The 72,089-nt window shown below is 37.4% G+C and overlaps 3 protein-coding genes and 1 long non-coding RNA gene across 4 annotated transcripts; 1 reads left to right on the plus strand and 3 right to left on the minus strand.

Moving 5' to 3' along the window:
* Window positions 1-7,176: 7,176 nt before the first annotated feature.
* On the minus strand, window positions 7,177-8,139 carry LOC120293552 (FCS-Like Zinc finger 3-like). The gene is made up of 2 exons (XM_039313221.1): window positions 7,803-8,139; window positions 7,177-7,673 (listed from the first exon to the last, which is right to left on the minus strand). Exons 1-2 carry the CDS (start codon window positions 7,937-7,939, stop codon window positions 7,475-7,477), a joined length of 336 nt encoding a protein of 111 aa, XP_039169155.1. The 5' UTR covers window positions 7,940-8,139; the 3' UTR covers window positions 7,177-7,474.
* An 11,916-nt stretch (window positions 8,140-20,055) lies between these two features.
* On the minus strand, window positions 20,056-20,870 carry LOC104432125 (FCS-Like Zinc finger 3-like). Its single transcript, XM_039312398.1, has 2 exons — window positions 20,722-20,870; window positions 20,056-20,592 (listed from the first exon to the last, which is right to left on the minus strand). Exons 1-2 carry the CDS (start codon window positions 20,853-20,855, stop codon window positions 20,394-20,396), a joined length of 333 nt encoding a protein of 110 aa, XP_039168332.1. The 5' UTR covers window positions 20,856-20,870; the 3' UTR covers window positions 20,056-20,393.
* A 14,725-nt stretch (window positions 20,871-35,595) lies between these two features.
* On the plus strand, window positions 35,596-36,685 carry LOC108960053. Its single transcript, XR_001987761.2, has 2 exons — window positions 35,596-35,753; window positions 36,404-36,685. It is a non-coding gene; the product is annotated as an uncharacterized LOC108960053 (long non-coding RNA).
* Window positions 36,686-36,910: 225 nt separating this feature from the next.
* LOC104444496 (ATP synthase subunit delta', mitochondrial) lies at window positions 36,911-40,855 on the minus strand. The gene is made up of 2 exons (XM_010058166.3): window positions 40,475-40,855; window positions 36,911-37,469 (listed from the first exon to the last, which is right to left on the minus strand). Exons 1-2 carry the CDS (start codon window positions 40,751-40,753, stop codon window positions 37,125-37,127), a joined length of 624 nt encoding a protein of 207 aa, XP_010056468.2. The 5' UTR covers window positions 40,754-40,855; the 3' UTR covers window positions 36,911-37,124.
* Between the last annotated feature and the right edge of the window lie 31,234 nt (window positions 40,856-72,089).

A 72,089-nucleotide genomic window follows, 5' to 3' on the forward strand; every position in this document is an offset into this window, starting at 1 on the left:
AAAAGTAGTTTTTGTTCCCATAAACAATTTTTTTCTTTTCTCTTCATTTCTCTTATATTTTCTTCTCTTTTCTCTTCTTCTTTCATTTAATTCTTCTTCCTTTTTGACCAATCGCCTGCCTCAATCATGGTGGGTGACCTCACCGCGGCATCGTCGGGGCCGGCGACACCGAGCCATGGTGAGGCTCATTGGTCCTAGCCTCGTTGGGCCACCGCCAAGCCAACGTTGCCCAGCGGTGGCCCGGGCGAGGCCGACCTCATGTCGCTTGGGCAAGGTCGAGCCTCACAATAGCCTCTGGGCGAGCTCGCCGGCCCTCACCTGGCCGGTCCTTTGGTTGCCACTATGGTCAGCAACTAGGCACAAAGGAGGAAGAATGAGAGAAAATAAAAATATATATATAAAATATAAAATATATTAAAAAATTAAAAGAACTAACAAAATTATATAATTCTACCAAACACGTTTCTATCCCAAGAATAAAAATTTTGTTCAATTACGAAGCTTGTTCTTATATTCAGAAATTATTCTTAGAAACGGAAACAGAAAAACCATTTCTGATCAAAAATTATTCACGGAACAAAATTGTTACCAAACGCGCCCTTTAACTTATATTGGTTCTGCTTTACTACTCATATACTTTCTTCTATCTACCAAAATTGCATGTGCTATGAGAACTCCATATCGGTGCTTGGATTGTTTTTATCCCTTTTGGATGATCCCGCAACTAAGTGTGTAATATTTTAGTCCCATAGAATTTTGAGATTGGAAAAATTAAATCCCACCGAAATTTGTTGTCTTAAAAAAATAATTGAAAAATGAATTTAAAGGGGATGACAATCAGAATCGACCCATAAAAATTGATCCATTTTTTTCTTAATTTGATACTTGTGAAGATAGAAGTATATTCAAGCTTATGAAGTAATCATTTTTTATATTACTTGTATCCTAAAGTCATTTTAGGTACTATAGACATTGAATTATGATAAACACTGAGATGCATTTTCAACAGGAGGATCTAACCATGGCTATCGGGAACCAAGATGATGGAAAGGATTTGCTTATACTTTTTTGGAATACGTGCACTAAAAGTTATAAAAGCTTATCACAAAAGTATAATTAAACCCTAAAACTAACAAAGTGCAATCAGTTCTTAAAATTTATCAAATTGGTGCCCACTGTTGCCGAAAAGGGCTAGCGGGGCTTAGCAAGCATTCGTCCACTCAAATTAACAAAAAATGCTAATATGACTTTTTTAAATATTTTCTAATCCTACATGGCATTGACATTTACAAAAGCATGAAATATAAGACTAAAACGACATCATAATGGCCTAAGTCCTAATTTTTTAAACCGAAATCTTAATTAAATTAGATTAAAAATAAAAAGGTAATTTGAAAAAAGACAAATAAGGCCAAGGTCTACCACCCATTGCTAAGCACCCACCGACCCTTTCCAACGATGGTGGGGGCAACAGTGAGCGCCTGCCTCTCTTGTCCTCATTTTTTGTTTTAAAAAAAAATGGATTTAGGCCAACCAACGCTGTTTTAGTCTTATATTTCATATTTAAGTAAGGTCAAAGTCACATAAGAGAGAGAAAATATTAAACAAAACCACGTCAAAATTTTTCTAATAATCTAATTGGATGTAGTGAAGTGAATGACTTGATTGTACCAATTTAACAAATTTTAAAACTTAATTTCAATTTTTTTTTTTTTTTGTAATTTTAAGACTCAATTGCTCTTTTATGACAAGTTTTAGGATTTCTATGCACTTATCCCTATTTTCTTATACGAGATTGAATTTGAAGGACCAAAATAAAGAGTAAGTATACTAGAAGTACGAAAAGTTATGTATGACGCTCGCTTTAATACCAAAACTTTTCGCCGGTTTACTTAAGTGCCAAATCGAAAAAAAAAACGATCATTTAAGCACCTCCGGCGAAATATTCTGACCAAATTGATTACATGATATTTATAATTAAACTTTTAATATGATTTAACACATTTTAAAAAAAATCCATTCCACGTGTACATCCAAAACGATGTCACACAATGATCACCTTTTACATGAGATTGACACTGAAGTGATTACTTTTTAATAATGACTAGCGCTGAAGTGATCATTTTTTTACTAACAACTGACACTTAAATAATCCCTTTTAACAATAATTGGCATTCAAATTATCAATATTCATAATTTTTGGTACTCAAATGATCACTTGTTAACTTGTCTACATGGCGTTGTTTAAGCGTTATATGTTGATTAGACAAGAGGCGAGCCACGTAAGGTCGAGAAATTAATAAAATATCGCCACATCAGATTTCCGGCAACCTTAATTAGAGTTGGCACTTAAGTGATATTTTCTTTAAAAAGTGGCACTTAAGTAATTCAAATGAAACTTTTGACATCAAAGCGAGTGCCGTACACAACTTTTGATACTTCTAGTATACTTACCCCCAATATAACTATTGTAGAGTCAAAGGTTTGAAATCAAAATGGAAAGCTACATCAATAACCCCTAATGTTGATCCAACCTTCAAATTGATACTGAACATTTAAAAGTTCATATTTAAGCAGCTGAAATATGTTGTGCCTTATGATCACATCATTGCAAAATTTTGATTTGTTTGGTTGAAATTGCACAATTTTGGTTGGTTGTCGAATTAAGAAAATTTGCTATCATCTAAACTCAAATAAATCTTGAATTAAAATAAGTTGCGCGAAAACATCATCATGTTACAATTTTTTGTGAATTACTTCAGTAGAGTTGAAAATGGAGCTGCATGTCGTTGAAGGCATTGTAGCTAGAACCATCACTACCTATGCATTTGAAGATCAACTTTTTGTATAATATCGAGGAAAGCTCTCACTCATAGACCATTCAACATTATCGGCTCTCATACAATTTTATATCAAATACATGACATGTCCAATCTATCGACCATCTAACTTGTTCCCATGCTCTCTTCCTCCATAAATTTTTTAGTAGGGCCAGCAGCTGCTTGCTTTTATACAATAAGGAATTCCATGCAAACAAACCTCAAGATGAGGGCCACTCCCAAGGATATGGCTGGGGACTTTTCGTGATGAGAGGCTTCATGAGCATTTAGCTGCGGAGTGTGGCCCGTTCAGTGACTACACCAAATTGGATTGACCTCTATGGCATTGTCCAACGACACATATGATCCCGTTTGGTTCGGCATTTGGAATGGGCTTTGGAACTCTAAAATTCCTTGACCAAATGCAAACATGTTTGGTTCATGTGTTTGCTCAACTTTGGGAAAATAAAATTGCATCTCCAAAGGACTTTAAAGGCCCTTAGTCCAAAGCTAGGCCCTTAGTCCAAAGCTAGTCTCGAGGTACTTTGGGAACTTGCATTTTCGGAATGCAAGTCGGTTACCGTTCATCTTCTTCAAAACCACCGCACAAAAAAGCCAATCGGAGGCCAACGATCACCGGCTAAGGGGTCACGCGCACTGACGACCGCCACTTGAGGGTCATCCAACCCCGGTGACCGTCGTCGAACCTCAAGCAACGCCTAGGTCGTTCGACCCAGGCAACTGATAGCCTAAATCGCGTGACCCAGGCGACCACCTAAGGTCACGCAACCTTAGGGCAACATTACTGTGGTCAGCTACCCTAGGTGACAACCACCTGAGGTCATGAGACCCCAGGTGATGACCGCCTGAGGTCGCGAGACCCCAGGCGACGACCGAACCGCCCAGGCATCACTCGCCTGGGTTTGGCCATCGCCTGGGGTCCCACAACACCAAGCGGTTGTCGCCTATCGCGTTACCTCAAGCCAGCTTCCTAAGGTCACGCGACCCCAGGTGATCACACAAACCCAAGCGGCCTCACCTGAGGTGGGTGACCTCAGGCGATGGCATATGGGGGCTAGATCTAGTTGTCCAACAGTCAGATCCAGCAGTCCGGCAATCATATCTAGCCTGTTGGCAGTCAAACTTCAAAAAAAAAAATACAAATGTTTTTTTTTTTTTTAAACTTAATAAAAGTCCATAAAGTTGTATCTCAATACACTTTAGAATTATAATTGACCAAACGCTATTTACATTTTGGAAAATTCCCTTTGCCCAAAGGTATTTGCATTTTTGCAAAGACATTCCCTAAAAGCCTAACCAAACGAGGCCTATAATGGCGCCATCTCAATCCCTTGTCCTGTTATTGAAGAAAAGATATATGTGATTTTTTTTTATCGAGATATATGCGATGTTATAATCATCATTGAGAGAGAGAGAGAAAGCTTACCAAGGATGAGGCATTTTTTTGATAGATCACCGATCCGATACTTATGTACATGTAAGGCTGAGTCCGTGGGAGACATGATGGTTGGATGCATGCCAAAAGAGGTTTTCAAAGATGAGGCATTGCAAAGGCTTTTCTCTAAAGCACTTGAAGGAATGATAAGAAAGAATAAATTTAGTCAGCTAAGGCCTGGTGTTGCAAAAGATGAGGGGCTCTATAAATAGGTGAATACTTAGTCAAGCTCATTATTGGTGTAGATAGACTCACAAAATTTGCATTTATCATGTTACCATTCTAAGAAAAATTATCAACGGCAAGATTTGTCATAATTGATTTTCTCTAGGAATGTGACCATATACAGCCCGTCCGTGATTACTTAACTATTTGAGAAATTTAAAACCTAGACTATTAGATTGTCAATTATTTTGATGGATGGAAACGTTAATGGCAATTTCACAATATTGAATATGTATTACATATTTCTAATAAACCATAATGTACGTTGATAAATTGCTATTTACTACTGAAAGTTATGATTCGTTATATTGGGCTCACATATCTAACCTATTATAAATTAAAGTAGTTGTACTTGCCATTGATCGAAAAGGTCTCCACTAATGGTTAAACTCATTTATCTAGCTTACATGTTCTCGGATGTCTCTGAATGAGAGAATTAACATTGTTTGAGCAATTAAACAAACAAATGCAAAGAAATAATTTTGTTTATATAAATAACTATTAGGTAAATATGGGCATTGAACGTGAAATTTTGTTTTCCACATCTAACAACTGTCTTTTGAAGAAAATATGCAACTATTATGTGAATGGATATACTGTTTTACTAAAAAAAAATATATTATGGTTAACAAAAAGACATAGCTATATTAATTAACTTTGAAACGCATTAGTTTATAATCACAAAAGAAGAATATATGGATCGAAATCAAACATCTATTGCGTGGTTATTGCATCTATAAAATAGATAATGGTACATTTTAAAGAAGATTGGAAACACCTTAAAACACTTTTTGATTCAATGTTTCAAATGTAATCTTAATTTTAAGCTTGTATTAATTTTCTTTCATTTGAGCAATGTCGAAATTTTAATCAAAACATTTTTCCATTGAAAGTTATGTATTCTTTTGCGGTACACCTATTGTACACCTATGTCGATCTTCATTAATGATAAAATGATTCTACACAAGAACTATTGTACCCATACAATAAATTTTAAATTCTATTTATATTATAGAGTATTTATGACTCATTTTATTTATCATGCTGAATGACATATCATTAAAGCACATAGTAATGCAATTATATATTTTAACATTAAATTTATGGTATTAGTAAATTATCGAATGCAACTGTCTTTATTCCTATCTTACATACATATATTTGATCTTAGTGTACCAAACGAATCGATCTTTTGGGCAATAAGAAGAGATCTTTTTGCTAAAATGTTATTCTGAGATTTTTGTCAATAAATACATAAATAGGGAATATGAAGCTCCTTTTTTAATAAAATAAAACATATGGAATCGGGCTGTTATTTTTTAACTAGGACAAAAGACTTCATGTCAAAATTGGCACATGACCTTAAAATTGATGCTTTTTAAGGGAATCCGGCTGTCATCTTCCAATTATACTTCTATATCTAATGTTTTGTAGATATCTAGCACTAAATTTAGAGGCAATCATTAAGTAGGATGGCCCCAAAGTTAAGCCCAATGTTTTATCGAAGGCCCATACATCATTTACAATATATGATGAAACCTTAGGGGTGGCCCAGCAAGAGTTGGCCCAAAGTTAGGTGGATCAAGCATTTTAATTTAAAGTCATTGCTCAAACTTGCCCATTTGTAACAAGCCGGCCGCTTACCCGTTGAGCTTGTCCATATGTATTCTACTACGCTAAGTAACATCATTATATATATATATATATTCATTTTAAGTCTCTTTTTATTTTGAAATGAATAGTTCTTTGTAGGACTTAAAATAGCATAGAGGTATGACCAGTATAGCTACCTTCTTGGGCGTTACTCTCATACAAAATGTTGGCTTTTGAATTATAACTACTCAATTCACCTATATGTATTTGAATCCGTCACTAGTTAAAAATCAAGAAATCTCAGTATGTAAGGAAAATGATATTTAAAGCACAAGCTGATCAAAGATTTGCTCACAAAAAAAGCTTGAATTAGATCACGATCTCTTTACAATCAAGCCATCGCACCCAATGATTGTGAAAATTAGTTTTTTGAGTGTTGTCTGTATTTTATTTATTATAAGTGTAGTGTTCAAATAGCGAGCTATCAGCAGGATAGTTCACAAGCTTGTAAGTGGGCTTAAGGAGAGGCAGAACAGTGAGATGCTATGATTTTCAATGATCAAATATCAACATGAAACATGAAAACGGTGTCTTTATTACATTTACGAGAAAATGAATGTCAAAACATTAACAAAATTAAAGAAGTAATCTTGGAAAACAGGGCCAAAAAAGGCCTCGTCCGTATATTACCACGTGATCCAAGATACACCCTCACCATAGGAACTCCACAGATGGCGACAAACGCCTTTCCTAAGAAACAAATCTACACCTTTCTAAGAAACAAATCTAACATTAATCGATTTAATTTTGATTAGTCGATTCGACCCCAACAAATTTGTTGAAGATGGTATCAGTTGATTAAGCATATTTATATATAATTAGTCAACGAAATCAAAAAAAAAAAAAAAAAAAAAACCTCCTGATATTACTATTTTCACTTTTCTTCTCCAATAATTAGGTATGCCTATTTCCATGTTCTGCAGCAAGTTCCTTTACTAAAATAAAAGCACCAACACGACCCAATACTTGATTGAACACGCCAGTTTCTATGTTTTTCCATGATAACATAACGAAAATAAAGCAAAATAAAAATATTGCCAATTCTCATTAACGGGATCCACCATCTCTTCTTGTTTTTCCCTCATGAACATTCCAGCATAGGAAAAAAAAAATAGGAGACAACAAAAGAAAAAAGAAACAAAATTTTCCTGGCGGGGTCTCTCTTTTCTCACGCTCTTTCTTGGCCCCTTTTTTTCTCAATCAGATAGATTCTGGACCCCTGCCGATCTCTCTTTACACATCGAAGGAGGGGGCTAAAGATACAGATTTCCCAGGAATTTTCCCCGGGGGATCTTCTTCTTTACAGGGTCGAGAACGAATTTCAAGCGACTGCCACCGTGCCGGTCCGTACGGCCTTGCCGCCCTTGGACGACTCCGATTTTCTCGACGCCCTCGAGGAGGAGGCGTTAGAGGAGGAGGAAGACGACGACGCCTTCGACCTCTTCCAGCTCTTCTCCTTCGCCTCGTCGAGCTCTATCTGTTCTTGCCTGCACTCTTTGCTGCAGAACGCCGTGTCGCCCCTGAAAAAGGGAGAAACCAAAGACCATATCCCGATCAGTTCCCGACCCGATTAATAAAGAAGGAAAAAGAAAGGTTCTTGGAAGTCAGATCCAGCGCCCGACGAGAATTCGCGGGGCTGACCAACTGACCTGTACATGAAGATGTCGGAGTTGAAGCCGAGAGGCTTGTTGCAGAGGAAGCACGACTGGAGGAAGTGGTGGGGCTCGCGGCGGCCGTCCTCGCACCCGGCGTAGCACAGCATCGCTGCCCTCGGCGAAGCGGCCATCGCTATCCCGAAACAACGGCCGTGGGCGGCGGGCAGGCGGAGGATTAAGCAAAGGAGCTGCTTGGAGGAGCTAAGCTACGGCGGCGGGCTGGCCCAGGACTATAAAGAGGAGCCAAAGGAACTCAAGAACTGCAAAGAAGAAGAACAAGAAGCAGCAGCGAGAAGCAGGCAGAGGCCGACGGGATATCGAGAGCGAGAAGGGGGGAAGCTTAACGATGGAGGTCGGGCCGATATATAACGACAGATTGGTGAGGGTGAGCAGGAAGACGAAGAGCTGCGTGCTGCGATCCCCTGTTTTGCGGACCACCTAAGGTCTAGAAAAAGAAGTGCGTAGAAAAATCGCAATGATTTTTTTGTTTTCTCATTTTTAAATGGCTCGATAATTGCTCGGTAAAGTATGCCCAAATGAAAGGATTTAATTATGGGTCTTTTTAACGGAAAATATGAAATAACCGATCTCAAATCATTTGTTGCGTCGATGTTCCTTATTAGACACGTTTTAACGAAATCCCTTTATTAATTGAAACTCCCACGGCATTTCGTCATATGTTATACTAATAATTACTTGATTACATGAGATCATGTGTTGAAAAACTTGGAGATTGCATTTAATTAATTACTTAATAAATGCCTCTGCGTAATTAAAAAAATTCAAAAAAAAAAAAAGGTAGGGTGGTTTTTTTTATTGGTTGCCCCTGATTCCAAGGGACGGAATCTTGTTGGCCCAAGGTTTTGAGGAAGTGCACTGCATTTGGATTTTCCCCGAGAGGTTCCTCCGAGAATTCATTATTTATTGCCCGGTCCTTCTAGTGGTTTGGAATTTTGCTTTGAGAAGCTAATGCTGCGTTTGGTTGCAAGTTGTTTCTGTTCCATGAACAAAAATTTCTGTTTTTTGTTCCTTTTAAAAAAAATGAAACGCTAAACGCGTTTGGGTGCGTTTTTGTCCAAAAATCGCTTTTTTGTTTGAAAACACATCCTAATGTAAACAATAAACAAAAAAAAAGTTATTTTTTGTTTCGAAACAAAATGAGAAACGCTTTTTATTTTCTTCTTCTTCTTTTTTTCTTTTTTTTTCTTTCGCGGCCGGTCGGGCCTCGGCCATGGCCGGCAACCAGCCAACAAGGGCCGGCGGCCTTGCCCAGCCCACGGCGAGGCTCGCCGGCCCCGCGAGGCCAAGCCTCGCCGTAGCCGGGCGAGGCCGCCGGCCCTCGTCGATCTCACCCAGATCCGGGTGAGGCCGAGCCCGCCGCCGGGTGAGCTCGGCCTCACCGGGGTTGGCGAGCCTCGCCGTGGCCGGGCGAGGGTCGGCCAAAAGAAGAAAAAAGAAAAATGAAAAAGAAAAAAGAAAATAAAATAAAAATATTAAAAATAAAAGAAATAAAAATAATTATATAAATTTACCAAACGTGTTTTCGTTTATTTTTTATTAGAACAGTTTTTACCAAACGTTTTTTTTGTTCAAAAATTGTTCCTTAATAGAAATACTTTTTTATATTTCTTTCCGAAACAATTTTTAAACGAAACGTTACCAAACACATCCTAAGTTGCGGAGGGTGGTCTAGACCATAAGAGGAACGAAAAAGTGCTCAAGAACCATGAAGAAGAAGAAGAAGAAGAAGGCCGTCGGTGGATTGATGAATTGTGGAAAGCGAGCGGGGGAAGCGTAACGACGGAGGTTGGGCTGACATATAAAGAGAGAAGGAGGGAGAGGAGAAGAAAAGCTGGGTGCTGTGATCCTCTGTGCCGCAGACCACGCAAAGTCTAGAAAGAGAAGTGCATAAGAAAAATCACATTCTCTTATTGTTTTAATAGCTCGATAATTGTTCGCCAAATTATGTCCAAATAAAAGGACTTAATAATGGGTCTTGTTAATGGGTAATTCAGAGCATACCCAATCACAAAAAGATCCAGGATACCATAATAATCATTTGAGATAGATATATATTATTTATACCATATAAAAAAAAAAACATTCTTTTGGGTAAATCATTGATCCGACGCTTATTTACATACAAGCCCGGAGTATGTGAGACGTGAACATTAGATGCATATTGAAAGAGGTTTTCAAAGATGCAAGCAAGATTTTATGCTTGATTCTTTATTTTGTGGGCATAACAAGGATCTTGCTTTGAAGTGCTTGAAGGACTAGTAAGAAAGAAGAAGAAACTTTATAGGGTTGGGCTGGGAGCACCATGAAGGGCTCTATAAATTGGTAAATACTTTGTCATTCTCATTTATTGTTGTGGACAGACTCGCACAACTTGCATTTAAAACATTCCCGGACGAAGAAATATTATCAACGGTAGGTTTTGAAAGAATTGGTTTCTCTTTAAGCACAACCAAGTATACCTTCTCATGATTACTTTACTATTTGAGAAAATTAAGATTTAGATTGTTGAGATGTCGATGGTTGGGATGGATGGAAATATCGATGGTAATTTCACGATACCGAAAAAGCCTGTTACAAGTGTCTAATAAAACCTCAAAGAATGCAGATAATCCTCTATTTATTCCTGAGAATTTTAGTGTGTTATATCAGGGCTCACATCTCCTTTTTATTACAAATTAAAGTAGTTGCATATCATTGATGAGAAAGATCTCCAACAACAATTAAACTCATTCATCTAGCATACATATTGTCTAATATGTCTCTAAATGAGAGTATTAACATTATCTAAGCAAGCAAAGAAACATATGCAAAGAAATATATTTGTCTATATAATTAACTATTATTAACCATGACATTGCACGTGGAAATTACATTTTCCATACTCTTATATGAATTAGCTTTGTAACGCATTATTTTTATTATATCAAAAGATGCAGAGAAATCTGTCTTTCTAGTTATCTAGTAGGTAAAACACGAGCGTTGTTGTACACTCTTCATTTGAGCGATGTCAAAATTAAAGATTTAAAAAAAAAAAATCGAAAACTATGTTGTACGTGCACGGTACATTTTCATTATATTTACATTAGGGAGCAATGAAACATTTATGAGATATTTTTACTTGTCACGCAGAATATTATATTATTGAAGCATATGATGGTGTAATTTGATTTCTCAAATTAGATTTGTCATGTTAGTTAAATATTAAGTGTAACGCTTTCTTTTTCTATCTTGCACAGATAACTTCTATCTATTGTGAAAAAAACAAACTTATCCTTTCTACATTAAGAAGAAAGCCTCCAACTAAGATATTTCTATGAAATTCTTGTCAATACATAAATAGAAAAAATTAGACTTCTTTTTAAAAAAAAAATTAAACGAGACTACTAACTCAATAATATATTTCTTGATAGTGCACTCTCTTGTTTTCTTCATAGAAATGTGCATAGAATATAGATTCATAAGAATATATTAATTTTAGAAATTAATAATATAATATGAAATGCAAGCATATTGATATTACCTTAATAATAATTATGGCTAATATCTGACGTATCCAAGAAAAAAAAAACTCTTATAAAACTCTTAAAGTGATAAACTTTTTTTTTTTTAAACATACATTATTTTTCTCTTATGACGACAACTTTTATCTTAATAGCATCAAAACTTTTAAGTTATGTCATATTTTATGTAAAAGCATGTCTTTTTCAAAATTTCTTTTTGTTGTAGACCAATACTAGTATTTTTCCATAAAAGAATTTGTTTGTAGAGTATATTGTGCTTGCTCTTGCAAAGCTTCTTCTACTTTGCTTGCTTCATGGAATATATTGTATTTGCAACTATATTGCAAATTTCATTTGTATGTCAGACTAATCGAAATAATCGATGAGCTGTACTTTATTACCCACAATATTTATGCCTTGTAATATATTGTTCGCTGGAGTCACCAAATAACACTATGTCTAATATTGCGGTCATATCACTTAAAGTTAAAGAGGCTTTGGAAATAACCGAATTAGTCTTCCAACGACAATTAAAAAGTTTGAGTGCAACAAATGTTTTTTTATCTTGCAAATATAAGCTCCGCCTAATTATAAACGACGATTCACTTATACGAGCACCAATTTTAGTCGGGTCCAAAATTCTAGTGCAGTTTTTTTATCTCATAAAACAAGCATTGATTTTCAGCTTGTATCCAAATCTCATCTCTCCAAATTTTCGTCTACGGGTGCCATTAATGATCCAACGGATGATCGCACATTCACGTATCTCCCTCTCTCTCCCTTCACGCATCATTCTTTGTGGTATTTTGTTTTTTGCTCTGTTTTTCTGTTTTTTTTCTTTTCCTTTTTTTCCTTTTATCTCCATCTCACGAGCCCGACACTGTCTTTTCATTCTTTCAAGCTCTTTCCCTCTTTGGTGCAAGCCGTGAGGCGTTACTTCTAGAATCACTCAAGCTATATAGCCTTTCTTAATTTATAACAGTCTAACCGTGTAGAAATTCATGTTAAACCAAATAAACACAACCTAATCCTGAGACAATTGGCAAATCGCATGAACTTTACGAGAAAATTAGAGCCTCTTTGGCAAAAACTATTTCTGTTCCCCAAAACAATTATTTCTGTTATTTTGTTTCAGAGAACGAAAAAAGAATACGTGTTTGGTAGAAATTTTGTTCCCAAGAACAAAAAATCTATTTTTTCGTTCCAATAATAGATTTGAAACAAAAACAATAAATAGAAAAAAATAGATTTTTGTTTCCAAGAACAATTTTTTATTTTTCTTCATTTCTCTTCTCTTTTCTTCTCTTTTCTCTTCTTCTCTTTCCTTTAATTCTTCTTCCTTTTGGCCGGTCGCCGGCCTCAGCCATGGTCGGGGACCTCACCGCGGCGTCGCCAACCCCCGGCGACGTTGAGCCTCGCTGGGCCACCGCCAAGTCGACATTTCCCAATGGTGGCCGGCGAGGCCGACCTTGCATCGCTAAGCGAGGTCAAGCCTCACGATGGCCAAGCGAGCTCGCCGACTCTCACCCAACCGGTCATTGGTCACCACTATGGTCAGCAACCAACCACAAAGGAGGAAGAATGAGAGAAAAGAAAAAAGAAAAATATTAAAAATATTAAAAAATTAAAAGAAACAACAAAATTATACAATTCTACCAAACACATTTATATCCTAAGAATAAAAATTATGTACAATTACCAAGCTCGTTCTTATACTCAGAAATTGTTCTTGAAACAAAAACAGAAAAACCAGTTCTAATAAAAATTATTTACGAGAACAGAATCGTACAAATGCGCCATTAACTTATATATTGGCTCTACTTTACTGCTCATATACTTTCTTCTATCTACCAAAATTGCATGTGCTATGAGGAACTCCATATCGGTGCTTGGATTGTTTTTATCCCTTTTGGATGATCCCGCAACTAAGTGTGTAATACGTTAGTCCCATAGAATTTTGGGATTGGAAAAATTAAATCCCACTGAAATTTGTTGTCTTAAAAAAATAATTGAAAAATGAATTTAAAGGGAATGACAATCAGAATCGACCCATAAAAATTGATCCATTTTTTTCTTAATTTGATACTTGTAAAGTTAAAAGTATATTTAAGCTTATGAAGCAATCATTTTTTATATTACATCGTATCCTAAAGTCACTTTAGGTACTATAATCATTGAATTATGATAAACATTGAGATGCATTTTCAACAGGAGGATCTAACCATGGCTATCGAGAACCAAAATGATGGAAATGATTTGCTTATACTTTATTGGAATAAGTGCACTAAAAGTCATAAAAACTTATCACAAAAGTTATAATTAAACCCTAAAACTGACAAAGCGGAATTAGCTTTTAAAATTTATCAAATTGGTGCCTCACTGTTGCCAAAAGGGGCTAGCGGGGCTTAGCAAGCATCTGTCCACTCAAACTAACAAAAAATGCTAATATGACTTTTTAAAATATTTTCCCCTCCTACATGGCATCGACATTTACAAAAGCATGAAATATAAGACTAAAACGACATCATAATGGCCTAAATCCTAATTTTTTAAATTGAAATCTTAATTAAATTAGATTAAAAATAAAAGGTAATTTGAAAAAAGACAAATAAGGCCAAGGTCTACCACCCATTGCCGAGCACCCACCGACCATTTCCAACGATGGTGGGGCAAAAAGAGCGCCCGCCTCCCTTGTCCTCATTTTTTGTTTTTAAAAAATTGGATTTAGGCCAACCGACGTCATTTTAGTCTTATATTTCATGTTTTAGTAAGGTCAAAGTCACATAAGAGAGAGAAAATATTAAACAAAACCATGTCAAAATTTTTCTAATAATCTAATTGGATGTAGTTAAGCGAATGACTTGATTGTACCAATTTAACAAATTTTAAAACTCGATTCCATTTTTTTGTAATTTTTAAGACTCAATTGCTCTTTTATGACAAGTTTTAGGATTTCTATGCACTTATCCCTATTTTCTTATACGAGATTGAATTTGAAGGACCAAAATAAAGAGTAAGTACACTAGAAGTACCAAAAGTTATGTATGATGCTCGCTTTAGTACCAAAAATTTTCGCCGGTTTACTTAAGTGCTAAATCGAAAAAAAAAAACGATCATTTAAGTACCTCCAGCGAAATATTCCGACCAAATTGATTACATGGTATTTATAATTAAACTTTTAATATGATTTGACACATTTTAAAAAAATCCATTCCACGTGGACGTCCAAAACGATGTCACACAATGATCACCTTTTAAATGAGATTGACACTGAAGTGATTACTTTTTAATACCAACTAGCACTGAAGTGATCATTTTTTACTAACAACCGACACTTAAATAATCACTTTTAACAATAATTGGCACTCAAATTATCAATATTCATAATTTTTGGTATTCAACTGATCACTTGTTAACTTGTCTACACGGCGTCGTTTAAGCCTTATATGCTTATTGGACAGGAGGTGAGCCACATAAGATCGAGAAATTAATAAAATATTGCCACATCGGATTTCTGGCAACCTTAATTAGAGTTGGCACTTAAGTAATCTTTTTTTTTTTTAAAAGTGGCACTTAAGTAACCCAAAGGAAATTTTTGACATCAAAGCGAGTGCTGTACACAACTTTTGGTACTTCTAGTGTACTTACCCCCAAGATAACTATTGTAGAGTCAAAGGTTTGAAATCAAAACCTAATGTTGATCCAACCTTCAAATTGATACTGAACATTTAAAAGTTCATATTTAAGCAGCTGAAATATATTGTGCCTTATGATCGCATCATTGCAAAATTTTGATTTGTTTGGTTGAAATTGCAAAATTTTGGTTGGTCGTCGAATTAAGAAAATTTGCCATCATCTAAACTCAAATAAATCTTGAATTAAAATAAGTTGCGCAAAAGCATCGTCATGTTACAAATTTTTGTGAATTACTTCAGTAGAGTTGAAAATAGAGCTGCATGTCGTTGAAGGCATTGGAGCTAGAACCATCGCTACTTATACATTTGAAGATCAACTTTTTGTATAATATCGAGGAAAGCTCTCGCTCATAGACCATTCAAAATTATCGGCTCTCATACAATTTTATATCAAATACATGACATGTCCAATCTATTGACCATCTAACTTGTTCCCATGCTCTCTTCCTTCATGATTTTTTGAGTAGGGCCAACAGCAGCTTGCTTTCATACGATAAGGAATAAATATGTGATGTTATAATTTTTTTTTCCCCTTTTCTTCTTCCTCTGGCTGGTCGGCGCCAGCCAGAGGCTAGGGCCGACGAGGTCTGCCTCACCGGCCACTGGCAAAGGCGAGCCTTGCCCAGCGACGGCGAGGCCGCCGTCGCCACATCCAACGAGGCCGCCATCGTCACATCCAGCGAGGCTTGACCTCGCCCAACCATGGCAAGGTTGAGCCTCGCTGTCCTTGGGCCAGGAGCCTCGCTAGTGGCTGGCGAGGTTGCCGTCGCCAGATCTAGCGAGGTGGTGACCCATGAGCACTGCTTGTCGCAAAGGTTTCAGGCGGTCGCCACAGCCGAGGCGATGTTGAGGCTTGCGAGCATGGCCAAAATTTTGAAGAAAGGAACGAAGCCGAGCGAGGCCCCGGCGAGTCAAGAGAATCACCGGCTCGAACGATCGGATTCGAAGAGAGAGGAAGCCGTAGGCGGTGGAGATCAAGCGGCCAAGGCATTCGCGCGGTGCAACTCGGGAGGAGCTCGCTCAGTCGGTTCTATCATCTATTGCCACCAGATCCTACGCCCCTAGGGTTCCGAAACTGCCTTTGAAGCGCTCTGCCTCGTCACTGCCGTCATTCCATGACTCAACCCCAGAGCAGGCTCCACTAGTGCCAAGGCAAGCTCGGCCCTCGCCAAGGCCGGGAGGCCGAGCCTCGCTAGATCCAGAAGGTCTCGCTAGCCAAGGCAAGGGTCGACCTCACCAAGTGGCCGGAGAGGCTCGACCTTGCTAGATCTGACAACAGTAGCCTCGCTGGCCACTGGTGACGCTCCTCACCGGATGTGGCAACGGCGACATCGCCGTCACTGGGCAAGGCTCGCCTTCGCTAGTGGTCGGCGGGGGCGAGCCTCACCAATGGCCTCGCCAACCGTAGCCTTTGGCTAGTGCCAGCCAACCAGAGGAAGAAGAAAAGGGGAAAAATAAATAAATAATCAAAAGAATTTAAAAAATAAATAAATAATCAAAAAATCAAAAAAAAATATTAAAAATTGCCACGTCAACATTTGCTAGATGGTCGGTGTCCATGTTAGTGTCCGACCGGCCAATTTTGGCCGAATGAATTGAATTGACACAATTATAAAAGGTTTAGAACTAAATTGGCACAAGTTTTAAACTTTTTTGGTGATTCTCCCCCAAAAATGGATTGACCTCTACGGCACCGTCCATCGATATAGTGGCACCATCTCAATCCCTCATCCTGTTATTCAAGAAAAGATATATGTGACCTTTTTTTTTTTTGAAGATACATGTGATGTTATAATCATCATTGAGAGAGAGAGAGAGAGAGCTTACCAAGGATGGGGCATTTTTTTGATAGATCACTGATCCGATGCTTATGTACATGTAAGGCTGAATATGTGAGACATGATCGTTGGATACATGTCAAAAGAGGTTTTCAAAGATGAGGCATTGCAAAGGTTTTTCTCTAAAGCACTTGAAGGATTGATAAGAAAGAAGAAATTCAATCGGCTAAGGCCTGGTGTTGCAAAAGATGAGGGGCTCTATAAATAGGTGAATACTTAGTCAAGCTCATTATTGGTGTAGATAGACTCACAAAATTTGCATTTATCATATTACCATACTAAGAAAAATTATCAACGGCAAGATTTGTCAGAATTGATTTTCTCTAGGAATGTAACCATATACACCCCGTCCGTGATTACTTAACTATTTGAAAAATTTAAAATCTAGACCATTAGATTGTCGATTATTTTGATGGATGGAAATGTTAATGGTAATTTCACAATATTGAATATGTATTACATATTTCTAATAAACCATAATGTACGTTGATAAATTGCTATTTACTACTGAAAGTTATGATTAGTTATATTGGGCTCACATATCTAACCTATTATAAATTAAAGTAGTTGTACTTGCCATTGATCGAAAAGGTCTCCAGTAATTGTTAAACTCATTCATCTAGCTTACATGTTCTCGGATATGTCTCTGAATGAGAGAATTAACATTGTTTGAGCAATTAAACAAACAAATGCAAAGAAATAATTTTGTTTATATAAATAACTATTAGGTAAATATGGGCATTGCACGTGGAAATTTTGTTTTCCACATCTAATAACTGTCTTTTCAAGAAAATATGCAACTATTATGTGAATGGATATACCGTTTTACTAAAAAAAAAATATTATGGTTAAGAAAAAGACATAGCTATATTAATTAACTTTGAAACGCAGTAGTTTATAATCACAAAAGAAGAATATATGGATCGAAAAGTGGTAAATTCATTTCAAACATTTATTGCGTGGTTATTGCATCTATTAAATAGATAATGGTACATTTTAAAGAAGATTGGAAACACCTTAAAACACTTTTTTATTCAATGTTTCAAATCTAATCTTAATTTTAAGCTTGTATTAATTTTCTTTCATTTGAGCAATGTTGAAATTTTAATGAAAACATTTTTCCGTTGAAGTTATGTATTCTTTTGTGGTACTCCTATTGTACACCTATGTCGATCTTCATTAGTGATAAAATGATTCCACACAAGAACTATTGTACCCATACAATAAATTTGAAATTCTATTTATATTATAGAGTATTTATGACTCATTTTATTTGTCATGCTGAATGACATATTATTAAAGCACATAGTAATGCAATTATATATTTTAACATTAAATTTATGGTATTAGTAAATTATCGAATGCAACTGTCTTTATTTCTTACACACATATATATTTGATCTTAGTGTACCAAACGAATCGATCTTTTGGGCAATAAGAAGAGATCTTTTTGCTAAAATATTATTCTGAGATTTTTGTCAATAAATACATAAATGGGGAATATGAAGCTCCTTTTTGAATAAAATAAAACATATGGAATCGGGCTGTTATTTTTTAACTAGGACAAAAAACTCCATGTCAAAATTGGCACATGACCTTAAAATTGATGCTTTTTAAGGGAATCCGGCTATCATCTTCCAATTATACTTCTATATCTAACGCTGCCACCCTCGGCCAGTTTCTTGGCCAAGCCCTTTCATTTCCTTGTACCTGCCCCAGGGCTGGTTACCTGAGGATTGGCATCGCGAGGATCCAGGGTGGCTGCCCAAACCCCCAAAGGAGGATTGTGGCGGGTCAGCCAAGTGGGCCGGAATCTTTTTCGAGGCCCGGATCCCGGCTCTACCCAGCCTATTCCCAGTCAGCCTTTTAAAGTCCTCACAGACCATAAAATTGATGCTTTTAAGGGAACTGCTGTCATCTTCCAATTAGACTTCTATATCTAATGTTTTTGTAGATATCTAGCACTAAATTTAGAGGCAATCATTAAGTAGGATGGCCCCAAAGCTAAGCTCCAATGTTTTATCCAAGACCCATACATCATTTACAATATATGATGAAACCTTAGGTGGCCCAGCAAGAGTTGGCCCAAAGTTAGGTGGATCGAGCATTTTAATGCAAAGTCACTTCTCAAACTTGCCCATTTGTAACAAATTTGGGTGAAGCCGGCCGCTTACTCGTTGTTCTTGTCTATATGCATTCTACTACGCTAAGTAAACATATATATATATATATATATATATATATATATATATATTATTCATTTTAAGTCTCTTTTTATTTTGAAATTAATAGTTCTTTATAGGACTTAAAATAGCAGGGAGGTGTGACCAGGATAGCTACCTTCTTGGGTGTTACTCTCGTACAAAATGTTAGCTTTTGAATTATAATTACTCAATTCACCTATATGCATTTGAGTCCGTCACTAGTTAAAAATCAAGAAATCTCTTTACGTAAGGCAAATAATATTTAAAGCACAAGTTGATCAAAGATTCACTCACAAAAAAGCTTGAAGTTGTAAACCTAATGGATGGTCACGATCTCTTTACAATCAAGCCATCGCACCCGATGATTGTGAAAATTAGTTTTTCGAATGTTGTCTGTATTTTATTTATTGTAAGTGTGGTGTTCAAATAGCGAGCCATTAGCAAGATAGTTTACAAGCTTGCAAGTGGGCTTAAGGAGAGAGGCAGAACGGCGAGATGCTACGATTTTCAATGAACAAATATCAACATGAAACATGAAAATGATGTCTTTATTACATTTACGAGAAAATGAATGTCAAAACATCAACAAAATTAAAGAAGTAATCTTGGAAAACAGGGCAAAAAAAGGCGGCGTCCGTATATTACCACGTGATCCAAGATACACCCTCACCTTAGGAACTCCACAGACGGTGACAGACGCCTTTCCTAAGAAACAAATCTAACATTAATCAATTTAATTTTGATAGTCGATTCGACCCCCAACAAATTTGTTGAAGATGGTATCAGTCGATTAAGCATATTCATATATAATTAGTCAACGAGATTAAAAAAAAAAAAAAACCTCCTGAAATTACTATTTTTACTTTTCTTCTCCAATAATTAGGTATAACTATTTCCATGTTCTGCCTATTTCCATGTTCTGCAGCAAGTTCCTTTACTAACATAAAAGCACCAACACGACCCAATACTTGATTGAGCACGCCAGTTTCTATGTTTTTCCATGATAACATAACGAAAATAAAGCAAAATAAAAATATTGCCAATTCTCATTAAAGGGATCCACCATCTCTTCTTGTTTTTCCCTCATGAACATTCCAGCATAGGAAAAAAAAAAAATAGGAGACAACAAAAAGAAAAAAAAAAACAAAATTTTCCTGGCGGGGTCTCTCTTTTCTCACGCTCTTTCTTGACCCCTTTTTTTCTCAATCAGATAGATTCTGGACCCCTGCCGATCTCTCTTTACACATCGAAGGAGGGGGCTAAAGATACAGATTTCCCAGGAATTTTTCCCAGGGGATCTTCTTCTTTACAGGGTCAAGAACGAATTTCAAGCGACTGCCACCGTGCCGGTCCGTACGGCCTTGCCGCCCTTGGACGACTCCGATTTTCTCGACGCCCTCGAGGAGGAGGCGTTAGAGGAGGAGGAGGAAGACGAGGCCTGCGACCTCTTCCAGCTCTTCTCCTTCGCCTCGTCGAGCTCTATCTGTTCTTGCCTGCACTCTTTGCTGCAGAACGCCGTGTCGCCCCTGAAAAAGGGAGAAACCAAAGACCATATCACAATCAGTTTCCGACCCGATTAATAAAGAAGGAAAAAGAAAGGTTCTTGGGAATCAGATCCAGCGCCCGACAAGAATTCTCGGGACTGACCAACTGACCTGTACATGAAGATATTGGAGTTGAAGCCGAGAGGCTTGTTGCAGAGGAAGCAGGACTGGAGGAAGTGGGGCTCACAGCGGTGGTCCTTGCACCCGGCATAGCACAGCATCGCTGCCCTCGGCGAAGCGGCCATCGCTATCCCGAAACAACGGCCGTGGGCGGCGGGCGGGCGGGCGGGCGGAGGATTAAGCAGAGGAGCTGCTTCGAGGAGCTAAGCTACGGCGGCGGGCTGGCCCAGGACTATAAAGAGGACCGAAAGGAGCTCAAGAAGAAGAAGAAGCTAGAAGCAGGAGGAGGCCGACGGGAGATCGAGAGCGAGCAGGAGGAAGCGTAACGATGGAGGTCAGGCCGATATCCGACATATAAAGACAGATGGTGAGGGTGAGCAGGAAGACGAAGAGCTGCGTGCTGCGATCCCCTGTTTCGCGGACCACGTAAGGTCTGGAAAAAGAAGTGCGTAGAAAAATCGCAATGATTTTTTTATCTTCTCGTTTTTAAATAGCTCGATAATTGCTCGGTAAAGTATGCCCGAATGAAAGGATTTTATTATGGGTCTTTTTAACGGAAGATATGAAATATCCGATCTCGAATCATTTGCTGCGTCGCTGTTCCCTTGTTTGACACGTTTTAACAAAATCCCTTTATTAATTGAAACTCTCATGGCATTTCGTCAGTATGTCATACTAATAATTACTCGATTCTCAGAACACTGATTACATGAGATCCTGTATTGAAAAACTTGGAGATTGCATTTAATTAATTACTTAATGAGTGTCTCTACGTAATTAAAAAAATTCATAATAAAAAAGGAAGGGTGGTTTTTATTTTTTTATTTTTGGTTGCCCCTGATTCCAAGGGACGGAATCTCGTTGGCCCAAGGTTTTGAGGAAGTGCAATGCACTTGGATTTTCCCCGAGAGGTTCCTCCGAGAATTCATTATTTAATGCCCGGTCCTTCTAGTGGTTCGGGCTCTTTTTGCAAAGTTCGATGCGCTTTTTTTCTTTTTTCCCAACCACTCGCTTTGACATAGATCCACGTAACTAGACGCCTGCAAGAGGAGCAATTTATTTTATTATTGTCACATGAGCGGTAATGCGAGTGACGTAATCCTAGAATCTAGGATTTCACACGCGGCTCGGCCGGACATCGAAACGCCAGCGCACTAAGGGGTCGTCCGTCCATCTCGCACCACTCGGAGAGCTTCCATCCTGTCCGCCCATGGCGATTCGGGAGTTCGCCTCGGTATGATCCGCATTGATATCATGAGTTGAAGCCCTACTCTTAGAGTGAGCATAAATGACCACATGAACTAAGAACTGCCTAAATGAATCCAAACTGGCCAGTTCAATCCAATTTTAAAAGTGTTTGTCCAATTTTATAAAATTGGTTATTTTTTATTTTGCTCCCAATTCCAAAAAATAAAGAATTCAATTGGATTGATTGTATATATATGTACATAATTCTTTTTAATATGTTTAAAACTTTGCTTTTCCTTTAGTTTTTTGGTCTGTAGGCAACGCATTTGTGGGACATCATTTGGAACTTGCATTCATCTCCATTCTATGTATGTCCTATTGAGTAAAATTTGATTTAGCAATGCCATGAGAGATATACTACATGGCAATTATGGGTTTTCCTCTCAGAAGTCGTAGAATTAGACAATTTTATTGGACCACCTTGAAATAGAATTGGATTGGTTGAATTAATCGCTCTAATCTAGTTCTCGATTCATATGTGGGATCAGATCGAATCGAGAATTGATCACCTCTACTTAATCCGATGACAGGTTGATCCAAAAATGTGGGGTCAAAAACGCAATTCGACCAAACTACGAGGGGCTCAAGCGCAAATCCAATCAAGGGCCCCAGTAGATCGATGGGTTCACGGTGGACTGTCATGTAGCGGGGGAGAGTCCCCCTGCTGGCCGGTTGCTTTCCACGCGCCAATGCCGGGGGGGGCTCTGTCTGGGCCCCACGGCGATTAAAGCAGCAACCAAACCGGACTCGGAGATGACGAGGATCGGGCCCCACCTCGTCGGTCCCCGGCAAAAAACAAAAGCCAATCGAAACTCGAAAATAAAAAGAAAAAGGACAAAAAAGCGTGGGGGAGGGCGGGCCCCATCTGATGCGGGGACCATGGTGTCGACATTTTGCCGGAGGTCCCTGTCCCGCGGGCCCCCGACCGCTGCCCGTGTCCCGCGGTCAAGGCCCTCCCCCCTTGCCCGGGACACGTGGGAGCGCGCCAGCTGGAGCGGGCGGGAGGGGGGAAAGCATGATTGAGCCGCACGTGCTACGTGGCCGCCTCTCGCGAGCGGAGCCTGTGGGGGCCAGGCGGAGCGAGGGCGACTAGGTGCGGCGGCGTCTACCGGGGGGGAGCCTCTTGTCGCGATCGGGTGAGCGTTGCTTGAATCGACGGCGGATGACGACGCCACGTCGTGTCGATAATTCTTATTTTTACTTCCTCTTTTTTAATGTGGTTTAGGCGCTTTTCTTTATCGGCCACCCCGTGGAGTTCAATTATTTGCGCGATGGCTCTCGAGATTGGGGATTCAAATCGTGTGATTTGGGGCCGGCTGATAATTTTTTTTTCCCGTAAATCAGGCTGTGAAAAGAAAAAAGAAAAAATCACATCGCAAAGTATCGGGACGGCCTCTTGATCGAGATTAATTTACAAAATTAGTCGGAGGAAAATTAAGAGTAAACATTTTTCGTAAAAAATGGTGGGTCGTAATCTACTAGAAGAATTCGACCCAATCACGTACAAACCAACGCAACCCAACATCGAAGCACGAGCGGATTCACACGAGCGAGCCGGGGAACGTGTCAGTGACTCGACAAAGCTTTATTAATGTCCAAATTACGTAAGCCAGCCATTAGTTTATTTTTGTCGATGACTTCTCGATTTCATTACCCTTTTCAATTGTTTTGTTTTGTTTTTTTTTTTTTGGTAAAAGGTAAGAATAAATTGTTTTGTTTTTATTTGTCATTTTTCCCTCTCTCTTTTTTTGTGATTTAGACATGTGGAAGAGCAAAGGAGATGACAAGTGGGTCTTTGTCAACCGGTCGTTTTGATTATATAACGTAGGCAAGAATATTTTGGGGCGGTGGGTGGGGGTGATGGTAACCATGACAAATGAATAAGCGACACGTGTGAACCTCGTATAAATCGAAGAACGAAATTGACTGTCTAACGATTTCACCGCCCAAAAGCTTTCAACTCAACCAATCTCTAATTATGCTCGCAAATTGTTCCGTGACCCCATTCATCGAACGACAAAAAGGACCTTTAAGATTACTGGATCAAACAACGTTGTTGTCAAATATAAAATGTGATTGTACTGCCATGATTGGTCTAGAAGAGTGAAGTTTATGGGGTTTGAAATTGTCGGACATAGGGCTCGAACTTTCAATAACCATAACTCGAATCAAACCTGTAGAAGTACTCTCTTTTTGCTTCTTCCGGGTTACCACCTTCGTTAAGTTTTATAAATTTAAGAATTTCAGTTTCAGAAATGTACTCGCGCGCTAATCTTATGGTATGTGTCATTGAACTTGTACTACATATCAAATATCTTGCCATGTCGATCTCAAATTTAGCAATTTCAAGGATTTATGAAGGTCTTTCGTCATTATGACTTGCCAGATCGGAGCTTTGCTCATTTTTCATGTGTCAATAGGTATCAATGATGAAAAAAAGACCAAGAAGACAAATTGGTTGAGGTAAATAAATGAGATGCATTGCATTATATAGATAATATTGAAATTATGATGTTCAATTTTTAGTCCCACTGATGTCAAGATAATTACATGACGAGGATAAGAAAACAAAAATAGACGTGACAAATTGAAATAGTTAAATGGTTGATATTCATTTAGGCTAATAAAAGGAATAAACTCAAATAGATTTATTGGAAAAAAAATCATTATAAATCAGTATCTTTAAATGTATTAGGATTTAGATGCTCCCAATTTAGAAGCAAAATTAGCTAATCTTTCCTGATGATAAAATTGGCGATTCAGATGGACTTTATTATGTCAAGTGTCTTTTCTATGAAAATTTATGAAATATATCATTGTGATTTAGGTAACTATGAACTAGTTTCCCTTCTTCTTTTTTTTCCATCTCTATATTGTAGAAAATACATAGTTTTACTTCATGAATCAGAAGATTTTGGACCGGAAACGCAAAGAGGCTACGTGTTATTAGAGAAATTAGTACATATTCAAGGTATGCTTTCTTCTCCCACCTAATTATTTTTGGCATATCATTTGCAAAATTCTTCTGCCATTCTAATACTCTATACATCTTTCGGAGTTGGCTATTGAGTTTGGTAGATTTTTTCTTTTTTTCTCTCGTTTCTAAATAGTAAAAATTCAAGTCGAAATTTTAGAAGTTAACGAACTTTTTGAATCAATGCTTTTGCACAACTTGCGTCCCCAAACATTTGGTTTGAAAAGAACCCTTGAGTTGAAGGACATCGGCTCCCAAAATAAGTCACATTTGAATCATTCACCAGCACAAAAAAGTACAAAAGAAGAATTAGGTAACTTTGTAATTATAATATTTGTAGTCTCACGTTTATTTTATGTTAGCTTAAGAAAATCATTAAAGCAAACCTCGGACTTGACAAGGTTTAGTCAAATATCACCAATCACTTTTGATTTACATATAATGTCGATGAATGGCTATATATAAATAGAGAAAAGAATTGTGGGGTGGTGGTGATCATGACTATGAAACGTGTGAACCTTGTATAAATAGAATTGCAAATAAGAGTACCACGAACAAAATTGACTATAAATAGTACTCTTGTTGATAGCACTATCTCAACTTACAATTCCACCTATTTCTGAAATTAAATTCATTCGAAGGATTCCGTTGTTAAGAATATGTCGTATTCGCACGATCAGTCTAGAAGAGTGAAGTTTATAGGTCTGAAATTGTTAATCATAGGCTCAGACTTTCACTAATAGCCATAACTCGCAGTCCAAGCTATAGAAGTACTTCTTTCCTGCTTCTTTTTTATTATCATCATTGTTGAGTTCTTCGGGAAAACGAACTTTAGTTTTAAAAGATACTCTTCTATATTAATTTTGTGACATCAATCGTTGAATTTGTATTACATATTCGAACATATTGCTGAATTTATTTTAAATACAGCAATTTTAAGGGTTTTAAGACATCACAACTCACAGGAAAATTGTCTAAAAAGTCTTAAATCTATTACACTTTTACCAATTCAATTCTAAACATTTCAACTTTGCCAATTGAATTATAAACCTTTTAATATTTTGTCAATTGAATCAATTCGACCAATTTTAGCCGGAATTTGCTGACGTGGATGTCATCCATCCTACGTAGCACTACTAGTGCTGACATGAACAAAATTTATTATTTTTTCGAATTTTTTAATTATTTTTTGTATTTTTAATTTTTTTTTTCATTTTCTTCTCTAGCTAGTCGCCTAGTCTTCGACGACCCACTGCAGGCCACGACAAAGTGAGGGTCGGCCTCCTGGCCTCAAGCGAGGTCACCTCACCGGATCTAGCGCCTCACTAGAGGCCAACGAGGGCCAGCCTCACAGACCTTAGGCAAGGTTGCCCTTGCCGAGATTTGTTGCCCCGGCGAGGGCAACCTTGCTAGCCTTGGGCAAGCTCGCAGCCAACCAGGTTGCCCCTGCCGCATCCCAATGAGGCTAACCCTCGCAGCCGTGGCTCGCCGCCGCCGAGGCTAGGGGATCGACTAGAGAGGAAAAAAAGAAATTAAAAACATAAAAATAATTAAAGTTCAAAAAATATTAAAACATTTAAAACATTTTTCCATGTTAGCATGGGCGTTCATGTCAGCAAATTCCGGCTAAAATTGTCTAGATGAACTTAATTGACAAAAAAATGAAAATGTTTAGAACTCAATTGGTAAAATTGAAAGATTTAGGATTGAATTGGTAAAAATGCAATAGGTTTAAGACTTTTTGGACATTTTTTCTCCACAACTCACCGGTTCATCATTTGTCATGTGTCAATATACATAGATGATAGGGCAAATTACTTAAACAAATTCACCGAGGTTAATAGTAAGATGCAATTATATTATTCAAATAAAAAAAAGGTGAAACTTTACCATCAGCCTAATTGAAAAGTCTCACTGAAATCAGAATAATTACATACTGAAGATAAGAAATCGAAAGTACACCTAACAAAATGAAATAGTTAAATGGGTGATATCGATCGAGGTCAATCATAAGGATAAACTCAAATGTCAATAAGATTGATTGAAAAAAAATAATTATATATTATGATGTAGATGCTCCCAACTCAGGAAAGAAATTTAACTAGATAGTCGTGATAATATAACGCGACACATCATCATGAAATAAATCATCATGTCAACTATTAATTTTATGAAAATTATGGAATATTTCAGCATGAACTAGGTAAATTTTGAATTAATTTTCCCTTTTTCCCTCTATATATATGTAGATGTAGAAATACATAGTTTTATTTTCACTAGTTAAAATTCAAATAATGCTGGAATATAAACTCTGACGAAGCTACCTATTATTACAGAAATCGGTACATATTTTGAGGTTTTTTTTTTCTCTCACATGATATAGCTACTACATGAGAGGGGTCCACATCACATGTGACAGAAAATAAGATTTTTTTTTTTTTTGCATTATTGGCGAATTTCTAATACTCTACCCAGCCTTGGGAATTGGCTACTGAGCGTTTGGTACATCTCCTATATTTTATTTCGTTTCCAATTATTGAAAGGAAGATTTTCGTTTTCTAACAGAAATATATATATATGATGAAAAGATGTTGTAATAGTTCCCTTCTCCTTGATGAATTTTTACACAAACCTTGCATGTACTGTTTATACAGAGCAATTTTGAGCACATTGATGTGCTTATAGAAGATTTTTGGATCAATGATTCAAGAAGACAGGACAACGGAAAGGCGGAAAAGAAGTAATGGATTTATTAATCTTTCATATGTCATAGGATTTGAGGTGCTTGACGAGGGTGGAGAATTTTCACACCTAGCGAAAACTTGTCAGATGCTTAAAAAGCTCTAAACACTCTATTATTGAAACGATGGATCTACCTTCTTTCTGTAAATGTACGAGATTCGAGTATATGAGTTTTTGTATTGGATCCTTAATTATTGCCTTTTGTCTTTTGTTAAGATAAGTGAGTACTAGGAACAACTAAAATATTTAGACCATGCTTGCATTCGTGCCTAAAGTGATGTCTTGGGTGCGTTTATTTAACCGAAAACTTCACAATAAGGAGAAATATTGTCCATGGAAATCATTTTCAAGGAAAATAGTTATTTTCCATTTATTTGGAGATGTATGGAAAGTGATTTCTTTTTCGCCAAAATGAAAAATCGTTTTCCTTAATCTAGGCTGACAATTTTTCTTTTTAGTCCATGAAAAATATTCCATAAATCAATTAGTTTTTTGTTATCAAATACCAAAACAGTTTTCCTTCAAACAAATAAACCCTTATTATTCATGATTTCATGTATGAATTTTTTTTTTAATGAAATTCAAGTCAAAATTTACAAGTTTATGAACTTTTTGAGTCAATGCTTTTGCATGACTTCTCTCACCAAACATTTTCTTTGGCGAGAAGCCATAAGTTAAAGGGACATAGGCTCAAATTTATGTTACATTTGAATGATTCATCAAAAAAAAAAAAAAAAAAAGTATAGAAGAATTAGGCAACATTGTGTTCTAGATATTTATATTTTTCATGTCTTTCTTTTTAATGTGAGCTCAAGAAAATCATGAAGGCATACCCTTAAAATCAACAAGGTTGAGTCAATGATCACCAGTCATTTCATTTCCCTATCATTGACTCTCTCTCTCTCTCTCTCTCTCTCTCTCTCATCTATTTCTTTACTAATTCCCTAACTTGACCATTTCAAAGTAAACTGTCTACCTCTCAATTTATTCAAAATCATTTTTTTTATATTACATACTGATTGTTCTTTCGTACACAAATGATGCCCGCCAAATTTAAATGCAATAAATAAAATTATTCTACTACGCTTTGCAAAATCAGTTCCACTAAGTAGAATCTAATGAGATCACTTATACCCTTAAGAAGTCAAGTCAACGTTTAAATCAACGGCAAAATAATTATTTAAGGAGCATTTTATGAGCATGGCTAGTTTATTCAATTCCCAAAAAAAAAAAAAATACAAGAGAAGTAAATGAAAATAGTTTTTTTTTTCAAATTCCTGTTTAATTCGATGAAGCTGTTCATGAAAGAATTACGAGTGGGTCCAAATTTACACTTCCATTATATTCGATCACCTGTCTTCATTTTTTCGCCTTTTAAATGGACTTAGAGTTATATAAATGCAGAAAATGAATGCACATTAAGGCCGCAATATCTCTTGAAACTTTCACAATCTCTAATTACCGATTTGTAAATTTATAAGTAATACTTTTATAATTTTCTGAAATTTAAATAATTTTTCTAATTTTTTGCAAAGAAAATAAAATATATACTTTTGTTTTTATATTAAAGTGCAAACAAACATGGCGATAAAGAATATGGAAATAGATCGAAGATAATTGTCACGAATACGTCGAACCTTTTTCTCTTAAGAATTATAGAAGAATGGATCAGCAGAAGGGCAATGATAAATAGGCCCACCAGTCTTATTTAATACCAAAAAGGGAGAAAGTTCAATTATCGACAATACTAATAGTGATAATGATTATGGTTCTAGCAAATATAATAATGAAAATGACAACGTTACCACCACCGTATAAATAAACTGGTCAATTTTAACAAGTTTACAAGTTAATCCCGGTTTTACTTGCTTTTTTTTTTTTAGCAAATTACATCCATCGTTCAATTTCCGGACTTTCAAAAAACTGAATTTTCAAAACTTTTTTGGTTGGGTGATTCAAGTTTTGTAATTCCAATCACATCACTCTATAAATCATTCATGAGAATTTAGATAACACGTGACAGGAGTTGACGTGATAATTTTTCTACGTGCGATGTGTCATGCCTTGTCTTGATCTACATTTCACTAACCTTTTAACTAGTCGATAGTGTGACTTGATTCAATTCATTTCAAAGCATAATTATCAAATCAAAAGTTGTGAAAGCCTAAAGATCTCATTAAACATAAGTAAGGACCGATAGTATGACTTGAAGTGGAAAGGTTAACCTTTTAATCCATCGCGAGGACGGAAAAGAAACATCTATATCTTACTAGCCATTACGTGCTAATGCACCGAGTCTCCTTATAAAAAGACTAACCTAACATCTAACTTCTTTGTGGAAGGAAGAAGTCCTGATCTCTACCTACATTTTAGAGTCGACGAAGATGGCGACTATACTACAGGCAAAGGCGAGTAATAGATCGAATCATTCTAGAACCTCTCGATATTATGCGGATGTGCAATCTATTAGAGCCGTCATGCAATGAATCTTCAACGAAAGGAAAGGCACATGATAGTAATTACATAAAAAGACTGATTTTTTGCTGAGAAAAAGAACAAGGACATACATACGTCCGTCCGCAACAATCCATTATTGACTAGTTCATGCATCAATCCGCCATAGGTCTACTTGAACTAGTAAAATGAGTAGGATGAGAATGTGAATGTCAATTAGCGAGGAAAGTTAATATGAGAGAATGAACAAGATTTATGTCGTGTAAAATACCAACAAAAATATCGTAAAATTTATCGATGGTTCTTATTTCATGAGCTTGTGCAATTGTGCTTTTTCATGTTATCGACGAGATTTTTAATTAACTTAGAACAATCAAATCGGCCATTACATTATAAATTTTTTGACAATACTAGATCTATCAAGACTCGTTCATAGGATTAATCTATGGAAGGACGAGGCAAAAAAAAAGACCACATGTTTTAACAAGTGGGTCGTACTTAAAATCTACTAAAAAAGTTCAAACCCAATCAATTATCATGTCGAATTTCATATTTCAATTTCCAGCACAAGTCCTTTAAAATATATCTATTTTCGGCCCCCACCAACTACGGGCCAGCAAGCCCCACATTGAAGCACGAGCGGACCCGCTCGTGCGAGCCGGGGAACGTGTCAGTGACTCGACAAAGCATTATATATGTTTCTATCATTGGCACGCTATGCATTGCCCGATTAAAATGCGCGGGGGTAACTGCCCAAAAAAAAAAAAAAAAATGCGCGGGGCCATTAATTTATTTGGTCGATGTTCTCTCGATTGAAGAACCTCTTTCCCTTCTAGCTTTTGTGATTTAGACATGTGGGACGGCCGGGAGGAAGGCAAGTGGGACTTCGTCAGCCAGCTGTTTGACAATTATACAAGTTCGAGCTGATTTTTTCAGTAAAGAAAAGAGGGGGCCGACCTCAATTAGGGTTACATTACATGTATTTTATAAGAGTGATTGGTTGTGTGCAGGGTATAGATATAATCATAATTACAGAAAATCTCATGGTACATTTATATGAAGTGAATAATGAATTCATATTACCTCAATAACACGGTGACCCACAACATGATAATTAGCCTCTATGCTAGAATAAGCTATAGCGGATTGCTTCTTGGGACCTCATGGGGCCCCATGTAAAAAGATTGGTGCTTTGAGGTGAACTGTTAAGTATCAAAAGACCTAACTTTGTTTGTATTTGCATAAGCCATCAATGGAGTGAGAGAATATTGTTTGAGAAGCAATCTGTGGGTGAACATGCTAGCTAAATACTAGTATATATGTGTGACAGCCTAGAGATGAGGTAATTTGAATAAATGCATGAATGATTAATCAAATTCATAGCAAAACTAATATTAGATCTAGTTGTGGATTCATACTGCATTGCGTCAACCATGTGTCAATAGAACGTCAGAGAAGAAAGAAGCTCACCATTGTTAAGGGACAACAGAGTCTTTGAGACTAAGGGAGTAGACACAGGCTTGATCTAAACGTGGTCAAACTTGCACAAAAGGCCCTCAACCTACTTGGCTTGAGATAAAAGTGTACCGTGAGAGCAATGATGAGAATTAATGCCGAGGAAATAGTGAATGGTCCTAAATCCTTTATTGCAAATATCTATGAGAGTCGAGTAACCAACGACCTTAATAAATGAGGAGTTTCACAAGCGATAATGCTATTATTAACATACATGAAAATATACAAATGACCTTGAGAAGAAGTATAGAGAAATAATGAAGAATCGACTTTACTTGCCATGAACCTGTAGACGAAAAAAGCCACAAAAACAATAAAACATGCACATAGAGCTTGTTTTTAATTATAGATGACTTTCCAAAGATAGCACACGTGATTCCGGAACTCAAGATGAGAAAAACCAGGAGGCTGGTGCAAATAAACTGCCAAAAACATGCAGGCTAAAAGTCTCGTCATGGTCCAATTCGACCTACTACTTAAATCCCCGTGCAACAAGATGACTTTTGAAGCGTTTGACAGCGCCATCAAATTTTTCGTTGACCCTAAAAAGCTATGTGCAACCGACTAAATTCTTACAAACATCAAGAGGTGCAAGATCTTGCCTTTGATTGATAACCAAGGCATTAAATCGCATGCCATGGCCTCTTTATAACATGGGTCAAGAATGGCCTTAGAGTAACAAGCCGATGTCTCTTTACGAAAAGAGTGAGAGAAATTAAACTTTTTTGGGGGTTTTAGAAATTTTAAATTTAACGCGAGTCTGCATTGGATGAGTGAGAAGAAGAAACCGAAGTGGAGGAGCTGAAAATAGATGTAGAGAGGATATGCAGATCTATTGTGGGAGGCATTTGGTTAGACGAAGAGATAGGTTGGAACACAGTGAGTGTGATTGGGTGGGCTGAGGTTAGGGGAGATGCAAATTAGGAGGTTAGTCTAAAAAAGAGGAAATGTTGCGAAAATTTCTAAATTATGTCATCATGAGATTCGGAAATTTTATTTAGTTTTCCCTTTTTTTCCTCATCTCTACATACGTAGAAAGTAAAAGATTTTATTTTCATGAATAAGATAATTCCATATTGTAAACATAAACAAGGCTATTTATTATTAGAGAAGTTGGTACATATTTTGAGATATAATTCTTCCCACACTACGACGTGATAGTAGTTGACATCGCATGCGAGAGAAACCATGTGCCTAATAATTTCTTCTCTCATATAAATATGGCGTTATGACGTGATTGTGGTCAACATCGCATGCGAGAGAAACTATGCGTCCGGCCACCGAACTGTTTAGTGAATTACTGGCAAAATTCTAGCAGTCTACTGTCTTTAGGAGCTGGCTATTGAGTTTGGCACATTACTCCTATATATATATATATATTTTTGTTGGAGGAATCGCAGAATGATACCGCGCCGTAAACCCCCACGTGGTTAGGAAGACCTACCACCCCCGAGTCACACTTAATACACTTAGCGCATCTCCTGATTTTAAACCCTTCACCTGGGCTAAGGATCGCGGGCGCCTTATCTCATGGAACCCACCGCGGTGGTAAAATTACTCTTATACTTTTCTTAGCTCTAAACTCCTCATTATTGAAAAAGGGTCTAACTCCTTTGCGTGAATGTATGGGATTTAGATATTTGTGATTTTTTGTCAAAATCTTAATTATGCCTTCTATCTTTTGTTAACATAAGTGACCATCGGGAGCGACTCAAATTCTTAAAGCATACATATCTTTACGTATAAACTGAGTTGTAATTTTCATGATTTCAAGCTATTGATTTTTTTTATAAAAAAAAATTCAAGTCGAAATTCATAATTTTATGTACTTTTTTTGGCAATGCTTTTGCATGACTTCTTTCACCAAACACTTGGTTTGGAGAGAAGCCATGAGTTGAAGGGACATAGGCTTCCAAATTTATGTTACATTTGAATCATTCATAAATATAAAAAGTACATAAGAATCAGGTAACGTTGTAATTCTAGATACTTATATTTTTCATATCTTTTAATGTGAGCTCAAGAAAATCAGAAAGCCAAGCCTTAAAATCAACAAGGCCGAGTCAATGACCACCAGTCTTTCCGTTTCCCTATCATTTACTCTCTCTCTCTCTCTCTCTCTCTCATCCCTTTGATTACTAATTTCCTGACTTGACCTTTTCGAAGGAAACGGCCTACCTCTCAATTTTTTACATTTTCATATGACCCACTAATTATTCAGTCTTCGTACACAGAGGATGCCCATCAAGTTTGAGGGCACCAAGTAGAATTTGTCTTAGACATCTTTGCAAACTCAGTTCCACTTAATTGAATCTGATGAGATCACTTATAAATCCGGTGCAGGTATGTGGTGCACTTTCTTGATATTATTATTTCAATATGCTGTTAAGTTCGATCAAGCCATTTATGAAAGAATTGACAGTAGGTCCAAATTTACACTTTCTTGAAATTTGATCACTTATCTGAACTTTGGCCTTTTGGACGAATTTGTTGTTATTCAAATAGAGAAAACGAATATAGAATGAGTCTACAATGTCTCTTAAAACTTCCATAGTCTACAATGTCTCTTAAAATTTCCATAGCGCCTAAATATCAATATGCATATCCAAATGTAATCTTTTCTTAATTCTCAGAAATTCGAACAGTATTTTAAGTCTTTGACAGTGAAAATAAGAAGACATTTCTTTGCTTAATCTAAAGGGTAAACGAACATGCCCATAAAACGAATGAGAAAAAGATTGAAGGTAAATTGTCAAGAATTAATGCAACCTGTATTATGAATACGTCGAACCTCGTTTTCCTATGAATTCCAGGAGCATGGTTCAAAAGTAGGAAATCATGATGGCCCATCAGTCTTTTTTTCTTTTTTTGGTTGACCCGGAAACCGTCGTACACCTCGGAAATGGCGCAGAAACCCTGGCAACCCACCTCTCCCAAACCGTAGGTGAGTCGCACAAGCAACCACGGGAATTTGAACTCGCTCCATTCTAGAAGAGGGATTGAGCGCAAACCACTCGACCACCAATGGGGTGGGTGGCCCACCAGTTTTTTTAATACCACAAAAAAGAAGAAAGTTCAATTTTGAACAATTAATAATGATGATAATGATCTAAATTCAGTTAAATAATTTGGTTGATTTTGACAAGGCTGAAACAAATCGCGGTTTACTTGCCTACTTTTTAGTAAATTACATGATCCATCATTCACTTTTAGGACTAATTTCGATAAAGTGAAAACTTCCAAAACTTTTCAATCGAGTGATTCAACTTTCGTAATTACCAATCATGTCGCTTTTTGAATCATCACGGAATTTGTATAGCGATGGTGGAAGTTGACGTGGGAGCTTATCCACGAAGGGCATACCATGCCTCCATCTGCATTTTATTGACCTCTTAACTAATTGACGACATCACTTCATTTAAGTCATTTCAAAGCATAATTAGCTAATCGAAAGTTTTGAAAACCCGATAATCTCATTAAACATAATTTGAAGTGGGAACATTAATGTTTCAATCAATCATATTGACAGAAAAGGAATATCTGTATCTTGCTAACCATTACACGCAAAAGCACCAAGTCTCCTAATAAAAGAAGGGTTAATTACAAGCAAGACTACCTATTTGAGTTCTCAATTCCACCAAAGTGCTAACTTGGCATGAGATTGAGGCATAAATATGAACAAGCCATTGACCCAACACTGCGAATAAAATTGCTTACCTTACTTCATCGCAGAAGGAAGAAGTCTCAATCTCTACCAAAAATCCATAGTCCATGAAGATGGTGATTATACTCCAGGCAAAGGCAAGTAATAGATGGAGCAATTAGAACCTCTCGAAGTTATGCAGATATACAATCTATTAGAGAATCTGATCACGTCTCCTTTCGTTGTTATTGCTTAGAATGATCCCTCTCTTAGGCTAGAGAGTCATTAGACAATGACATAAAGTCAAATTTTTTTTTATCTTACGTTACAATTTTGCGAAGGTTACATGTTTGGATCTTATGGTGCACTGGGATTGAAAGTATGGAGCGAACCATTTACGTCTGGCCACGGTAGATTTTCATGGCTTTTCTTCACAAGGGACATCAGGTTAGGTAGACTTTATCGCCTGATTTAAGTTTATGCATTAATTCGTAGCCATCTATTGCCAATTGGGTTTCGTTTCGTGGTCAGAGAATTACCAGAACTTCGATTTGAACTTTCATAACTAGAGGTGGCAAAATGGTGGACGCTTCTCAGCAGCAGTATTGATTGATGCGTGTTAGAATTGAGTACGTACAATTGCTTCTTTAGAGACTCTCTCCCTCAATCGAAGTTCCTACAAACACGGCATTTTAGATTGCGCAAACTCGAGGAGTGAAATTAAAAACATGATTGAAAACTAATTATGATATATTAGGAGAATGAAAGATCAGTATGAAAAGCCAAGCGTGAGACTTCTGGATTTGAGACCAAGAGAGAACAACTGAATGTAGAGATATGCATTTACATATTCTGTAATAGTGACGATCTGTTCTATAATTATTTCCGCAGTGGCATTGGTTAGTTCTCTTCTATCTTTTTTAGTATGCTATTTTCCATATTTAAGGGAGAAGAAATAACAAGGAGCTGGATTTCTCCTCAGGCCATATATGTTTTGGGATTGAGTCGAGTCAAATATGACTCACTAAAATTACGTTACATATAATTAGGTCACTTTGGTTCAGACCCATTTTGACTCGGCCCACCCCGTCTGACAGGCCTAGTCATACCCCAACAAGAAGTCCTCTTGAAGAACTTGGGACGATCAACTGGTCCGACTCACGGTTTACATGGTAAATTCCGACCGTAGAGCCAGTTGCAAAAGAAAAAAAAGTTGGTGCCATCGCAAATGAGAACGGGGTAACATAAAACGATGATTACAAAAACAACGGGAATTTTCCGGGAATTCCTGCTAAAATGGCAAAGAGTATCCTCTGACAGCATTTGATTTATAGTGGTGTAAACAGCTTCTGTCTTTATATTCATCATTTCCCAGGCGACATGCTTCCATCATCAGAAACGCATAATAACTTCACCTCTTAGTTACTATAAGCTCCATTTCGATCAATAATCTACATCAATCAACCTAAGAACACAGCTCCATCAGTACGACTTTAACTCCTGAGTACTTTCCATGGATACATTTGCGCGAATGGGCATACACACCCGTCCATAAGAACAAGCGTGAGTTTGTGATATGAGAGAGAGAGAGAGAGAGAGAGAGAGACTCAGCAAAGCCATTTTTTAAACTCTGAAAGCCAAATAAACAATTTACTTGAGGATTATTTCATCAAAGAAATTTTCACGCAGGATTAACCAGTACAAAATGTCAGAAAAATCCCTCCTCAAGCCAGATCTAGGTGTCAATCGAGCACATCAAACAAAAATAAGGGTATTGCTGAAAATGACCAAACGAGAGAAGCCCTAAAGTTTGACGCCCTAACCGGTTAGAGCTGAGTTGAGAGCACTATGCACATCCACTCCAATTTGTGCTTCGGCCTTTTCCAAGTCGGTGGAGGCTGAGTTCACTTTCTGGGTGAACTCGGCAAGCCCCTTCTGGACCAGGTTTGCATCAATTCGATCAATCGGCACAGCCTCAACAGCGATAATATCTGCAAATGAGTTTGCATGGATGAATGCAAAACCACTGCTGACAAAGTACTTTGTCACGTCATTTCCATCATGAACCGACATTAGTCCGGGTCTTAGTTCTGCAATAGTTGGCACATGTCCAGGAAGAACACCAAGTTGTCCTGTTGTTGCTGGCACTATGACCATGTCCACCTAAAAAAAGGGGAAAATGAGCTTATTCACAACCATGTCCATCTTCGGAGCATTTATGCGCATGCAACAGAAACTTTGTTGATTCACCTAGTGCTTTGTTTCACACTTCAAAAGTGCATTAACATCTTACAACGACGCATATGATGTGCACAGCCTTCAAAGTTAGTTAAATTTGTCATCCTAGAACCTCCTTTGACTGTCCCTACTTGGATTGCCACTACAAGCTTCACATCTTTATTTTCCTCAGTACGATTTCATGGGATCGAGCAGATACAATGACCACGACCATGACCTCTCAAAGAATGGGCATCAGAGAAGATAAGGTGGTCCATCTTTGCAGATCATGTTTAATAGCAGGTTTAATGTAGTCACTACAAGAAAAACAATGGGAGCAAATACCAATATTACAGAAAATAAGTTGTTCCAAGGGTCCAGACTAACCAAAATAAAAATGGAATCAACTATCAAGTCTGTCACAGTCATGAGAAACCCATGAAGTCCCTAGAACTCTGAAATTGAAAAGTTAAGTGTTAATCACTTGTCCACATACTATGAGTCTGGGGATTATTCTATTTAAGATGAGCAAATTGAATCCATAGGAAAAATACATATTCTCATGTAGTTTCTTAAATCCCTACAACTCCATCCATATATGAAGGATAGGGATAGATGTAGTGGATAAACAAAACTTTTCTTCTTACTAGCCTACAAACAAATTAATACTTAAATCCCTCCATCTCCTTCTGTATTTTTCTCTAGAAATATTTCTCATCACCTCTACCATAAACAAGGAGAAGAAATAATTCGTTGACTGTTCCGAGATAAGTGATACAGTAACGGCGATAATACAGTAGAAGCAGTTTCTACGCTTCTAGGTAAGGAAACAGGCATCTTTAAACTGACCTACCACAATGTACCCGCTCAGAAACAAAGGAAAGAGTGACATGCAAACAACTCCTGAATGATAAGGCTGAGTTAGAAACAACCAAACAAGCAACGGTACATGCATGCTTTTAGATTATAAAAAAAAAAAAAAAAATAGGGGAAAAAGGGCTATTTCCTCACCACCACACAACTAGTTGTGTTTGTGTATTCATATTTCTGTTCAAACCTTATCTCTTACTCACAGTTTTCATCATTTATTTTCATTGGATCTTGAAAAGCTATATAAGAATCAATTGATTGGAAAAAGAGATGACATACTTCTATGAAACGGAGTAAATTAAGGGTTTTCACAGTGAAATACTTCTGCAGTAGCTCAATGTTGGTGTCTAATCATGACACTCACTCACTTCACCCATGAGCTACTTATATTACAAAATCGAAAAACAAAATGCAGCTTACCAGTCACAAAAGCCCAAACTTAGGACAAATTGGACCATAACTAATAAATGTGACATCTCAATGAATCCTTGGTTTGGGCCAAAGAAACAACATCACTCATATTTTCCCTAGAAGGCAACTCGAGAAAGAAATTTTCCAGAATAAGTTACTCTCATTGTTCCAAACTGTGTGGGGACACATTCTCACTCTGAGCTCCTCCAATAAGTTACTTCCCCTAGATTTTGGGAAAGTAGAGTTCATCGTGCATGAAGAGCACACTGCGGTTAATCTCCTTCGACGTTGCCCTCGGATGTGCTGATTCTACAACTACACATGGGTTGCAGAAGGTTAGGTAAAGCAAGAGAGTTAAATCAGTGTCCCCTTCGCCATAGAGAAAGTCTGTCTTGCTGGATTTCCCAGTATTATCACCATGTTCAGAAGAAACAAATACATCGGCTTTTGAATGGGGAAATGCTTCTACAGACATTTTCAGAGACGGATGGTTTAAAACTTTAATGTTTTCAGTATGCTTGAAAAATTTCCAGGGATGATCAAGTAAATGAGCTTTTTTTGTCAAATGAATGCTTTGACAAAATAATGCTTTTGGTATTATATCACTATCATCACTTGAAAAAGTGCTCCTATGTCTGTCAAATGAATGCTTTGACAAAAGACATAGGAGATTCTCTCTCTAGTAAATCAGCTTTCGTTCTGGGCTTGATCTCTACTTTTATACCGGTCACATTCTTTAGCACCTCCATAGTCAAGTATCCTTTCACTTTGCTCATAGTGAACAAGACACAGAATGGAACAAGGATCAACATGGTGACGAGAAGCACGACAACAACCATAGAAGAAGAAATCAGAACTACAACAAGAGAAAGCACCATTTATAATCAAGTCTTCAGCCAAACGATAGACATTCAATCTTGAAGTATAACTTCAATTTAATACGTTTATTTCACAGAAAACTCAAGAATTGGAAAACAATTTCCAGAAAACATCTAGTTACATCGCCTAGAAAAATTAGTCAATGACAAATACTTTCATCATCAACAACAGTATATACCTAACTATTTTCGGAAATGATGCAAATATTTTCCTTTGTTCATCTTTGTGAGCGATATAACTAAACGTTTTCCTTTCCAAATCTTGAATTCTCCATGAAACAAACACATCCCAACACCATATCTCAAGTACGTTTACCTAGACCACAATGTGAAGTTCCTCAGCAGGGGGAAATTTTTTGACTCGACTACTTACACGAAATCACTCTGTAATGCAAGCTCTCAACGCGTGAATCCATGCGTGCCAAATCGTGCGGTTCTACTTCACAGACCTTCCAATCACAATGCTCCGAAAGCAAATTGAAAGATATAAAAACGTTCCTAAAGCACACGTAAATCGCGTCGGCAATTCAATCCGCCAAACACGAATGCGAACTAACCCTCAAACCACCTCAATGTACTACAATCAACACAAAGAACGCATTGCAAAAGCTTGACCAAGAGCATCGAAAATCACTACATAACAAACGCCGCCGCTCCTCGCCGCAATCATCCGCGCGCACCCAAGTAATCCGCAATCAACGAAGAAAGAAAGCGCGAAAAACAGAAACGGCGACGGATTCAGCTCAAAATCGAGGTAGGGAATCGATCGGGGACGGGGAGACGGAGACGGACCTCCTTGGCGGACAGCTCCGAGGCGTACGGGAGGACGAAGTTGACGGTGAGCTTGGTCGGGATGGAGGCCGGGGTGGCGGGCCGCGGCTGCATGAAGGAGAGAGGGGTCTTGGGCGGGTCGATGTTGGGGATCAGCTTCTTCCACGCCTCCACGAACGCGGGGTCCGCCGTCTCCGCCGCCGGGAGATCCGACGAGAAGGGGCGGCGGGAGACGGCGGCGGCGGCGGGGGAGGTCGTCGGGACGGGCCGGCGGAGGAGCTTCGCGGCGTGCCGGAACATGGCGGCGGGAGGTCGGAGTTCGCTCGGCTCTCGCAGGGTCGGAGAAGCGGAGGCGCGGCGGAAGAAGGAGAAAAGGGGCGATTTGAGAGACTTGCAAGGTCACTGTGATTTTCTTTTGGGTTTACGGCATAGAAATGGTCCTCGTACTCTTGTGAATATTCGATTACGCCCTGAAATTTTTCAATTTTGTTCATTTTCATCCTCGGACTCTTTTTTAAGTATTTGCGATTTGGTCCTTTCTGTCGATCTGATGTGGCCGTCCGGCTGACTCGTGTTGCGATGATACCACCGACGTGTCGTCCCATTTCTCATTAGTCGAGTAAGTTTAAGCTAAGGGTGTCAAAAACCAAACTAAAAACCAAACCGAATCGAATGGAAAAATTCGATTTTTTCGATTCGGTTTTCATTAAAAATAAAAATAAAAATATCGGTTAACCAAAATAAATCGAACTAACAAACCAATAAGAGCTTATTTCTTAGAAACGACAAATATATATAATAGAAAAAAAAAGCAAATGCAAAAATCAAAAACCGAAAGCTAAAAACCAAACTAAAAACCGAACCGAACCAAAAATTTGGTTTATATTCGGTTTGAATCTCATTCGGTTCGGTTCGGAAGTTTTTTTCTAACGGTTCGATTTGGTTCGATTTTTTAAAAAATCGAATCGAATCAAACTGTTGACACCTCTAATTTATCTCGCCACATCAGTAAGGAAGTATGATGGAAAGGCCAGATCGCACTTGCTCTATGAGTATGATGACGAAATCGAATAGATAAAGAAATGAAGAAAAAAGGGACGTCTTGCATTACGCTAGTCTTCAAGGAGTATTGAAGTGATAAAAGGGCAACAGCAACGATGACAATAGATGTCGGTCGATCTATAGCCCTGGTTGTGCCGATACGTTGCGCATTTGAGGAAGTATTGAGTCGGCATCTTTTGATCTGCCCGGGCCGGCAATTGCTCTCGGAGTTGTTGTCCACATGGTGAACGTTTTGTAGTTAAGATAGCAGACAGTGGGCCAAATGATGGCAGCGGCGGCGGCGGCGGCAGCTGCAGTGGCCAAAATGTTCCATGGCGAAGGATTTCTTGTTATCACATTGCACACAGATTACACCAACTATGCCACGAACGTTAGGGGTTAATTTCTGGTATACAATCTCAAGATGCAAGATGCCCTTATTTCAACTATGGAAAGCCAAAAGAATTTTACTTGAGGATTATTCTATGTGAGAAGTTCAAGATTGAACAGTACAAAAATGTCACGGACATCTCACCTTCAAGTTGGATCAAGGTGCCAATCATGCTAATATGTTAAGAACCTAGCTGAGGCTGAGTTGAGAGCACTATGCACATCCACTCCAATTTGTGCTTCAGCTTCTGGAAAAATTATATATATATATGCAAAAATTACATGCATCCCTTTAGAAAAAACAAAAAACTAAATTGGAGCTATTTTCCACCCCACTACTAGCTTGTTGAAGATCACCGTCTCTCTCTCTCTCTCCTAGAGTTCTCTAGATCTTTCTCTAGAGTTCTCCATATCTCTTTACTCCTCCAGATTTCTCTCTCTGGATTTCTCTAGAACTCTCCCTTCTCTAGAATCTTCTAGCAAAATCCATAATCTAGTTGTCAGGCTATAATAAAATAATACTTCTAGAATAGTGTAGAAAGTTAGGAAAGTCACCGACTTTCCATCCTATAAATAGGAGCAACTTGCTCCTCATTTGTGTGCCCAACTAAGAGTGTGTGAGTAAGAAGTCCAAGGGGGTGTGTGGGTGTGTGTAGGGGTCTTGAGAGTGTGTTGAGTAGAGTGTGCTGTATATGCACGTGAGTGTGAGGAATTGTGTAGAGTTGTCCGAGTATTGTATGTGGTGTGAGAAATTATTGTAATAGTGAAAGTTATATTCCGTGAGTTATATTTGTACCACGTTTCCGCAAGATTCAACATAGCTGACTTAAAAATTTGTTCAAAAAACTAACCTCTCACTCACCTTTTCCATCACTTTTATAAGCGCTTTCCAAGTTGCCGTTTTCTGAACATCTCTCACACAAATGTCATCTCTTACACAAGCATGCTCGTATCAACAACACCAAAAGATGATGGAATCCAAATGAAAATTCTGATCAGAGGAATCCAAGTTAAGAAAAAAGTCGCTGCTCGAGTAATTCGAGAAGTATAATTTCGTGGCTTGTACAAATAAAGGGAGAGAGCTTGAAAGATATGAAAAGACAAGTGTCGGGATGATGAAAGCAGAAAAAAGAAAAGAAAAATTGGAAAATGGAGCAAAATCTAAAGACCACAAAGAATGAAACGCTGAGGGAGAGAGATGTACACATGTTGAATCTTTAATAGAGTCATTGGACAAAAAATTGGCGGGATCAGTTTTGAATAGCAATTGAAAATTAATGCCTTTTCAGGAGATAAAAAGATTTTGGGCCAGAATTTAGACTCATCCTTAAATTGATGCCTTTTAAGGAAATTCGACCTATAAAAATGGATAGCTCTCTTCTATTTGTACAAGTAAATAGTTGTTTATAATTAGATGGAGCTTAAATTTGCAAGGTGGACAAAAAAAAAATTTGTTGCATTCGATTTTTTTTTTTTAATGCAGTACGAAGACTATTTCAATTAGTTCCAAAGTATTGTTAATTATAATTGAAATGATCAGAAAATCAAATATAGTGTTATATGGGGACTCAAACGAGTAACATGTTACCATGAAAAAAACATCGTGGGCAATAAATTACAACTCATTGATTTTTTTGATTACTATAACATAAAACTGAATCGAAATTTGATTTGCAAATAAAATATATTGAATGAAGCAAGCAAAGTAGAAGAAGCTTTGCTAGAGCAAGCACGATATACTCTATAAACAATTATTATCATGAATTAGCATAAGTATTGTTGACATCTAAATTTTTGTCCAAAGATAATTTCCGAAAAATGGAAACTTATTTTTCCACCAAAATATTTCATATGAAATTCTTGTATATAGATTATCTAGGTGTTTGGTATAATTTTTTAAATGGAAGATGTTTTTCCTTTAAAAAAGAAGAAGAAGAAGAAAAGAAGAAAAAAGAAAAGAAAAGAAAAGAAAAGAAAAAGCAAGTTGGGGCCAATATCTAAATGTGACTAGCCAAGCCCAGGAGGTTAGATTGGAGTTAAAACGACAAGTTGTGGCTAAAATGCAATTTTCAAAAGTTGAGGGACCAATTCGCAAATTTTGCAAAAATTCGCTCAAGCCCTTAAATCATCATCTTGGCCCCCAATTGAGTTAAAATTTAACTTGGGTTAAGTCTAATTAATCAAATCGGTCAAAAAGGACCAAATTGCATTGAATCGAACAATCTCGGGCAAGAAAATGGCTAAATTTGAGGGACTCTCTTGCAAAAATTGGGTGGGGGCAATTGCGAAAAATGGTCAAGATCTTAAATTACCATATATGAGCTTGCTAATTGATTAAAAACTGCAGCCAAATTGATGGATTAAAGCACTCAAACCATCTACCAAAACTCAGCCCATAGTTAAGTCTCAATTCGAAGCTACTGAGTAAGCAATTTGGTGGCCTCACTATATCCCACTCAGCCATCCAATCAGTTTGATTTGTGCACCTGATGGAAGACCATAATCAGTAGTGCAAGTGGACAAAAATTGGCTAAGGATAAGTTGCTGAAGTCACACGAAAATCTCAGCAAAATCCACACACTCAATAGTTGCAAAAGTTGAAAATTTTGGCCAAGTAAGAAAGTTGGTGAACTAGCTCAATTGGCAGGCTTGGTAGGTAGGGCAAAGATCGACAAAAAGATGGCTTAATTTAGGGGATAAGATCTTTGAAGCAAGCTCTTTTGGGGAAAGGTAGGAGACAAAAAGGAGAAGAGAGAGCTCACAATTGTTCCCCAAAGAGACCCCCAGAAGCAACTCGAGAAAAGCCAAATTCAGAAATTCCAGACCAACCCTTGTAAAGAAAAGTAAAATTTTCATAAACCTATAACCAAAATTAGGCAAAACCTTCAACTAGAGATTGAAACTTCACTCAAAGATATTTCCAACCATAAGTAGCACAACCTAAATGGAGATCGACAAGGCCTCCTAAAGCCCCTCACAACAATACCCTCTTGGCAAGGCAAGAAAAATGAAATTTTTTCTAAGTGTTTTGCCCGGTTGGTCATGGGTGAGGGAAAGTGAGTGTTTTTAAGAAAAGTGAGAGACAAATAAGGAAATCATGACTTGTAACAGGACTTACTCTCCTAGTGGCTCGACTTGAGCCAACTTACACATGCCCCCCAAGAATAATTTCTTGGTTTTCTCGACTAAGAGCCACTTGCAAAAGAAACTAGGAAGCAAGGGGACAATCTTATATGTATTTTTTGTTAAGTTTAAGCATGTTTAAAACATGGAAAACCAAGAGGAAAACCAGCTCGGAAAACTGATTTTTAAGGCTGAAATTTTTCTAGGTGTTTGAAGTGTTTTCAAGAGCCATATATTTTTGACTCGTTACTCCTCTTTGTATGTGTTTTCTGTCTTCACAAGCTTGATGAATGTTATACGAGAGTACAAATGATGCTGAGGTTAGCTTGGTTTGGTCTTTAAATCTTTGGGTACACTATGAGATTGTTTACAACTTAAGCAAAAACCAAGCCCATCCACATTGATTCATGGCTGGTTAGTGTGGATCATGTGTGTATGCTTCTTGAAGAGGTCGTTTTGATGTGTTTGATTGATCATTCTCTGTGATGTTTGTTGCATTTGATAGTCCATGTTGCCTACTTTCATTTTGATCAATTGATCTTTTCATAGATTTTGCATGTGATGAGTGACAGGGCTTGAATATGGGCATGCAACATGTTTGCTTGACTTGACTTCAAACTCAAATTTGCCAAATTAGCTCAAACTCGCATATTTGAGAACGATTTCAGCTTGGTTTTTGTATGTTTTAGGCTATGATTTCTATTGAATATTACTCTTTGCATGTGATAGTATAACCTTGATACTTTAGTTCCACATGAGATTGCTTATAGATCGAGATTGAATGCCACGAACAAGGCTCAAGGAAGCTACTTGGGCTGGTTTAATGCACACTAAGTGTTCAACGAAATGCCCAAACTAAGCTTCGATCTTGAAACGATCGATTTGAGCTTGGTTCTTGTGATATTCATGTACTAGGCTCTTCCATATTAGTGTAAATCAAGCATAGATCGGTTTAGGGAATTAATTTCAAATAAAAAATAAAAAATAAAAAAATCCGAATATTTCAAAAAAAAAAATGTAAAAATGATGGATGGTATCAAATTAAGGCAAAAATGACATTTATGAGATTTTCCTAATTTTATAAGGTCATTTTTCCTAATTTAATATTATTTTGGTATTGTATGATCCTTTTTGTAAATAATCCATTTTACATAGATTAAAATTATTTAAAATAGTTTCATGCACATTTAAATTCTCATTTCGCTCATGAGAGTCCTATCCCAGGGTGTGATAACAAGGCCATATAATATTATTTGCCCGACTTGTATCGGGTTTTCCTTTTCCACATTTATTTTCAAGTCATTTCAATTTCGTGCATGTTTACATACCGCATTGCTTCTCATTAATTTTAGTGTAAATTTATCTTCTAAATTAGGTTATGATTAGTCTAGACATTAAGGAAAAAAACCTATAAAAATATTTGCATGGACGCTTAGTGGTTTCATAAGGATTATAACTGATAATCAAGATTGTGTGGCCATCTAGATAAACACCCCTCCAAGTTAGCGGTACCGCAAGGGTGCTCATAGAAACATTGACACAATAAGTACCCATTTGTAGAAATCTCTTGTTGCGTAAGAATCGAGGCAACACTCTCCCATCTTGATTGGTTTTTAGCCGACCCCAATATACTAGTGACGACTCCTAAAATACATAGGTTGTTAAGAACTAAAATACAAAATTTAATGTTGTGTGAGATATGGGCTTGGGAGGGTCCATACCTAATTCAGGGCCGTTGGCCTGTTTCTTTAGGTGAATACTCCTAAACATCTTCCTTTTCCCCTAGACGGAAAAAGAGAGGTCGCGACAGGTATATAAAAAGAAAATTTTGAAAAAGACATGCTTTTAAAAGAAAGATGACATATCTTGACGCTATTAAGATAAAAACTATTGCCATAAGGGTTTTAAAAAGATTTGTTGGATATGTCAAATATTAGCTATAATTCTTATTAAGGTAATATCAATGTACTTGCATTTCATATTAAAAAATTAAGTTCTAAAACTAATATGTTGTTATGAATGTGCACACATATCTATGAAGAAAACAAGAGAGTGTAATATTAAAAAATATTATTGACTTATTCGTCTTGTTTAATTTTATTCAAAAAGAAGTTTATTTTTGCCTATATATGCATCGACAAAAATCTCAAATAAAGATTTTAGTAGGAAGCTCTCTTCTTATTGTACATAAGATTACTTTATTTTTCACAATTAGGTCACTATTGTTTCCTAGAAAATGAATTATTTAAAAACATTTTTCTAATGAAGATCACTCTTATCTCTAACAAAAATTAATGAATAAAAAATATTTTTATTGTCCATAAAAATGTTAATGAAAATATTTTCTATTAACTAATTATTTGAATTGATACAAGTAATTGTTTTTACGACAATATTTTTGTAATAATTCATTGTTGGTGAAATAAACAAAGCCTAAGATTGAAGTTATCTTTGCAAGACAGAAAAAAGAGCATTACATTCAATATTTCACTACCATCATAAACCTAATTTGAGGAATACCATTACATCATCATGTGCTTCAATAATATAATTTTTTCCGTAAAAATAAAAAGAACTCATAAATATTTCATCAATCTATAACATAAATAGAATAAAACTGTACCATGTACGTACATAGTAGATTTTGTATTGATTTTCTTAAAATTTTGACATTGCTCGTGATTACCTATTAATTAACTATAAAGACAGATTTATGCCTTTGCATCTTTTGCTATTACAAACTTATGTGTTTAAAAGTTAATTAATATAACTGCGTCTTCTTGTTAAGGATAATATTTAATAGTGAAACGGTATATCCATTCATATAAGAGTCGCATATTTTCTTTAGAAGTTAGTCGTTAAATATGTAGAACAAAATTTTCACGTGCATAATGAGTTTAACCGCTGTTGAAGATATTTCTGATCAATGGTAAATGCAGCTACAAAAATACAAACTATAACTTTTAGTAGGTACCATCTACGTAATTTAGAGCTTTTATCACACACATGTAGTAGGAACTTTCGATATTGTGAATTGCCATTGATATTCCCATCCATCTCAACAATCATCAATCCGATGGTCTAAATTTGAGTTTTCTCAATTAGTTAAGTAATTAGGAGGGGATGTATATGGTCATGATTCTAGTGAAAACCAATTCTAACATAACCTGCCACGAATAATATTTCTTTGTATGGGAATGTGTTAAATGCAAACCAAGTAAGTATATCCACGACAATAATGAGCATGCCTAAGTATTTACCTATTTATAGAGCCCTTCGTCTTTGGTGTTTCTCATCCTTTACCAACAAAATTTCTTCTTCTTTCTTACCGGTCCTTCTTGTGCTTCATAGCAAGATCCTAGTGATGCCTACAAAACATGGCATCAAGCATCATATCTCCCTTGCATCTTTAAAAAACTCTTTTGACATGCATCCAATGCTCACATCTCACATACTCCAACCTTGTATGTAAAGTTTCGGATCAATGATTTACCAAAAAGAATAATTCATATGTGGTAAGATCTCTCTCTCTCTCTCTCTCTCTCTCTCTCTCTCTCTCTCTCTCTCTCTCTCTCTCAATGATGATTCTAATTCCTAGATTTCTTTTTCTGAATGACAGCGTTAGGCACAGAGATAGCGACGGGAGTACTGAGAATTCTTGCAAAAGCAATGTCTCCAGCATTAGGAAGCGCTGCTTTGCTGTTGGTAGATGCAGGAGAGTCAAATTTGATCGCAAGCAGTCACAATACCCGCCATCTTCGCATTTGAAGTCAAGAAATAGGGAGAGGTCTTGAAGCCTAACCAAGGTTGCCACGCTATTGTCTGCATGGGAGACCTTGTCTCATGGTAGCAAGCTACCGTTCTCCCTCCTCATAAAATCACGGAGGAAGAGAAGATGGGAACAAGTTTAAATGATTGATAGGTTCGGCATTTCATGTATCTTATGTAAAATTATACGAGAGCCGGACATTTTGAATATTGTGTTTGTGTGTGTGTGTGTGTCCGAGAGAGAGAGAGAGAGAGAGAGAGCTTTCCTTGACATTATGCTAGGTTTGGCGTTCCATGTATCTTATGTAAAATTGTACAAGAGTCGGACATTTTGAATATTGTGTACGTGAGAGAGAGCTTTCCACGATATTATGCAAATGGTGGATCTTAAAAAATATAAGCAATGGCAATTCCAATTAGAGTGCCTTCAATGGTATGCAACTCTATTTTCAACTCTAAAAGTAATTCACAAAAATTTGTGACAAGATGATGCTTGTTACATAAATGATATCAACCAAAGACACCCAAATTCAAACAATGTTAAATTTTCTCTTAATTTGATCACTAATAAAAGTTTTGCAATGATTGAGGGAATCATAATGTGCAATATACTTCGGTCACTTGAAGGTGAACTTTTAAATGTTTAGTATCGAGTTTGAAAACTGAATAAACATCAAAGGCTATTTGTGTATGTTTTCATTTCGATTTCAAACCTTTGGCTCCACAGTGGTTATTTTGGTCCTCCAAATTTGAACCTCGTATAAGAAAAGACAAGCAGCTGCTTGCCATCCTTGTAGTTCCGATAGCCACATTTAGAGCCTTAGGTAGAAAATGCGCCTCAATATTTGTTATAAATCAGTGTTGATATTCCTTTTATATTTCAAGACAAAAAATTTCTGTAGGTTCTTATTTTTTTTAATCTCAAAATTTTGTGGGAATAATATATCAAACACTCAATTGTGAAATCATCGAAATGGGTAAATACAATTCATGCACCGATATTGAGTTAGTCTTAGTACATACGATTTTGGTAAATGGAAGAATATATAAGAAGCAGAACAAACACGACATAAACTATTATTCTTATTTGAAGTTCATGTGATTCGCTACTTATCTCAGAATTAGGTTATGATTATTTGGTCTAACATGAATGTCTACATGATTAGACTTGTAAAGCTGAGTTATAAGATAGATGCGAGATCAATGAATTTGATCAACATTGTAAATGCGTCTAATTTAATAAGTTGGTACTCATGTATATAATTGAAAAGGCATGCCGAGTTTAACAAAGACTAACCTTTTGTGACTTTTAGCTGCATATAGCACCCCCTAGGTGAAACTTGTGTTTTTAAGCATGATTTCGGTATATCTAATAAACCATGTCAAATATTGTTGAATTCCCACGTCGATAGTGATTTCTCGGAATGTTTAGGTTGGCCGTCAAATTACCTTAAAATCTCGAATAATTATCTAAGACTCAATTTGCAACCCTGTTTTAGGATTAAACAATTCTGACCAGACCTAATTTTTACGATATCTGCTCGGATGGAAATGTGTATCGAATGTAGATATGCAAGTGCGTCCATGGTTACAATGATTATGGCCAGCACATTGCCTGCTTATACACATTCTTTCATCTTTTTATGCACCATGCTTCTCTCTTAGTTATTGTATTTACATTTTCATCAGCAAATTTGGAAAACCCAAAATAAGAACAAAGAGCAAAAAGAAAAGAGCTCATTATTTTATTTCTGCTGTAATATTCAATCAACGCAAAAATGACGTCAGCCATTCAGCATGAAATGGGAAAGCCTTTACAAACTTCACCATTGTGAAGGAGGGATCCAACGTTTGATGCCAAAAATGTGGTCAATAGTCTCCGAATTCGCGAATTTTCTTATTCCTCACCCCATTCGATAGGCGGAAAAGGTCGATATTTTCTTCGCTGAAGTTGCAACCTTAGTCGATTAGAGAGTGTTTGTAGGCTGCTCTCGCGAATCATGACGTCGGGTCGGCATTGCAATTTGTTTGACTGTCTCTCACCGCTCGCTTTCCAACCAAGCAAACGGTAGGCAAGACTCATCGGACAAAGTCTTTTTAAGTCGATTTAAGGAAATGAACTTGTCCTCTGGCTCTACTTATAGTCGTCTAACACATGCTAAAACAATTGGAAGACAGCTGGGGGTGTAAAAGAAGAAGAAACTTCATCGCTACACATTCCCTCTCATCTCACTCAGCCGATTCTCTCTCGTTTTCCTCTCTCTCCTCTTCGGTACAAGAAGAAGAAGGAAAAGAAATGCAGAGAAGCTTAGGTGCTTAGGTTACTCTTTAGAGTCTCTGTCTTCTTCCCCTCTGGCCTGAGGAGAGTCCTCCATTCCCAGAGAGAGAAGGAAAATTCTTCTCTCTGCTTTTCCCACAATCTTCTAGGTTCTTGCTGCTTATCATGGCTCCTCGGTTTCCTGTAGCATCAAGAATCCGAGTTCAAACGAAGAAAAAAGATCACTTCGCCACATGTTCTTCCAAGGCGGAGCATAATAGAAGGAAAGGCCGTTCAGGAGCAGAGATTGGTGGCAGCGGAGTGCGACAAAGAGCCTCCTCTGTTTCGGGTGGTTTGGGAGCCAGAGGAGCAGCCGGTGATGACGACCATGAGGTCATCATAATTACCGACAATGAAGACGAGCCTAGCCAGGTTTCTTGTAAAGGTAAGAGTGTAATTGTCGTTGATGATGATGCTGGTAGTGACTCTGATAAAGAGGAGAGCGAAGACTTTCTGTCTGATGATGACTTGATAGGCTGTGATGAAGAAAGAGGTTTTGGCGAAGGAAATGGCAGAAGTTTCGGATCCGAGGATGACAATTATGTGCAGAATGTGTCCCGGAAGAAGACTCCATTAGTGACCAAAGATTCTGAGGTTGATCTTAGCTCAGATTATTTGTCCTCTTTGACCGAAAGCTCATCTGAGGCTGATGACAGCAGTGATGAAGATTTTGTTGCGTACATGTCAGAAAGCTTGAGCACAGAAGAGTACGTGTCAGGGAGCAAGCGTGACGAAAATCTGCACAAAAGCGAGGACAGAGGCGAATCGAGCAGTTTACACAGTGCAACGAAGAATAATAAGAAGCCTGCTATTGACTGCTTAGATTATCCGATGATTTACGATTTGGGAAGGAAAGAGAATGTTTCGTGGGTCAATGAATGGTTGCTGGATGATGTGGAGGAGGAAAAAGAGGAAGAAGTGATTGATATGGATCCATTAAATGGAGAAATCGACTGTCCTTCCAATGCCGACAGTGGAAATAGTGGGCAGAAGGAGGAAGGAGGAAACTCTAGCGCATCGGAGTGCAGAGGATCGAGGGAAATGGAAGAAACAGGACGCGGGGGTGAAGATGATGTTGAACGGTTGCAGGAGAAAGGCAAAGCAGCGATTGAATTCGATGGAGTGAATGCTGAAACAGATGTCTCTCTCATCAATGAGAAGGGAAAGATGGGGCAGATGGAAGAAACAAGAAATTTGAGAGCGCCCGAGGAGGACCGACCAAATCAGAGCCAGGGAAGTCAACTTCCTGGAGAAAGGTCTCTGGAGTTGACAGAAGAATGGAGGAGAAAAGATATGGAAAGCATGTACAGTCGGATTCCGATCCTGTCGTTAGAGCTACGACTTCATTGAAAGTAAGAAGTCGAAAGGCAAGGGATTTGGGCATGTCCTGCAGAAGCCGACAACCACAAAAGAAGAGGAAGCATGAGGATTGCAGCAGCAAGCAAGCGTCTGCGAATGAAAATGCCAAGAATGATCGTGGGGCCAAGTGGGAGAGAGCTAGGAAACCATGGTTGAATAAGTTCTTCAGACTCGCGGAATTCCTATGGGGTGAGGACGATCTTCTTCAAGAAGATAGAGAGAAGGAAAATGCTGAGAGGGAGAAACAGTGCACCGGTGAAAGTACCGCGAAGGAAGAGAGAAAAGGAAAGCAGAGAGTGCAAAATTTTGACTAAGATGAGCGAAGAGGGTGTCAGGGCGCATCAAGTGGAAGCAAGAAAAGATAGCAGGAGCACCCGGTAACATATGGGCACTGTGTTTGAAGAAGCCTTAACACCAACGATCTATTATAAAGTCAAATTCGATGGCATAAAATTACTCGGGTGAAAGCACCAAAATGATTCGCTTAGTGATAAAGGGTATTCTATTATTCACAAGATCATAATTTTGATTCACTTTAGTGAGCAAACTTTTAAATGCAGTAATAGCTTGCGGCTAGACATTATGAAGTGTACAGCGTTTGACATCAGTTGAATTTTTCATCCTAGAACCCCGAAATAGAAGCAGCTATCGTACACTCTTTTCGACGATAACCCCACTTGTATTGCCACTCCGAGCTTCGAATCTTTATTTTCCTTGGTATGATGTCATAGGCTTCAAAGCAGATTAGATTACCTTGACTTCTCAAAGAAGTGGACAGCAGAGAAAATGAGCTGCATATCATTGCAGACCATGATTACTAGCAGGTTTAAAGGAGTCGCTACAATACAAACAACGGGCAAAAGGATATCGATATACACAGAAAACACGTTCTTCCAAAGGATCCTGGCTGACCAATATACATATAGAACCGTCGAGTTTGTCGCAACCACAAGAGAAACCCACGAAGTAGCAAGAACTCGGAAAAATAAAACTGCTAATGGCTTGTCCTGGGACTAAAAGTATGGGCATCGTTCCACATGAGATGAACGAATAGTATGAAGAGGAGATACAATCACGTTCCTTTCATAGCTCTCGGTGGATCGAGTTGCGTGGAAAACTGCTACAGTGAAAACACAGTGGAAGCAAATTTCGGCTTCCAGACAAGGCCACATCCATCCATAAGCTGACCTACTGCAATATAACCTGTTACAAACATTTGAACGTGTGACTTGCAAACCATCGCCAAATTGTAATTCTTAGTTAAAAACCAACATAGATCATATATATGCAACAAGTACATGCCTTGCATCTCTCACACGTTCCAAGTTGCAGCTTTTGAACATCTATCTCTTAGACAAGCATGCTCATATCCGCAACACCAGCAGTTGATGGAAGCCTAGTCAAAACTTCTGATAAGAGTTACTTTCATTTCTCATTAGAAGAAGGGTGAGTATGGGCAAGGTAAAGTTGCGGAGACCCGACTTAACAATGTCGAATCATATGACCCTCACTCACTTCATGCGCAGACTACTTATATTCAAAAAGACAAAACTTAGGATGATGATATCTAAGGGGATCCTTCATTTGGGCCAAAGAAGGAACGTCACTAGCATTTTCCCAAAAGCCGACTTGGGGTAGGATGCGCTAATTCTACAAAATTTTTACGATTCTATGCTGATCAATTCATAAAAGTTTAGGTAAGAGTAAGAGAGTTGTAACAGTGTCCCCTTCTATTTAAAGGTCTGTAGTTGCTGGATCTCTCTCCGTGTTATTGCTAGTCTCGAAAGAAAAGACTGAAAGAGCTTTCCATGGGAAAGATGCTTCTATCAGTGCTATCGTTTGAAATTTAAAAACTTTAGTATACCCGGAAATTTTTTTCTGGTTGAAAAGTAATTCTATTGATATATCCAGAAATGGGCTATTCTCTGGGCTTGTTTTCTACTCTCTTGTGTATCTGCATTCCCTAGCACCTTCGTAGAGAAGTTCCCTTTCACTTTGCTCTTGGTGAACAAGCGAGAGAACAAGGACCGGCATGTGGAGACAGCACAAAACTCGAACATGAAAGGGAAAACCAGAACTACAATAAAAGCTTCGCTTGTAGTCGAGTCTCCATCCAAACGATAGAAGTTCAATTTAGAAGTGGAACTCCAAGAATCGAGTCTTTAGCCGAAAAAAGTTCGTGCAGTTCACCAATCGTCTCGAAATGAGGCCGTGTTTACTTTCTAGCAAAAAACAAAAAAGGTTATGTTTAATCTCTACGTGGTTAGACCATATGGATTAGGAAAAGCCGTTGCTCGAGTGATCCGAGAAGTATTATCTCATGGCTTGTACAAATGAAGGGAGAGTGCTTGAAAGATATGAAAAGACAAGTGTCGAGATGATGAAAGGCGAAAAAAAAGAAAAGAAAAAACTATTTCGATTAGTTCCAAAGAATTTTTAATTGCGGTCCAAAGACTATTTCGATTAGTTCCAAAGAATTTTTAATTATAATTGATATGACCAGAAAATTAAATATAGTGTTATGTGGGGACTTCAATGAGCAACATGTTACCATGAATAAATATTGCGGGCGATAAAGTACAAGTCATTGATTATTTTGATTACTCTAACATAAAACTGAAATTTGAAATTTATATATTTTTTAAAACGAGCAAAGTAGAAGCAGCTTTGCCAGAGGAAGCACGATATACTCTACAATCAATTATTTTCATGAAAAAGAAATATCAGCATAGGTATATAACAAGAAAATTTTGAAAAAGACATGCTTTTACCTTGACACTATTGTGATCAAAATTATTGTCATAAGGGAAAAATAATATATGTTTTCAAACTATTTATCACTTGAAGTGTTTTAAAAGAGTTTTGTTGGATATGTCAAATATTAGCTATAATTATTATTTAGGTAATATCAATTTACTTGTATTTCATATTAAAAAATTAATTGACTAATATATTGTTATGAATCTGTACACATATGTATGAAGAAAACGAGAGAGTGTACTATTAAAAAAAATATTATTGACCTTATTTGTCTTGTTTAATTTTATTCAAAAAAAATTATTAGCAAAAATATCAAATAAATATCTTAGTAGGAAGCTCTCTTCTTATTGCACAAAAGATTAGTTTATTTTTTACAATCAAGCCGCATTTGTTTAATGGAAATTTAATAATTTAGAAAATATTTTCCTAATGACGACCACTCGTATCACTTATAAAAATAAGTGAACAAAAAATATTTTTATCATCCACAAAAATGTTTCAACATAAATTGTTTTCGATAATGATAATATTTTATATAGACTAACTATTTGAAGAAACACAAGTAATTATTTTTCAGAAAATATTTTCCAAATCATTAATTTTTAGAGAAATAAACTTATGTGTGCAAGATAGAAAAAAGAGCTTTGCATTCAATATTTTACTAGCATGATTATTCTAATTTGAGGAATGCTATCACATCATGATGCGCTTCAATAATATAATATTTTACCTTACAAATAAAAACAACTCTTAAATATTTCATCACTCTATAATATAAATAGAATAAAATTGTACCATGTACGTACAACGTAGATTTTGTATTGATTTTCTTAGAATTTTGACATTGCTCAAATGAAAATTGTACAACGTGATTATCTATTAAATAACTATAAAGACGGATTTATATCTTTGCAACTTTTGCTATCATGAAACTAATGTGTTTCAAAGTTAATTAATATAACCATGTCCTTTGGTTAAGGATAATATTTAATAGTGAAACGGTATATCCATTCATATAAGAGTCATATAGTTTCTTTAAAAGTCGATCGTTAAATTTACAAAGCATAATTTTCATGTGCATAATGAGTTTAACTGTTGTTGGAGATTACTCCGATCAATGGTAAATGCAGTTATGATATCAACAAACTATAATTTTTAGTAACGACTAACGGATTATTTACATAATTTAAAATTTAATCACACACATATAATAAGTACTTTTGATATCGTGAAATTGCTACTGATGTTCCCATCCATCACAATGATCGACAATCTAATGGTGTAGATTTAAATTTTCTCAAATAGTTAAGTAATCAAGAGGGGATGTTCATGGTCATGGTTCTAGAGAAAACCAATTCTAACAAAACTTGCCCTGGATAATATTTCTATGTATGGGAATGTGCTACATGCAAATTATTCGAGTCTATCCACAATAATAATGAACATGCCTAAGTATTTATTAATTTATAGAGCCTTCATCTTTGGTGCTCCTCAGCCTTAGCCAATGAAATTTCTTCTTCTTTCTAATTAGTCCTTCTTGTGCTTCAAAGCAAGATCATAGTGATGCCTATGAAACACAACATCAAGCATCATGTCTCACTCACATCTTCAAAAAACTCTTTTGACATACATCCAATGATCATGCGTCACATACTCCAACCTTGTATGTAAATAAGTTTCAGATCAATGATTTACCAAAAAGAATGCATCATGTCTGGTAATCTCTCTCTCTTTCTCTCTCTCTCTCTCTCTCTCTCTCTCTCTCTCTCTCTCTCTCTCCCTCTCTCTCTCTCTCTACAGCTTGAGGCACTGAGATAATGAGGGTAGGGCAGAGAATTCTAGCAGAAACAATGTCTCTGGTATTAGGAAGCACTGCTTTGCTATTTGTTGATGTAGTCTCTCTCACAATTCATGATTCTAACATCCTGGATCCCTTTTTTTTCTGAATGACAGCTTGAGGCACTGAGATAGTGAGGGTAGGGCGAAGAATTCTAGCAGAAGCAATGTCTCTGGTATTAGGAAGCACTAGTTTGCTGTTTGTTGATAGAGTAGAGTCCAATATGATCACAAGCAGTCACAATAGCCACCGTCCTCAATGGCCGATTGCATGTGAAGCCAAGAACGAGGGAGAAGTCATGAGGCCTAACCTAGGTCGCCATGCTATTGTCTGCATGGGAGACCTTGCCTCATGGTGGCTACCGTTCTCCCTCCTCATTAAATCACAAAGGAAAAGAAGATGGGAACAAGTTAAATGGTTGATAGATTCGGCAATTTATGTATCTTATGTAAATTTGTACAAGAGCCGGGCATTTTGAATATTGTGTGTGTGAGAGAGCTTTCCTCGATATTATGCTAGGTTGGGCTTTCCATTATCTTATGTTAAATTGTACGACAGCCGGTCATTTTGAATATTATGTGTGGGTGTGTGTGTGTGAGAGAGAGATTTCCTCGATATTATGCAATTAGTTGATCTTAAAAATGATAAAGCAATGGCAATTCCATTTAGAGGGCCTTCAATGATATGCAACTCTATTTTCAACTCTAATGAAGTAATTCACAAAACTTCATGACACCACGATGCTGTTACATAAATTTTTTCAACCAAAGAACAACCAAATTCAAACGATCGTAAATTTTCTCTTAATTTGACGATCAATCAAAGTTTTGCAATGATTGGTGTAATCATAATTTACAATATACTTCGGTTGCTTAAATGTGGACTTTTGAATGTTTAGTACCGAGTTTGAAAATTGGATAAAGTTTAGAGGCTATCCGTGTATGTTTTCATTCAATTTCAAACTTTTGGCTCTACAGTAGTTATTTTGGTCCTCCAAATTTGAGCCTCTTATAAGAAAATACAAGCAGATGCTTGCCATCCTAGTAGTTTCAGCAGCCACGGTTAGAGCCTCAGGGAGAAAATGCGTCTCAATATTTATTATAAATCAGTGTTGATATTCATTATAAATTTGAAGACAAAAATTTCCCGGTTCTTATTTTTCTATCCTCAAAATTTTGTGGGATTAACATATCAAACACTCAGTTGTGAAATCATCAAAAGGGGGTTCATGCACCAACATGGAGTTACTCTTAGTGCATATGATTCTAGTAGATAGAAGAAAATATATAAGAAGTAGAACAAAGACGACATAAGTTATTATTCTTACATGAAGTTGGTGCAATTGCCAAAAATCTCAGAATTAGGTCATGCTTGTTTGGTTTAACATGAATGTCTACATGGTTAGACTCGTAAGACCAAGTTATTATATTGGTGCGAGATCAATGAGTTTGACTGGCATGTCTAATTTAATAAGTTGCTACTCATTATATAATCGAAAAGAAATGTTACCTTAACAACGATTATCCCTTTATGACTTTTAGCAGCGTGTAGCACCCCCTAGGTGAACCATGTGCTTTTAAGCATGATTTGTCATGTCGAATATCACCGAATTCCTTTGGCGATAGCGATTTCTCTTTAGGTTGGTAATCAAATTTCCTTATAATCTCAAGTAATTATCTATGAAATAATGTGCAACCCTGTTTTAGGATTGAACAATTCTGACTAGACCTGCCATTTATGATATCTGCTAGTATGGAAATGTGAATCAAGTGTAGATATGCAAGTGCATCTACAGTAATAATGAGTATGGCCAACACATTGCCTATTTATACAATCTTTCATCTTTTTATGCACCAAGTTTCTTTTTTAGCTATTATATTTACAATCTCATCAGCAAATTTGGAAAACCCAAAACAAGAACAAAGAGCTTATAATTTCTGCTGAAAAAGTCAATCAACACAAAAATAATGTCAGCCAGTCAGCAGGAGATAGGAAAGCCTTTACAAACTTCGCCATTGTGAAGGCAGCACCATTGTGTGAAGGCAGCATCCATCCATAAACTGACTAACCGCAATACACCCCGTTGCAAACATTTGAACGTGTGACTTGCAAACCATTGCTGAATTGTAAGTCTTAATTAAAAACCAACAAATATATATATATATATGCGCAACAATTACATGCATCCCTTTAGAAAAAAGAAAAACTAAATTGGAGCTATTTTCCTCACCCCACGACTAGCTGACTCTTAAATTCTGTTAAAAAACTAACCTCTCACTCGCCCTTTTCCATCACTTATATAAGCACCTTCCAAGTTGCCATTTTCTGAACATCTCTTACACAAGCACGCTCGTATCAGCAACGCCAGCAGATGATGGAATCCAAATGAAAATTCTGATAAGAGGAATCCAAATTAAGAAAAGCCGTTGCTCGAGTAACTCAAGAAGTATTATCCCGTGGCTTGTACAAATAAGGGGAGAGAGCTTGAAAGATATGAAAAGACGAATGTAGGGATGATGAAAGGGGAAAAAAGAAAAGATAAATTGGTAAATGGAGCAAAATCTAAAGACCACAGAATGAAACGCTGAGGGAGAGAGATGTACACGTTGAATCTTTAACAGAGTCATTGGACAAAAAATTGACGGGATCAGTTTTGAATAGCAATTGAAAATTAATGCTTTTTCGGGAGATAAAAAGAATTTGGGCCAGAATTTAGACTCATCCTTAAATTGATGCCTTTTAAGGAAATTCGACCTGTAAAAATAGATAGCTCTCTTCTATTTTGTATAAGTAAATAGTTGTTTATAATTAGATGGAGCTTAAATTTGCATGGTGGATAAAAAAAAAATTGTTGCGTTCGATTTTTTTTAATGCAGTACGAAGACTATTTCAACTAGTTCCAAAGCATTGTTAATTATAATCGAAATGATCAGAAAATCAAATATAGTGTTATATAGGGACTCGAACAAGTAACATGTTACCATGAAAAAAACATCGTGGGCAATAAATTACAACTCATGGATTATTTTGATTACTCTAACATAAAACTGAATCGAAATTTGATTTGCAAATAGAATATATTGAATGAAGCAAGCAAAGTAGAAGAAGCTTTGCCAGAGCAAGCACGATATACTCTATAAACAATTATTATCATGAATTAGCATAAGTATTGTTGACATCTAAATTTTTGCCCAAAGATAATTTCCGAAAAATGGAAACTTATTTTTCCAAGAAAATATTTCATGTCAAATTCTTGTATATAGATTATCTAGGTGTTTGTTATAATTTTTTAAATGGAAGATGTTTTTCCTTTAAAAAAAAAAGAAGAAGAAAAGAAGAAAAAATAAAAAAATAAAAAAAAAAAAAAAAAAAAAGAAAAAGAAAGTTGGGGCCAATGATCTAAATGTGACTAGCCAAGCCTAGGAGGTTAGATTGGAGTTAAAACGGCACCAATTTGAGAATTTTGCAAAATTCCGCTTGAGCCCTTAAATCATCATCTTGGCCCCCAATTGAGCTAAAATTGAACTTGGGTCAGGTCTAATTAATTGAATCAGCCAAAAAGGACCAAATTGTAATGAACTGGACATTCTCGGGCAAGAAAATGGCTAACTTTGAGGGACTCTCTTGCAAAAATTGGGTGGGGGCAATTGCAAAAAATGGTCAAAATCTTAAATTACCATACATGAGCTTGCTAATTGATTAAAAACAGCAGCCAAATTGATAGATTAAAGCACTCAAACCAACTACCAAAACTCAGCCCACAGTTAAGTCTCAATTCGAAGCTACTAAGTAAGCAACTTGGTGGGCCCACCATATCCCACTCAGCCATCCAATCAGCTTGATCTATGCACCTGATGGAAGACAATAATCAATAGTGCAAGTGGACAAAAATTGGCTAGGGATAAGCTGAAGTCACGCAAAAATCTTAGCAAAATCCACACACTCAATAGCTGCAAAAGTTGAAAATTTTGGCCAAGTCAGAAAGTTGGTGAACTAGTTCAGTTGGTAGGCTTGGTAGGTAGGGCAAAGATCGACAAAAAGATGGCTTAATTTAGGGGATAAGATCTCTGAAGCAAGCTCTTTTGGGACCTAAAAGGTAGGAGACAAAAAGGAGAAAAGAGAGCTCACAATCGTTCCCCAAAGAGACCCCTAGAAGCAACTCAAGAAAAGCCAAATCCAGAAATTCTAGACCAACCCTTGTAGAGAAAAGTAAAATTTTCATAAACTTGTAACCAAAATTAGGCAAAACCTTCAACTAGAGATTGAAACTTCACTCAAGGTGTGATATTGGGTTTTCCTTTCCCACATTTATTTTCAAGTCATTTCAATTTCTTGCATGTTTACATACTGCACTGCTTCTCATTAATTTTAGTGTAAATTTCTCTTCTAAATTAGGTTATGATTAGTCTAGACATTAAGGAAAAAAACCTATAAAAATATTTGCATGGACGCTTAGTGGTTTCATAAGGATTATAATTGATAGTCAAGATTGTGTGACCATCTAGATAAACACCCTTCCAAGTTAACAGTACCGCAAGGGCGCTAATAGAAACATTGGCATAAACAAGTACCCATTCGTAGAAATCTCTTGTTGCATAAGAATCGAGGCAACACTCCCGTGTCTTGATTGGTTTTTAGCTGACCCCAATAGACTAGTGACGACTCCTAGAATACATAGGTTGTTAAGAACTAAATTACAAAATTTAATGTCATGCGAGATATGGGCTTGGGAGGATCCATGCCTAATCCAGGGCCGTTGGCCCATCTCTTTAGGTGAATACTCCTAAGCATATTCCTTTTCCCCTAGACGGAAAAAGAGAGGTTGCGACAAGTATATAAAAAGAAAATTTTGAAAAAGACATGCTTTTAAATGAAAGATGACATATCTTGACATTATTGAGATAAAAACTATTGCCATAACGGTTTTAAAAACCTTTGTTGGATATGTCAAATATTAGCTATAATTCTTATTAAGGTAATATCAATGTACTTGCATTTCATATTAAAAAATTAAGTTCTAAAACTAATATGTTGTTGTGAATGTGTACACATATCTATAAAGAAAACAAGAGAGTGTAATATTTAAAAATATTATTGACTTATTCGTCTTGTTTAATTTTATTCAAAAAGAAGTTTATTTTGCCTCTATATACATCGACAAAAATCTCAAATAAAGATTTTAGTAGGAAGCTCTCTTCTTATTGTACAGAAGATTACTTTATTTTTCACAATTAGGTCACTATTGTTTCCTAGAAAATGAATTATTTAAAAACATTTCTCTAATGAAGATCACTCTTATCGCTAACAAAAATTAATGAATGGAAAATATTTTTATTATCCATGAAAATGTTAATGAAAAAATTTTCTATTAACTAATTATTTGAATTGATACAAGTAATTGTTTTTACGACAATATTTTTGAAATAATTCATTTTTGGTGAAATAAACAAAGCCTAAGATTGAAGTTATCTTCGCAAGACAGAAAAAAGAGCATTACATTCAATATTTCACTAGCATCATAAACCTAATTTGAGGAATACCATTACATCATCATGTGCTTCAATAATATAGTTTTTTTTCTGTAAAAATAAAAAGAACTCATAAATATTTCATCAATCTATAACATAAATAGAATAAAACTGTACCATGACCGTACGTCGTAGATTTTGTATTGATTTTCTTAAAATTTTGACATTGCTCATGATTACCTATTAATTAACTATAAAGACGGATTTATGTCTTTGCATCTTTTGCTATTACAAACTTATGTGTTTCAAAGTTAATTAATATAACTGCATCTTCTTGTTAAGGATAATATTTAATAGTGAAATGGTATATCCATTCATATAAGAGTTGCATATTTTCTTTAGTAGTTAGTCGTTAAATATGTAGAACAAAATTTTCACGTGCATAATGAGTTTAACCGCTATTGAAGATATTTCCGATCAATGGTAAATGCAGCTACGATATCAACAAACTATAACTTTTAGTAGGTACTATCGACGTAATTTAGAGCTTTATCACACACATGTAGTAGGAACTTTCGATATTGTGAATTGCCATTGATATTCCCATCCATCTCAACAATCATCAATCCGATGGTCTAGATTTGAGTTGTCTCAATTAGTTAAGTAATCAGGAGGGGATGTATATGGTCATGATTCTAGTGAAAACCAATTCTAACATAACCTGCCATGAATAATATTTCTTTGTATGGGAATGTGTTAAATGCAAAACGAGTAAGTATATCCACAACAATAATGAGCATGCCTAAGTATTTACCTATTTATAGAGCCCTTCATCTTCGGTGTTTCTCAGCCTTTACCAACAAAATTTCTTCTTGTTTCTTACCAGTCCTTGTGCTTCATAGTAAGATCCTATTGATGCCTACAAAACATGGCATCAAGCATCATATCTCCTCTGCATCTTTAAAAAACTCTTTTGACATGCATCCAATGCTCACATTTCACATACTTCAACCTTGTATGTAAAGTTTTGGATCAATGATTTACCAAAAAGAATCATTCATACATGGTAAGATCTCTCTCTCTCTCTCTCTCTCTCTCTCTCTCTCTCTCTCTCTCTCTCTCTCTCTCTCTCTCTCTCAAATGATGATTCTAATTCCTAGATTCCTTTTTCTGAATGACAGCGTTAGGCACAGAGATAGCGAGGGGAGTACTGAGAATTCTTGCAAAAGCAATGTCTCCAGCATTAAGAAGCGCTGCTTTGCTGTTGGTAGATGCAGGAGAGTCCAGTTCGATCACAAGCAGTCACAATACCCGCCATCATCGCATTTGAAGCCAAGAAATAGGGAGAGGTCTTGAAGCCTAACCAAGGTGGCCATGCTATTGTCTGCATGGGAGACCTTGTCTCATGGTAGCAAGCTACCGTTCTCCCTCCTCATAAAATCACGGAGGAAGAGAAGATGGGAACAAGTTTAAATGATTGATAGGTTCGGCGTTCCATGTACCTTATGTAAAATTATACGAGAGCCGGACATTTTGAATATTGTGTTTGTGTGTGTGTGTGTGTGTCGAGAGAGAGAGAGAGCTTTCCTTGATATTATGCTAGGTTTGGTGTTCCATGTATCTTATGTAAAATTGTACAAGAGTCGGACATTTTGAATATTGTGTACGTGAGAGAGAGCTTTCCACGATATTATGCAAATGGTGGATCTTAAAAAAGATAAGCAATGGTAATTCCAATTAGAGTGCCTTCAATGGTATGCAACTCTATTTTCAACTCTAATAAAGTAATTCACAAAAATTCGTGACAAGATGATGCTTGTTACATAAATTATATCAACCAGAGACACCCAAATTCAAACAATGTTAAATTTTCTCTTAATTTGATGACTAATAAAAGTTTTGCAATGATTGAGGGAATCATAATGTGCAATATACTTCGGTCACTTGAATGTGGACTTTTAAATGTTTAGTGTCGAGTTTGAAAACTAAATAAACATCAAAGGCTATTTGTGTATGTTTTCATTTCGATTTCAAACCTTTGGCTCCACAGTGGTTATTTTGGTCCTCCAAATTTGAACCTCGTATAAGAAAAGACAAGCAGCTGCTTGCCATCCTTGTAGTTCCGATAGCCACATTTAGAGCCTTAGGTAGAAAATGCACCTCAAAATTTGTTATAAATCAGTGTTGATATTCCTTTTATATTTGAAGACAAAAAATTTCTGTGGGTTCTTATTTTTTTTAATCTTAAAATTTTGTGGGATTAATATATCAAACAGTCAATTGTGAAATTATTGAAATGGGTAAATACAATTCATGCACCGATATTGAGTTGGTCTTAGTACATACGATTTTGGTAGATGGAAGAATATATAAGAAGCAGAACAAACATGACATAAACTATTATTCTTATGTGAAGTTCATGCAATTTGCTACTTATCTCAAATTAGGTTATGATTATTTGGTCTAACATGAATGTCTACATGATTAGACTTGTAGAGCTGAGTTATAAGATAGATGCGATATCAATGAATTTGATCAACATTGTAAATGCGTCTAATTTAATAAGTTGGTACTCATGTATATAATTGAAAAGACATGCCGAGTTTAACAAAGACTAACCTTTTGTGACTTTTAGTTGCATATAGCACTCCCTAGGTGAAACTTGTGCTTTTAAGCATGATTTCAGTATATCTAATAAATCACGTCAAATATCTTCCCACGTCGATAGTGATTTCTCGGAATGTTTAGGTTGGCCGTCAAATTTCCTTAAAATCTTGAATAATTATCTATGAATCAATTTGCAACCCTGTTTTAGGATTAAACAATTCTGACCAGACCTGCTTTTTACGATATCTGCTTGTATGGAAATGTGTATCGAATGTAGATATGCAAGTACGTCCACGGTTACAATGATTATAGCACATTGCCTATTTATACACATTCTTTCATCTTTTTACGCACCATGTTTCTATCACGGCCCGAAAGAAAGCATGTCCAAGAGGTTTCTCGAACACGGGCGTGATCGATCGGCCCGTGACACTTCTCTCTTAGTTATTGTATTTACATTTTCATCAGCAAATTTGGAAAACCCAAAATAAGAACAAAGAACAAAAAGAAAAGAGCTCATTATTTCTGCTGTAAGATTCAATCAACGCCAAAATGACGTCAGCCACTCAGCATGAGATGGGAAAGCCTTTACAAACTTCACCATTGTGAAGGACGGATCCAACGTTTGATGCCAATAATGTGGTCAGCCACTCAATAGTCTCCGAATTCGCGAATTTTCTTATTCCTCACCCCATTCGATAGGCGGAAAAGGTCGATATTTTCTTCACTGAAGTTGCAACCTTAGTCGATTAGAGAGTGTTTGTAGGCTGCTCTCGCGAATCATAACGTCGGGTCGGCATTGCAATTTGTTCGACCGTCTCTCACCGCTCGCTTTCCAACCAAGCAAACGGTAGGCAAGACTCATCGGACAAAGTCTTTTTAAGTCGATTTAAGGAAATGAACTTGTCCTCTGGCTCTACTTATAGTCGTCTAACACATGCTAAAACAATTGGAAGACAGCTGGGGGGTGTAAAAGAATAAGAAACTTCATCGCTACACTTTCCCTCTCATCTCTCAGCCGATTCTCTCTCGTTTTCCTCCCTCTCTTCATCGGTACAAGAAAAAGGAAAAGAAATGCAGAAGCTTGGGTGCTTAGGTTCCTCTTTAGAGTCTTTTGTCTTCTTCCCCTCTGGCCTGAGGAGAGTCCTCCATTCCCAGAGAGAGAAGGAAAATTCTTCTCTCTGCTTTTCCCACAATCTTCAAGGTTCTTGCTGCTTATCATGGCTCCTCGGTTTCCTGTATCATCAAGAATCCGAGTTCAGACGAAGGAAAAAGATCCCTTCGCCAGATGTTCTTCCAAGGCGGAGCATAATAGAAGGAAAGGCCGTTCAGGAGCAGAGATTGGCGGCAGTGGAGTGCGACAAAGAGCCTCCTCTGTTTCGGGTGGTTTGGGAGCCAGAGGAGCGGCCAGTGATGACGACCATGAGGTCATCATAATTTCCGACAATGAAGATGAGCCTAGCCGGGTTTCTTGTAAAGGTAAGAGTGTAGTTGTCGTTGATGATGATGCTGGTAGTGACTCTGATAAAGAGGAGAGCGAAGACTTTCTGTCTGATGATGACTTGATAGGCTGTGATGAAGAAAGAGGTTTTGGCGAAGGAAATGGCAGAAGTTTCGGATCCGAGGATGACAATTATGTGCAGAATGTGTCCCGGAAGAAGACTCCATTAGTGACCAAAGATTCTGAGGTTGATCTTACCTCAGATTATTTGTCCTCTTCGACCGAGAGCTCATCTGAGGCTGATAACAGCAGTGATGAAGATTTTGTTGCGTACATGTCAGAAAGCTTGAGCACAGAAGAGTATGTGTCAGGGAGCGAGCGTGACGAAAATCTGGACAAAAGCGAGGACAGAGGCGAATCGAGCAGTTTACACAGTGCAACGAAGAATAATAAGAAGCCTGCTATTGACTGCTTAGATTATCCGAAGATTGACGATTTGGGAAGGAAAGAGAATGTTTCGTGGGTCAATGAAAGGTTGCTGGATGATGTGGAGGAGGAAAAAGAGGAAGAAGTGATTGATATGGATCCATTAAATGGATGCTGAAACGAGAAAGAAATCGACTGTCCTTGAGGCCACAATGCCGACGGTGGAGCCGAAAACTCTAGATATGAGCATTGGAAATGGAGGCCACAAATGCGTGTGTTGATTTTTGTGGCCCTTCGCACTTGTCAGCATGATTTCCGAAGGGTTGATCGTCCAATTCTTCTACGTCATTAAATGCATGCACATGGCGCATGCATGCTCGTAGAAGAATTGGTTGGTCAGCACTTGTAGGCGCCGAATTCCCTCTTTCACGGTTTCTCTTTTGTGGGTTTCTCTTGTTTTTCATTGATAAAGAAAGAGGGATGGCAGAATAAAGAAAGAGAGAAGGAAATGGAAGAAACAGGACGCCGTTCTGGGGGTGAAGATGATGTTGAACGGTTGCAGGAGAAAGAGCGAGAGAGAGAGCAGCGAGAGGATTGAATCCGATGGAGTGAATGCTGAAACAGATGTCTCCGATTTATAATTGATTGATTTCATCAATGAGAAGGGAAAGATGGGCGGATGGAAGAAACAAGAAATTTGAGAGCGCCCATTGGAGGAGGACCGACCGGGGGTGAAGATGATGTTGAATGCAGGAGAAAGGCAGAGCAGCGATTGAATTTGATGGAGTGAATGCTGAAATAGATGTTTCTCTCATCAATGAGAAGGGAAAGATGGGGCAGATGGAAGAAACAGGAAATTTGAGAGCGCCCGAGGAGGACTTCCAAAGGAGCAAGGTCTCTGGAGTTGACAGAAGAATGGAGGAGAAAAGATATGGAAAGCATGTACAGTCGGATTCCGATCCTGTCGTTAGAGCTACGACTTCATTGAAAGTAAGAGGTCGAAAGGCAAGGGATTTGGGCATGTCCCGCAGCAGCCGACAACCGCAAAAGAAGAGGAAGCATGAGGATTGCAGCAGCAAGCAAGCGTCTGCGAATGAAAATGCCAAGAATGATCGTGGGGCCAAGTGGGAGAGAGCTAGGAAACCATGGTTGAATAAGTTCTTCAGACTCGCGGAATTCCTATGGGATGAGGACGATCTTCTTCAAGAAGATAGAGAGAAGGAAAATGCTGAGAGGGAGAAACAGTGCACCGGTGAAAGTACCGCGAAGGAAGAGAGAAAAGGAAAGCAGAGAGTGCGAAATCTTGACTAAGACGAGCGAAGAGGGTGTCGGGGCGCATCAAGCGGAAGCAGGAAAAGATAGCAGGAGCACCCGGGATTACGGAATCCGCTAAGAGAGATCTGGCAAATCAAAAGAGTTCAAATATTTGGAACGTATTGCTAAGAAATTCAGGAGCAGTTAGGGTATACCGCTCCAAAGGAAGTTGTACAGGAGATGGCAAGCAGGAATTTTATCTTTGGGCCTGTCTGAAGTTGTATCAGGGAACTGAGTCATAGTAGATATATGCAGGATAACATATGGGCATTGTGTTTGAAGAAGCCTTAACACCAACGGTCTGTTATAAAGTCAAATTCGATGGCATAAAATTACTCAGGTGAAAGCACCAAACTGATTCGCTTAGTGATAAAGGGTATTCTATTATTCACGAGATCATGATTTTGATACACCTTAGTGAGCAAACTTTTAAATGGTTCATGTTGAAGGGGCAGCGGGAGGAGAACGGGGGCATCACTGCCACAGCGGGGGAGGAGGTCGGGATGGGCTGGTGAAGGAGCTTCGCGGTGTGCTGGAGCATGGCGGCGGAAGGTCGGAGTTCGCTCGGCTCTCGCAGGGTCGGAGAAGCGAAGGCGCGGCAGAAGAAGGAGAAAGGGGCGATTTGAGAGACTGCAAGGTCACTGTGATTTTCTTTTGGGTTTACAACATAGAAATGGTCCTCGTACTCTTCTGAACATTCGATTACGCCCTAAATTGTTTCATTTTTTGTTCAATTTCATCCTCAGACTTTTTTTTTTCTTTTAATAATTGCGATTTGATCCTTTCTGTCGATCTGATGTGGCCATCCGGCTGACTTGTGTTGCGATGATGCCACCAACGTGTCGTCCCATTTCTCAACAGTCGACTGGGTTTATGCCGGCACGTCTGCAATTGCCGTAAGAAAGTAAGGTGGAAAGGTCGGATTGCACTTGCTGTATGAGTACGATGACAAAATCGAATAGATAAAGAAATGAATAAAAAAGTGCCGTCTTGCATTACTCTAGTCTTCAAGGATTATTGAGGCAATAAAAGGGCAACGGCAACTATGACAATAGATGTCGGTCGATCTATAGCGACGGTTGTGCCGATACGTTGCGCATTTGAGGAAGTATTGAGTCGGAATCTTTTGATCTGCCCGGGCTGGCAATTGCTCTCCGAGTTGTTGTCAACACGGTGAACGTTCTGTAGTTAAGATAGCAGACAGCGGGCCAAATGACGGCGGCAGCGGCGGCCAAAATGTTTCATGGCGAAGGATTTCTTGTCATCACATTGCACACAGATTACACCAACTATGCCACGAACGTTAGGGGTTACCTTCTGGCATACAATCTCAAAATGCAAGATGCCCTCATTTCAACTATGGAAAGCCAAAATAATTTTACTTGAGGATTATTCTATGGAAGAAGTTCAAGATTAAACAGTACAAAAATGTCACGGACATCTCACCTTCAAGTAGGATCAAGGTGCCAATCATGCTAATATGTTAAGAACCTAGCTGAGTTGAGAGCACTATGCACATCCACTCCAATCTGTGCTTCAGCTTCTGGGTGAACTCGGCATGCCCCTTCTTAACCAGGTTTGCATCAATTCAATCTAGCGGTACCGCCTCGGTGAAAATATCTGCATCTGAGTTTGCATAAACGAATGCAAAGCCACTGCTCTTAACAAAGTATTTCGTCACTCCTTTTCCCTCGTGAACCGTCAGAACTCTCAGGTTTTCAGTTCTGCAATAGTCAGCGCATGTCCAGGAAGAACACCGAGTTGTTTGCCGGTACTATGATCATGTCCACCTGAAAAAGTGGGGAAAGAAAAATTATTAGATCAGCTAATGAAATATTAGAGCCTTCACGCATGCGGCGGCAGCCAAAGCTTTCAAAGCAGTGTTTCTGTGACTCTGTTTCAAAAATGCAGTAACAGCTTGCGGCGAGACGTTATGAAGTGTACAGCATTTGACATCGGTCAAATTTTTCATCCTAGAACCACGAAATAGAAGGAGCTATCATACACTCCTTCGACGATACCCCCTACTTCTATTGCCACTCCCAGCTTCGCATCTTTATTTTCCTCGGTATGATGTCATGGGCTCCAAAGCAGATTAGATTACCTTGACTTCTCAAAGAAGTGGACAACAGAGAACATAAGCTGTATATCATTGCAGACCATGATTACTAGCAGGTTTAAAGGAGTCGCTACAATACAAACAACGGGCAAAAGGATATCGATATACACAGAAAACACGTTCTTCCAAAGGATCCTGGCTGACCAATATACATATAGAACCAACTGTCGAGTTTGTCGCAACCACAAGAGAAACCCACGAAGTAGCAAGAACTCGGAAAAATAAAACTGCTAATGGCTTGTCCTGGGACTAAAAGTATGGACATCGTTCCACATGAGATGAACGAATAGTATGAAGAGGAGATACAATCACATTCCTTTCATAGCTCTCAGTGGATCGAGTCGCGTGGTAAACTGCTACAGAGAAAATACAGTGGAAGCAAATTTCGGCTTCTAGACAAGGCCACATCCATCCATAAGCTGACCTACCGCAATATAAACTGTTACAAACATTTGAACGTGTGACTTGCAAACCATCGCCAAATTGTAATTCTTGGTTAAAAACCAACATAGATCATATCTATGCAACAAGTACATGCCTTGCATCCCTTTAGAAAAAGGAAAAACTTAATTGGAGCTATTTTCCTCACCCCACAACTAAATGGCTCTTAACTTCTGTTCAAAAACTAATCTCTCACTCGCCTTTTTCATAACTTATATTAACACGTTCCAAGTTGCAGCTTTCTGAACATCTATCTCTTAGACAAGCATGCTCATATCAGCAACACTAGCAGTTGATGGAAGCCTAGTCAAAACTTCTGATAAGAGTTACTTTCATTTCTCATTAGAAGAAGGGTGAGTATGGGCAAGGTAAAGTTGCAGGGACCCAACTTAACAATGTCGAATCATATGACCCTCACTTCACGCAAACTATTTATATTCAAAAAGACAAAACTTAGGATGATGATATCTAAGGGGATCCTTCATTTGGGCCAAAGAAGGAACGTCACTAGCATTTTCCCAAAAGCTGACTCGAAGTGGGATGCGCTAATTCTACAAAAATTTTACAGTTCTATGCTGATCAATTCATAAAAGTTTAGGTAAGAGTAAGAGAGTTGTAACAGTGTCCCCTTCTATTTAAAGGTCTGTAGTTGCTGGATCTCTCTGTGTGTTATTGCTAGTCTCAAAAGAAAAGACTGAAAGAGCTTTCCATGGGAAAGATGCTTCTATCAGTGCTATCGTTTGAAATTTAAAAACTTTAGTATACCCGGAAATTTTTTTCTGGTTGAAAAGTAATTCTATTGATATATCCAGAAATGGGCTATTCTCTGGGCTTGTTTTCTACTCTCATGTGTATCTGCATTCCCTAGCACCTTCGTAGAGAAGTTCCCTTTCACTTTGCTCTTGGTGAACAACCGACAGAACTAGGAGCGGCATGTGGAGACAGCACAAACTCGAACGTGAAAGGGAAAACTAGAACTACAATAAAAGCTTCGCTTGTAGTCGAGTCTCCATCCAAACGATAGAAGTTCAATTTAGAAGTGGAACTCCAAGAATCGAGTCTTTAGCCGAAAAAAGTTCGTGCAGTTCACCAATCGTCTCGAAATGAGGTCGTGTTTACTTTTCTAGCCAAAAAAATAGGTTATGTTTAATCTCTACGTGGTTAGACCATATGGATTAGGAAAAGCCGTTGCTCGAGTGATCCGAGAAGTATTATCTCATGGCTT

Source organism: Eucalyptus grandis, chromosome 5 (genome assembly GCF_016545825.1).
Source record: "Eucalyptus grandis isolate ANBG69807.140 chromosome 5, ASM1654582v1, whole genome shotgun sequence".
Lineage (NCBI taxonomy): Eukaryota > Viridiplantae > Streptophyta > Magnoliopsida > Myrtales > Myrtaceae > Eucalyptus > Eucalyptus grandis.

Excerpts from the sequence above, each read along its gene's own strand:
- LOC120293552 (XM_039313221.1), bottom strand. The coding sequence starts at position 7,939 with ATGGCCGCTTCGCCGAGGGCAGCGATGCTGTGCTACGCCGGGTGCGAG. Across the intron at positions 7,674-7,802 it reads TCCGACATCTTCATGTACAG|GGGCGACACGGCGTTCTGCA; the intron begins GTCAGTTGGTCA and ends TCCCTTTTTCAG.
- LOC104432125 (XM_039312398.1), bottom strand. The coding sequence starts at position 20,855 with ATGGCCGCTTCGCCGAGGGCAGCGATGCTGTGCTATGCCGGGTGCAAG. Across the intron at positions 20,593-20,721 it reads TCCAATATCTTCATGTACAG|GGGCGACACGGCGTTCTGCA; the intron begins GTCAGTTGGTCA and ends TCCCTTTTTCAG.
- LOC104444496 (XM_010058166.3), bottom strand. The coding sequence starts at position 40,753 with ATGTTCCGGCACGCCGCGAAGCTCCTCCGCCGGCCCGTCCCGACGACC. Across the intron at positions 37,470-40,474 it reads CGGAGCTGTCCGCCAAGGAG|GTGGACATGGTCATAGTGCC; the intron begins GTCCGTCTCCGT and ends CCCTTTTTTTAG.